The following is a 71758-nucleotide window of genomic DNA, read 5'->3' as shown; positions in this document are numbered from 1 at the left end:
GAAAAGAAAATTCAAGAGCAACATACATGCCCATCAACAGAGTAATAAAATATTATAAATATATTTGAAGAACTTTAGCAAAATAGGAGTGTTGGTAACATTGAATGAAATGACCCGGGGCTGGAGAGATGGCTCAGCGGCTAAGAGCACTGACTGCTCTTCCAGAGGTCCTGAGTTCAAATCCCAGCAACCACATGGTGGCTCACAACCATCTGTAATGAGATCTGATGCCCTCTTCTGGTATGTCTGAAGACAGCTACAGTGTACTTATATAGAATAAATAAATAAATCTTTAAAAAAAAAAAAAAAAGAAATGACCCATTGAATGTTGCTTTAATATATAAATATTATATTAAATATATATAAATAATATATTTATAAGTATTTGAAAAGATAAGGGCTGGAGATTGAAAGAGTATGCTGCTTTTGCAGAAAACCCAAGTTTAGTTTTCTGGCTTCCCGGAGTCCCTAATGTATGTGCACATACAGACACATGCCACACAGAGACACACAAATAAAACAAAAAAAAAATGTATTTTAAATTAGAAAAAAATAGGGGTTGGGGATTTAGCTCAGTGGTAGAGTGCTTGCCTAGGAAGCGCAAGGCCCTGGGTTCGATCCCCAGCTCCGAAAAAAAGAACCAAAAAAAAAAAAATTAGAAAAAAATATTTAAAACTTTGAGTTTGGAAACAGAATATTTATGTAGGAAGCATAGGGGGTGACTGCAAAGCTGTCTCTAAGCCACACCGTCATCTTGTAACTATGACAACTAGCAAATAAATGGGGTTCTATTACTGAAGCTTTTTAAAGATTTTTGAAAACTGGTCGCTCAAACTCATTTTTTGAAAGAGCCACGCTTCCTCCATGGTTAGACGGTTCTGCCAGCCCTGAACAACTAATGAGGGTTTGGGGTAGTTGCCTAGCCTGAACCAGTCTGTCCACGGACTCCCTCTGAGCAGCGAGAGGTTGGGCAGGTTGGAGACCAGAGGGTACCAAACTGGGAGGGCTAGAGCACCACCTTGTGGCCAAAATCAACCTAGTCCCTAAGCATTTTGCTACCTGAGTGCAAATATGGGCTTGTCTTCCAGACAGACAGACAGAATTTCTGGCCCATAATGACCTGGAACTTTAGGTGCCGGAAAAGCCTTAACTGCATTAGGGAATAAATCAATGTTCCAAGAACAGGCAGGGACCGGATATCTGTCTAAAATGCTAGGACGTTCCTGAGTCATCTAAAACTGTGTTTACCCAGTCCTCTGAGAAGGAATGCACCGTGCATCCCATTTCCTATGTGCCTCCCTCTTCCAAACATAGGACAAACAAACAAACAAAAGACCCAATATGAATGCCCTAGGGCAAGGGCCATTGGGAAATTTATACACAAGGCCTCTCCTGAGCCCATCTTTGAGCGAGAGCTTGTCTTCTTAGGCTTGGAAGAACTTAACTTCCTCTATGAAATGTTGTGTGATTACTGTTGTTTTATGCCTTGATTGATACAGATCATGGTTTTTTCAGAATAAAAGATCTAGTAATGCTCTCACAATGCTACCACTGAAGGGTGAATTGAAGTTCAAACAATGACCACCACCATCACTGCTCCCCTCCCTGTGGAGACTGGGAGTGGCTAGCCAGGGAGACGCCTATATTTTCTTAAAGCCCCCACCCTATCCTACTCCCGCATCCAACGACTACACCAAGAGCTGCTGATGCAAACAAGAACCTACCTTCCATTTCTGAGGGGAATGGGGGGATATTCAAGAACGGGAGTCAATAAGATTTATTTTGGGGTGGGATGTCCGGATGCAATCTCACTCTACTCGGGTTGCAACTCACCAAAAAACCTCCCTGTCCCCACATCCTGTGTGCTGGAATTACAGGTGTGTAAGCCACGTGCCGGTACGGTAATTGTCAATTTGACACAGTCTGGAATCACCCATCTTGATAATGGATTGTCTAAAGCAGCTTGGCCTGCAGGCATGCCTGTGAGGTATTATCTTGATTGGATCAACTGAAGTAGAGAGTGCACCCTGAATGAAGGTAGGCAGCCATTTTCTGGGCTGGGCGCTGGACTGAATGATAAGGAAAAAGGTATCTGGGCTCTCACTGGCATGAATTAATTTGTTGTTCTCTTCTCCTGTGGATGGAATGACTTCCCAGCAATGTTGGACTATATCCTGGAGCTGTGGGCCAAATAAGCCCCTTTCCCCTTAAGTGGCTTTTGTTAGGGCATTTTTATCACTGCAGCATGAAACAAAACTAACACACCCAGCATAGACCAACTGTCTCCTCGAGCACACATAACCACTTGAGACTTTTGTGGGCCATAAGGTTTCTATTCAACTCAGTAATACGATTGGAACAGCTTTTTCTGTCCCATCCCCCATCAGCACCTGTGTGGGGGAAAATGGCACCAGTCCTTTCCACTTCCGGTAATGAGCTGTCCTGGCCTCACTTTGAACCGGATGCCTCCTGTGAGACTCAGGGCACTGTTGGTTATCGATGGTCACCAATGCCCTCAGGAGTATCTACAAATCCATTCTTCTTTAAAAAGACTTAGTATTGACATGTATGTATGTGTTTGTGCATGCATTAGAGAGTGCCCAAGGACAGTGTTAGGTCCCCTGCAGCTTGAGTTACAGGTGATTGTGAGCCCCCGAGGGTTGGTGTGGGCAACTGCACTCCAGCTCTCTGAGAGAAGAGCAAGCCTCTTAACCATTGAGTCAACCCTCCACCCCAAAACCCGTTTCTTGCATGAAGCCTCCTCTTGGCACCTGCAGCGTAGTAGTCTGGATGATAGAGTAGCCACAGTCATGAGAGGTGAGGCTAGGAGATGACAGATAACCCGGAGTTCAGGTTTTATCTGCATGGGTGAATGTCAGAATTGAACTTCAAGGGGTTGGGGATTTAGCTCAGTGGTAGAGCGCTTGCCTAGCAAGCGCAAGGCCCTGGGTTCGGTCCCCAGCTCTGAAAAAAAGAAAAGAAAAAAAAAAATAATTGAAGTTCAAGAAATACTTTTAACGGGGGTGGAGGCGGGGTTGGGAAACCGGGCCCAGGGGCACAGACCTGAAATCTCAACTTTTTGGGAGCCTTGGCAGGGAGGATCACAAATTCAAAGTCTTCCTGGGCTGCACACTGGGTCCACGCTAGCTTGGGCATCGTGCTAAGACCTTGTCTTAAAAAAAAAAAAAAAAAAAAAAAATTTAAAAGGAAAGAAAGAAAAAGCCAGAGGACAGAGTCAAGTAGTCAAGTGACAGAAAACCTGTGACACCTGGGTTTATCCTCACTACAAAAAGCAGCAGGGTTGGGGATTTGGCTCAGTGGTAGAGCGCTTGCCTAGGAAGCGCAAGGCCCTGTTCAGTCCCCAGCTCCGGAAAAAAGAACCAAAAAAAAAAAAAAAGCAGCAGGATTCTAACCACCCCTCCCAGATAGGACACCCCAAATTAACTCAGAGAACAGTAAGTAGCATCCCAATCCAGCAAACATTCCCAAGACAGGTCTGACCTATATTTACTTTTCTGAATTGTGTCATTTCTGCAAATAGCTGATGCCGTCCGTAACTTTTTACAAGCTTAGTAAGTTTTTCAGATTTACACACACACACACACACACACACACACACACACACACACACACACACACACACAGGGGGTAGGAGAGCAGGAAGGATAGATCGATCCTATAATTTGAAAGAACAGAACAGTCCTTGGCTGGCCATAGTGGCTCACACCTATAACTGGAGCATTTGGAAGGCTGAGACAGGAGGATTGCTGTAAGTTGGAGACCAGCCTGGGCTACCATGAGTACAAAGCCAGACTCCACAAAACCAAAACCAAAACCAAAACCAAACCAACCAGCCCAGCAGAAGGGTAACTACATGCTGAGTAATGCTCTGCAGAGGAAGCCGCCATGTCTCTTCAGCTCCCGAGTTCTGGGGAAACACATTTCCACTGCATGCCTCAGTTTCTTTACTCAGCCTCTCCTGCCTCCCTCTTCCATACACACAAACTTGCACATTAAACTCTCTTCTACTAACTCGCAAAGGCACACTCCCCTTTCTCCCCACCCCACTGCTATGGTTGAGGTGTGGCCTCTGCAGAGCCCTGTGAGTCACAGCTCACTTATACAGGTGTCCATACTTCCCCACAAGCTCCTCTCCCCCTGCAACTGTTACTGGATTTACCTGCTTGCTTTCTTTTTCCTTGTACCCTTTACTAACTCATCCCATATTCTCTGCTTGAAGTATAAATATACTGCTCATGGTTTTTAAAGATTTGTTTGTTTTATGTATGTAAGTACACTGTAGCTTATCTTCAGACTGTAGCTGTCCTTCACACACCAGAAGAGGGCATCGGATCCCATTACAGATGGTTGTGAGCCACCAAGTAGCTGCTGGGATTTGAACTCAGGACCCCTGGAAGAACAGTCAGTGCTCTTAACCCCTAAGCTATTTCCCCAGCCCCATTGCTATTTTATCTTCCCACTTGCTATACAAATAACCTCAGTGTATGCAGAGTATCGCTGCCCTCCGCCCACAAGCAGTACTAAGTGGAGAATCTAATGGCTGGATCTATTAGGCAGCTCTCCTCAAATAGTCAAGTTCTTCGGCTTTAAACAGATGCCATATAATCTTAATTTTACCAACACAGCCTCAGCAAGTACCTAACGTACATGTATCTGCTAAGTCCCAGGGTGGATGTTGTGGGGTGAGGCTTACTTTAGGGACCAGACGGAGACAAACATGGACAGAAGTAGATCTGGAGAAGGGAAAGGGACTTAATGAAGGAAGAAAGAATGCTCTGTCTCCCACCTGATGACACCCTTTGCTTAGGTGGTCCCCGAAGTTGGTCACCACAAAAGCTCCATGGATTCCTTTTGCGGCCTCTTCCCCAGGTGCAGAGTCATCCAGGCCACATCTGACCACCTCAGCACCAAGGTCCCAAAATACTCAGGCCCTCTACTGAGTCACAACCCTGGTCAGTACTATCAATGCAAAAATGTTTGTTCTCCAGAATGGACCTGTCCACAGAGCCACCCTGAGCCTTGGGAGATCAGGAGAAGAAACACAAGGTCAGAAAGAAGGATCGCATAGCCTAAGCCCCTCATAGAGGGAATTGTAGCCATTAGTCACTTAGGGGCAGCACCCCCAAGCACCTTCTCATGGAGATGAGGCATCCCTAGCACCTGCTGTCGGATCCCAATCCACCCCAAAAACCGTATATAAGATCCTATCCGGGGTTGGGGATTTAGCTCAGTGGTAGAGCGCATGCCTAGCAAGTGCAAGGCCCTGGGTGCGGTCCCCAGCTCCGAAAAAAAGAAAAAAGAAAAAGAAAAAGAAGGAAAAAAAAAGATCCTATCTAAAAGGAGTAAAGGTGTGTGAGAGAATTATTCCTTCATCTGAGAGCATCTGTCACAAGAGCTGTTTCGCCACCAGAAGCTCACCTAGACTCTCCCCATTAGCCAGCCCTCCATGGGCTCAGCTCTGCTAAGCTCAGTGCAGCCAGTGCAGTGTCCCAGAGCAACAGCAGCTGCCCCGCAGGTGGGGTGGGGGAGGGAGGAGCAGCACCAGAATAGTTGCAGCAGCAGTGGCAGTGGTGGGAGCAGCAACGGAGGTGGTGCCTCCACTTCCCGCTCCCTGCTCATGCCCTTTCCTCTTCGATTGAACCCTCCCACCCGGTAGGGCCAGAGATCTCCTCAGACAGACAGCCTCCCAGATAGCCTCGGTACACAGATCAGCAACTGCCCCCAACATAGGGCACTAACGGCACCTCAACTGCAGGATCAGATACTGCGGGAAGGTGAGCCCCCTACCCCAACTCTGGAGACAACAACCTGTCCTTTCCTGCTGTGCTTTCAGTCAGCGCCATCACGCCATCGCCATCACGTGGATTTGGACAAGCTGAAGGGGCAACTGAAGCCTCCTGGCCAGAGCTACTCTCTGGTGCTACAGCCTGCAACGGTATTGTCAAAGACTCTAACTTCTCCTTAAAACGAAACCAAAACAACCTGGTAATGCCGTAGCCACGTAAAAGCCACAGGGTAGCTGCCGGTTTTAAATCTGTGGAAAGCTTAGCCTTTTTTTTTTTTTTTTTTTTTTTTTTTTTTTTTTTTTTTTTTTTTGACCTCTGTGGAATCCCCCAAAGCCGATAGGCCAAGGGAACGTTCCCATTAGACAAATGTTTCTCCTCTTTTCTGTCATGAGCAGCTCATCATCGCATAATCGCATAAAAAAATCCCCCCAGGTCGGGGAGATAAGTGCTCTACTAAAATCCCACGGAATAAAAATAGCCAAAAAAACAGGCCTCCTTGTTTTGAGAAGAAGTCCTTCAGATACCTCCATGGCAATATTTACAGCCCTGGCTTATGAATCTAAGTAGCTTCTCTCATCAAAAATAGAGATACTCCTGCCCTTCTCCCGATCCTGGATCCCCCTGTGGTGCTAGTATTGGGGTCAGGGGTGTTTAATGCTGGTGGGCAGCAATAGGCCCGGATACCTGCATCTCCAGGGTGCTGAGGGCAGCAGAAAAAAATGGGGACCTTGGTGCATTTGCCCTGCCCCCCCACCTGGGCTAAAGCACAATGCTATCCCTGAAGACTGATGTACCCCACAACCTCCAGGCCCCCATGCTTGTCCTCCCCAAACCTGCTTTGAGCCCTCCCACTACACCCCGGTTTTCTATGCTGTTTTGGTGCAAGTTCAACTGTCGTAGTCATGGCTTTGGGATGGGTTCTGTTTATTAAAATCCTATTGCTCCTACTGACAAAAAAAAAAAAAATAGAGATACTCAAGAAGGAAAAAAAAAAAACCCATGATTTTTTTGCCAATCTTACCTGCAATTCAGCAATGCATAGGGCCATCTAAAATAGGCTGAGAGCAACACAGCCCCTGCGCCCCTCAGTCAGGGGAGCCCAGGATAAATCACATCCCTTACCCAACTAGTAAAGGAAATAAAACCCATCTACCCACCCTTGCCCCCTTATCCCTCAGAGGAAACACTAACCAAGCCATCTGCTCCTCCTGCTCCCTCCCTCATCCAAGGGCAGGGCAGAGCTTCCCCTGGCCTCTCCCCCTACTCCCCCTTCCCTAATGGAGAGAGATATCTTTCCTCCCCCCTATTCCCAAGCCACAAAAGCAAAAGACCTTCAAAACCCTGCCGAACTCCATAGTCCCCTAACCCTAACCATATACCATGCAACAACTTTGGAATTTTCGTGACTCCCTTGCAAAAACAAACCCCACCCACCATGCTACTCTGGATTCTACGTGAGGGAAACCTACAATGGGCACAACAAAGTCATGAGAACAAAAGACTGCCCACTTGAAGGATGTCAGACCAGGATTGAGATCCTCCTACACCCAGACTCCCATCTCCACTATCCCCAGTCCTTTCCCCTGCTTTCCTTTCTGAAACACTGGCGAATGTCTCCAGGAGGTCTCCACATATGGAGGTTGCAGTTATTAGAGCTGCAGAACAGAATACACCAGCCATGGCGGTACCAAGCTCGACAACCTTAAAACTCATTTTCAGCTTTCATCAGCAATCCATGGGATGAACGTTGGTAAACCAGAGTCATGGGCAAATTTTACCCCAATGGCTATGCCAAATACCTACAGGTCTCCTGCAAGCTTATTCCCACCTCCAAATCACTTTACCCACACTAATATTCTTCAACAGGAAAATCAGTCTTGAAAGGAACTCCGAGCTACCCTCTCCTGGGTACAGTACACCCAATATCCAGCTGACCTCCTTCCCTTAACCACCCACCCCAACTCCTCCCAATGCTTTTTTTGTGCTTCTCTCTCTCCCAACCACTATTAGCAGCTGTCCCCATTAACATTTCCATTCATGAACTCCAGGGACCCCTACACATGAGGAAAGCACAGGGCATTCCGCTCTTTGACCTCCCCCCTCTTCCCCTTTACCTTGTAGGATCTTCCTCGAAATCCCGTCTTACCATGACATCACCATCACCAAGTCAGTATGTGTTTGCCCTCCTGCCCTCCTCTGGTGCAAAGAACTACAGGTGCCTGTATTAACCCCCTTCCCAAGGCTCCTGCACCCCCATGATACTTGTTCACTGGGCTTATCTATACAAACGTAGAGAACTCGCCTTGCAGATAGGAGGAAGGCAAAAGAAGAGAGAGATCTTCATCCCTCTGCTCATTGGATTAGGCCTTGCTGTCTCACTGGGTGCAACGGGAACCACTAGAGCAGCCCTTGTCCAAACATAGCCTCTGGCCAGCGACTTCCAGGACAAGCTTGACCAGGCAATGGCTTCCACTATAGAGAGCCTTGAGTCTCTTCAACACCAGATAACCTCCTTAGCAGGAGTTGTTCTCCCAAACCAAAGAGCCCTGGACTTACTGACTGCTGAACAGGGAGGAACTTGCATTTTGCTGGGGGGAGGAACGTTGCCTCTGGGACAATGAATCTAGGCCGGTAGAACAAGATGTACAAAGATCTCCAGGGGAACCTCCAAGCACTATGCTCCCAGCACTCCACCCCTTGGTACTCTAACTCCTTGGTGGTTTGAACTCTTCCCCCTGTCTTAGTCAAGGTTTCTATTCTTGCACAAACATCATGATCAAGCAGCAAGTTGGGGAGGAAAGGGTTTATTCAGCTTACACTTCCACGTTGCTGTTCATCACCCAAGGAAGTCAGGACTGGAACTCAAGCAGGTCAGGAAGCAGGAGCTGATGCAGAGGCCATGGAGGGATGTTACTTACTGGCTTGCTTGCTTTTTTTTTTTTTTTTTTTTTTTTTTTGGAGCTGGGGACCAACCCAGGGCCTTGCGCTTCCTAGGCAAGCGCCTACCACTGAGCTAAATCCCCAACCCGCTTGCTTGCTTTCTTAAAGAACCCAAGATTACCAGCCCAGAGATAGCACCACCTACAATGGGCCTTCCTCCCTTGGTTGCTAACTGAGAAATGCCTTCAGCTGGATCTCATGAAGGCATTTCCTCCAGGAAAGCTCCTTTCTCTGAGATAACTTCAGCTTGTATCAAGTTGACACAAGTACAACCCCATACTAGCCATTGGAACCTTGTTTCTTTTGGCACTTTGCCTCATACAGTTTCTAAAAGCAGCAGATGTGTAACATTGCAAAGATCACTACCAATCAGGTCTTGGTTCAATATCAAACCGTTCCCAACACAGGAGACAATTATTCTGAAGACACTTCTCATTTATAAAAAGAAAAAGGGGAGTTGTGGGGCAGTAGACCGTGAGAGGAAGTCTTGTAGGGTCAAGCTAGGGCTTGAAGCCCCAGGGACTCTGAAGGGACAGTGAGAGCTTTACCTGCTCCTGGCACTAGGCCCCTGTCACATAGTCACATCAGTCATGTAGGGGCAGTGCCCCCAAGCCCCTCCACATGGACATGAGGCTGCCCTAACATCTCAGACCAAGCCCATAGGAAGCGCCTACTGTCAGACCCCAACCCACCCCAACCCACTGGATAGGATATATGTGATCCTATCCAGAAGGGATAAAGGTGTGTAAGAATCGTCTCAGAGCATCTGTCATAAAAGCTGTAACACTGGGCTGGAGAGATGGCTCAGTGGTTAACAACACTGACTGCTCTTCCAGAGGTCCTGAGCTTGAAAGACCCCCGGAGCGGGGAGACCCTCACTCAAGTCTCGGGATGACGCGACCCCCCCCCCCAAGAACTCACACAAGACCGTCCTTGCTGTAATCACATGAGGTTTATCGATAGGAACCAGTGCACTGGGGTCGAGACTCGTATCCCACGCAGGGGCAGTGGAGTTCGACCCCGAGAGGCTGGGAGAAAGGGTATTTAAAGGAAGAAGCCACAACCCGAGGGGGCAGGGATGGTGTCATTGGAAAATCACAAGGAGAAGCTTCCTGTCTCTCAAGATTGTTTAACTTTATGGTCCACTAGTTCCTAGAAGCTTCCTGCTTCTCAAGGTTGTTCTCTAAGATTTTAATCTAACTTTATGGTCAGCTACTTTCTGGAAGAAGCTTTCTGTTATCTTTACTAGGTCTGGAATCGCATATCTAAGGACCTTATCTTAAGTCCTTTTATCTAGTTCCTGGCAGAGCAGGCTCAGGAAATGTGACCTTTTACTTACTTAGAGGTAGAGAGCAGGGTCTGGAATTTGAGGTATTTAGGGCTTCTTAGGGGTGAGATAGCATTTTTAAACTTCTGACTTCTTAGCTGCATTTTTTTTATTCTTTCAAGCTCAATTCCCAGCAACCACATGATGGCTCACAACCATCTGTAATGGGATCCGATGCCCTCTTCTGGTGTGTCTGAAGACAGTGCAGTGTACCCACATGCATGAAATAAATAAATAAATCTTTTAAAAAGAAAGAAAAGGAAAGACAAAAGAAACAAAACAAAATAAAACCAAAAAAAAAAAAAACAAAAAAACAAACAAACCTGTAACACTCCCTGGGAAGAGAATGCTCTCCCGAAGCTTTCACCACCAGAAGCTCCCCTCACTAGCTACTACTCCACCCACTAGCCAGCCCTCCACCAGGTCCGACTGGCTCCACAGCCAGTGCAGCATCTAGGAGCACCAGAAGGTGGCAGCAGAGGCACTTCTCCCTCCCTGCTCATATCCCTTCCCCTTTGCTCGAACCCTCCCACTGGGCCAGGACCGAGATCTCTGCAGATAGCTTCCAGTACACAGGCCGGCAGATCAGTAGAAGATCCCAGCCGCACACAGAGGTATTCCTGAAGAATCTACTTCTAGAGAAACAACAGGGGGAATTTTAGGCATCTCCCATGTAACTTTTAAATTATTTATAAGTACCTTTGTACAAGCCATAGGAGGAAGAGAAATAGGAGAGGCTGGAGGGAAAAGAAATCAGGCTATATGATAATATGCTAGACCTCCAAGCCCCAACTAAACAAGGGTAACTACATTATTATGCTGTAGATGTAATGTTGTGGGTAGTCGGACCCTCCATCTGTATTTGATCCCTGCTGAGCGTTGCTGATGCATGTGGAAGTCTTTTGTTTCTAACGAAGGAACATCCTGACCTTTTTGTTTGCCCTGGGTAGGACACCTGGATGGTACACCCGGGCAGTGACACTGTTAAATCGGTTCCTGGTTTTTGTCCCTGTTTCTTTGTTCCTGAGGGCATAAGTCTGTTTTTCCACCCGGTGGGTTTTCTCCACCCAATGAACTTGGGCTATATATTCTGTGAATCTCTGTTAAGCTTTGGCATTCTTTGTAACACGTGAAAGACCCTCAGAGAGAATCTTCCTTCGGGAAGGAGATCCCCAAGCCCAATGACCAGGCCGAGCCACCGGATGCAATCAGCAAGAGGGTTTATTGTCCGGATACACAGGTACCTGCGGGTGTCTCAGTCAGCTCGGAAGGACCGGCGCGCCCAGCAAGACCAGGGACGGGTTTTTATAGGGTTCTGGGGAGCAGAAGCAGGCATACAGAAGCAGGTGCATGGTTACAGGGACTTGATTGGTGGATTCAAATGAGGCACGGATGCATGGTTACGCAGCAAAAGAGTATGTGCAGGCTGGGGCGTCCGGAATGTCAGGGGCTAGGGGCTTATCCCTTCCTGCCAGATGGCCTATGAGTCAGATACCTCTGGCTGGTTCTGCATTCCTTCTTCCTTATCTTTGTGGTCTGTCAGTTTTAACGGCGGGGCAGGCCCCACAGGGCCTGGGCGTGCCTGGACCTGCCCAGGCCTGTTTCAGCTCTGAGTCTGTGAATTTTGAAACTTACTCTTTTAACTTCATATTTTTAAACCTTAAATCTGTATAATTTTCCTTTCACACGAATGACAATGTATGTGTTTTTTCTTAAACCTCTCAGGCCTACGCCCTGTTCTCGGTACTGTGGCGCTGACACCTCTCCATAGCTGCTGCTGTGCTTGGTGGTCATCTCAAAATGCACCTTCACCCATAGCCTCTTGGGAGCTCTCTTCTGGAGACCAGGTCACATAGTGTCAAGCCTCAACTTTTCTTCATGGCCTCTTCAATCCCGGGACTTCAAACTACAACTGAGGCTGCACCTTCAAAAATGGCCTTTCCTGGGGTTGGGGATTTAGCTCAGTGGTAGAGCGCTTGCCTAGCAAGCGTAAGGCCCTGGGTTCGGTCCCCAACTCCGAAAAAAAGAAAAGAAAAAAAATGGCCTTTCCTGGGCTGGAGAGATGGCTCAGCGGTTAAGAGCACCCGACTGCTCTTCTAGAGGTCATGAGTTCAATTCCCAGCAACCACATGGTGGCTCACAACCATCTGTAAAGAGATCTGATGCCCTCTTCTGGTGTGTCTGAAGACAGACACAGTGTACTTATATATAATAAATGAATAAATCTTTAAAAAAAAAAAATGGCCTTTCCTGTCCTCTCACAGGGCTAATACCACCTGGGAGAATCTTACACAATACCAAGTTTGGCTACCAGCATAAAATACAGCCTTGACCCCTGTGGACCACAGCCTCTGTGTGCTGACTCTGAGGAAACATTTTTAAAGATTGCATTTCAGTGATGCTGGTCTCTTCTTAATCACAGAAACAGAATTTTTTCCCCCAAGACTGGGTTTCTCTGTTTAGCTCTGGTTGTAGACCAGGCCAGCCTTGAACTTGAGATTTGCCTTCCTCAGCCTCCAGAGTGCTGGGATCAAAGGTATATGCCACCACCTCCCTCTTATAAACCATAGATTCTTAGCTCAAAATATCAGATGACCCTCAGTAGAGTCTCAAGGGGACTCTCAAACTTCCCTCTAAAACTTTACAAGGCTTCTACCATCTGCACTGTTCTCAGCTTATCTTCTAGATTCCCATAACAAACATTCCCTAATCTCTGAGAAATCAACAGTTCTAGCCCAAACCTTCCGATTCCTTCCATAATCACTCCCAAACCATGATCAAGTCTGTAATGGTAATATTCCAAAAACCTGGTACCGACTTCTGTCATTGTTGCCTTCTCCTTCCCTCTTCCGCCCCCCTTCTCCCTTCTGTTTGTTTTTTGTTTCTCCGTGTAGCCTTGGCTGTCCTGGAACTTTTTTGTAGACTATGCTGGCCTTGGGCTCACAGAGATCAGCTTACCTCCCAAGTGTTGAGGTTAATGCTGTCTGCCATCACCACCTGACTTGATAAGAGTTTCTATTGCTGTGATAAAACACCATGTGTATGAACGTTCAAACAAGGCCAGAAGAGGGTTTAGATCTCCTGGAATTGGAGTTAACCATAGTTAGAAGCTGCCACTAGGCTGGCTCATTTTACCACATTGCACCACTAGGGGGAGTCAGAGCAGGAATCTGGAGGCAGGAAATGAAGCAGAACCGTGAAGAAATGCTGCTTCCTGGCTTGCTCCTCATGGCCTGCTCAGCCTGCTTTCTTTTTAGTTGGTTATTTGAGATAGGGCCTTATTATGTAGCTCTGGCTAACATGGAATTAGCTGTGTAGACCAGGCAGATCGAAAGCTCACAGAGATCTGTTGCAGGCAGTTTTACGTTCTACGTCCTTTAGCTCCAGGAAGTACTACCGGCCCCCCCCCGCCCCCTCAGCTTCCCTTGAGTCCACGGATAAAAAGACACAGACTCACAGTTGTTCGCTTTCAACTTGCCTTCTTGGCACAACTGCTGGGCATTATTGTCTCCTACCTGGAAAAGTGTGCCCTTACCAATTTATTATCTCCATCTCTTCTGCCTGCCCTAAATTTCGGAGGCTAATCCCATCTGGGCCTTGTCAAACATCCCTGACCACCCACCTGTAGCAGTGGCCACAGACCCCAGCTCCTCCAGAGAACTCACATGGCTGCTGGCTTTTTCTCTCTCCCAAGTATGGCAAAAAAAAAAAAAACAAAAAAAAAAAAAAAAAACAAAAAAAAAAACCTCCCCTCCCTCTCCCTTCCTTGCATCTGGCTTTTTCCTCCTGGGATCTGGAAGTCCCACCTGTACCTTCCACCCAGCAATCGGCCCATGGCTGCTTTCTTTACTGACAGATCAAGAACTAATTGAACTAACAGGACCTTAGCAACCTCTCCCTACACCTTACTTTTTCTGTGTGTGTGTGTGTGTGTGTGTGTGTGTGTGTGTGTGTGTGTGTGTGTGTGTGTTTTCTCCCATACATAAATTGAACAAAACCATAATAATCATGTAAATTACACAGTATGATATACAAATGACATCCAGCATCCAGTCTATCGTATTTGTTAATTAGATAAAGCACTCTATCGTTTCTATCTGAAAGAATTATGATTCTTTCCCTGGATTAGGTTTAGATTTCAGCCTGTAATGCCACCTGAAAACCATGTCTTCCACTCTATAATCTCCCTCTCAATATTAAACAACTTGAGTTTGATTAGGAGACTAAAAGTAGTCTTCAACCCGTCAGAAGTCTGAGAACGACTTAAACATTACCTGGGTATACAGGAAGCACCAAACACAGCTTCTCAAACTTAAACAATTGTAGAGACAGCTGACTACCTGGACAGCCCCCTAATTCCTCGAAACCTTGGAGCATCAGTCTTTAGCCTTCTGGATCATCTGACAGACCTTGGCAGAGCAGAATTATTAAGGACTGTTTACCCTATCTTGGCAGAGCCAACAGTTGACTATTCTGCATAATGTCTCCTTTTCCTGGAAAGTATTTTGTCTGCAGATGAAATGGGCAATTTCTGCCCAGGGTCTGCCTTGCCATGACAAACAACCTCGCCTGGAGGTGAAGATGCTCAATTTCTTCTTTGAACCAGGAAGGGTGTGCTGTCAGGAGAAGACATGTCTCGATGTCAAATGATTAAATAACATTAAATGTCACATTCTGTGGATTTCTGATGTTTTTGAAGACTATCTACATATATAAGGTAACCTGAACTGTTAAACCTTGACTGCTCTTAGCTATTTCTAATTGAAATATATTGAAAACACTGTTTTATAATTAAATCAGAATTTAACATAAGCATGAGTTTGCTATCTGGCCCTTAATTCATATTGCTCAATGATTTGAAAACAGTTTGTAATAGCAGTTACAGAAGGACTGACTGGGTCTAAGCTTTGCATTCTTGAATGAGTTACATAAGCACAATGCTATCTAAGAGTAACATTATTAATCCCAATTTTCGTATCAATATAAAAAAGATTCATACCAACAAAAACTTTGAACCTGTATTAAAATAAATAAAATAAAAGGCACATACCTTTAATCCATCTGGCCGGAATACAGACACACCCTTAGTACACACCTTTAATCCCAGGTAAAATTATCTGGTAGAAGGAAGCACCCGTGTTTGAAAGTAATGTTTAATTGAGTGGCAGACAAAGTGACTAATCAGAGAAAGATTTGACATACTAGGATATGCCCAACTCTAGGAGAACAGAGAGGAAAAGGAAACTACAGTACAGAAAAAGTTCAGGCAAACAGGAGGCAGTATGACTGGGACAGTTATAGAGACAGATTGCAGAAAGAGAACAAGCTAAACATAGGCAAAATTACAAAGAGCCAGAGAAATGAGAAGGTGCTAGAAGATTAAAGCAGGTGGCCAAATTTTAGGTGAGGCCAAGCAGAGCAATTCAGTAGAGTCTGAGAGAGAGAAGCCAGATTGAATCAGTCAGCTTGGAGAGCAGTTTGAGCCAGGACAGCTGTAAAACCAACCAGCCACAGGTGAGCTTAATTCATCAGCAAGTGTCAGAGTCTGAAAATATTCTAGGCCTAGATAAGTCTGTACGAAGGCTAGAAGTTTCCAGGACTAGGCCTAGGTTAGCAGATGGAGGCTTTAAGCTACAGAGACAATTATATCAGGGGAATAAAAGATACATTTACTGAACCTTGGTTGAGAAAATGCTTCCATGAGATCAGGATGTAGGCAAGTCTGCAGGGCATTTTCTCAGTTAGTGATTGATGGGGGAGGGTCCAGCACCTTGTAGGAGGTGCCATCCCTGGACTGGTGATTCTGAGAAAGCAGGCTGAGCAAGCCAGTAAGCAGACCCCATGACCTCTGCATCCGTTCCTGACTCTAGGTTCCTGTTCTGTTTGGTTTCCTGCTCTGCCTGCCTTTGATGATCAACAGTGAGCCAAACGAACTTTCCTCTCAAGTTGGTCATGGTGTTTCATCACAGCAATGTTAACTCTGACTAAGACATCTAGCTTACTAAGATCAAAAACTCAGGTGACAGCAGATGCTGGTGAGGATGTGGAGAAAGAGGAACACTCCTCCATTATTGGTGGGATTGCAGACTGGTACAACCATTCTGGAAATCAGTCTGGAGGTTCCTCAGAAAATTGGACATTGAACTACCTGAGGACCCAGCTATACCTCTCTTGGGCATATACCCAAAAGATGCCCCAACATATAACAAAGACACGTGCTCCACTATGTTCATAGCAACCTTATTTATAATAGCCAGAAGCTGGAAAGAACCCGGATGCCATTCAACAGAGGAATGGATACAAAAAAATGTGGTACATCTACACAATGGAGTACTACTCAGCTATCAAAAACAATGACTTTATGAAATTCATAGGCAAATGGATGGAACTCTAAAATATCATCCTGAGTGAGGTAACCCAATCACAGAAAAACACACATGGTATGCACTCATTGGATAAGTGGCTAATTAGCCCAAATGCTTGAATTACCCTAGATGCATGGAACACATGAAACTCAAGAAGGATGACCAAAATGCAGATGCTTCACTCATTCTTTAAAAGGGGAACAAGAATACCCTTGGCAGGGAAGAGAGAGGCAAAGTTTAGAACAGAGGCAGAAGGAACACCCATTCAGAGCCTGCCCCACATGTGGCCCATGAATATACAGCCATCCAATTAGACAAGATGGATGAAGCAAAGAAGTGCAGGCCGACAGGAACCGGATGTAGATCTCTCCTGAGAAACACAGCCAGAATACAGCAAATACAGAGGCGAATGCCAGCAGCAAACCACTGAACTGAGAACAGGACCCCATTGAAGGAATCAGAGAAAGAACTGGAAGAGCTTGAAGGAGCTCGAGACCCCATATGTACAACAATGCCAACCAACCAGCGCTTCCAGGGACTAAGCCACTACCCAAACAATAGACATGGACTGACCCTGGGCTCCAACCTCCTAGGAGCATTGAATATCCTAGTAAGAGCACCAGTGGAAGGGGAAGCCCTTGGTCCTGCTAAGACTGAACCCCCAGTGAATGTGATGTTGGGGGGGTGGCAATGGGGGAGGATGGAAGGGGAAGCCCATATATAAGGGGAGGGGAAGGGGGATGTTGGCCCGTAAACTGGGAAGGGGAATAACAATCGAAATGTAAATAAGAAATACTCAAGTTAAAGCTTGCACAAAGCCCTGGGTTTAGTCCCCAGCACCACATAAAACTGGGCATGGAAAGGTCATGTGTGTAATCCCAGAATTAACCAGATAGAAGCAGGAGAATCAGTTTAAAGTCATCCCTACACAGTAAGTTTAAGGTCAACCTGGATTACAAGAGGTCTGTCCGTCTCAAAAACATACAAGGGGGAAAGGGCAGGACTGATGTATCTGCATGAAGGATCTCTGAGAAATGTCAAGTATTGTAATAGAAATAAAGTTTCAAAGGAAAGAAGTTGGAAGTAGGGCTTGGCGTTACACACCTGTGACTCAGTGCTCAGAAAGCAGCAAGAGGTTAGAAGTTCAATGCCAGCCTCTGCTACATTGCCAATCTGAGAGACCCTATCTCAACATAAAACAAGAAAAAAAGTACAACAAACAAACAAATGAAACATCATTATTGGGACATCGCCCCAGATTGAAGAGGGTAGGAGAAGCAGGAATTTCAAAATGAAAATGTGGAGTTATCTTAGAAAAGAAAAGTTCCGGGGTTGGGGATTTAGCTCAGTGGTAGAGCGCTTGCCTAGGAAGCGCAAGGCCCTGGGTTTGGTCCCCAGCTCCGAAAAAAAAGAACCAAAAAAAAGAAAGAAAGAAAAGAAAAGTTCCCATTCTGCTTTTCTTTCCTTTTTTTTCTCTGTTTTCTTTCCTTTCTGCACATCAGTAACTTGTCTCTCTAGCCATGTAGAGCTTATTTTTCTAGTGTGGAAAGACGGGTCAGAGGTCAAGTAGGGAAGGGAGCCATTTGGTGACAGGGCTAAAGCAAAAGTCACATGCTTAAAGGCAGGCCTGGAAACGCCTCGTGGAAACAGTGATATTTGAGTGGAGCCCTGAATGCTGAGAGGGAGAAAACAGAGTGGGTGACAAGGGGAAGACCTTTCCAGACTGGGGCAGCATGCACAAAGGCTCTAAAGGAGCGTGTGTTTGAAAAAGACACCAAGTTTGAGCCACAGAGCGGCTCCGTAGATAAATTGCTTGCTGCTAAGAAGCCTGAGGACCTGAGTCCTAGTCCCAGGATCAAAGCCTACACAATCCTCTTATTCATGTGCGCACACAGAATGTAATAAACATTTTAAAAGGAAATGAGCGGGGAGGGCAGGAGAGAGCTAGCAGGCAGCAGGCAGGCGGGTGACTGGCTGGCACGGAAGGAGGGAATGAGCAAGCGTGAGCAAGTCAGCGAGGGCGCCTGGGTCCTGAGGGGAGTGGAGATTCCTCAGGCCCCTCCGGCGCCCTCCCCAGAGCCCACAGCACCTCCGGCACCCAGCAGAGTGGACATGGCCCAGCCCGGTCATGGCCTCGTTGCCGAAGGTGGATCAGGAAATGAAGCTCAAGGTTGATTCTTTGAGGGAGCAGATCACAAGTGAGGCAGAAGACCTGGTGGCAAATGACCCCCCTCCCCCCAAAAAAAAGATCATTAGAACTTGATAGTTTTGTGAAGAAATCAATCTTAAATCTCCATGACCTAACTTGGACCCACTCAGACATGAATCTCCCAGTCCCTGACCCCTTTCTCCTCACCAATAGCCACGGACTAGATGGTCCCACTTACAAGAAGCGCAGGTTGGATGAAATGCGAAGAGGCCTTCCAAGGAACCAAGGTGTTCGTGTTGCCCAATGGGATGTTGGAAATGTGGAAAAGCAACCAGCAGCTTGTGGACATTATTGAGAAAGTGAAACCCGAGATTCGGCTGCTGGTCGAGAAATGTAACAACGGTCAAAATGTGGGTTCAGCACAGAAGACGGGAGCAACTTCGGGGTGTCGGATCAGGAGGAAACAGTTGCAGAGCTAAGAATTGTGGAGAGGGAAGCTGTACCTTATCTGGACCAGATTTCTAGATATTACAAAAGCCAAGTCGGTTTCTAAAATAGCTAACTATCCCCACATAGAGGACTATCGCTGCACTGTCACAGAGATTGACGAGAAAGAGGACACCAGCCTACGCCTCGTCATCTCAGAGCGGAGGAATCGGTATGTCACTCTCCATGACATGATCCTCAAAAACACTGAGAAGCTCAAACGGCCGCGAAGCAATGCAGAGACACTGTACTGAGGCCAGGGCCGGGGCCAGGGCCGGGGCCAGGGCCGGGGACTCTGTGAGTCTGGCTCACGACCCACATTGCCTTGGTTTGTTATATGACTATCGTGATCGGGAAACCGGCTGGAAATAGTAATCATGCCTCTCTGGTTTTAGTTAGAGTCTAGTGAAACTCTCTGTGACGTGTTTACCTCTTTTTTTCAGGCCTCGAGAACTCTATCTCCTTCCCCCAACACCCCCCACCTAGGCTGTCCTAATTTCTGGAGAACTCCAGGTTTGTGCAGCATACTGGCACAAGAAGGGGTTGGGGATTTAGCTCAGTGGTAGAGCGCTTGCCTAGCAACCGCAAGGCCCTGGGTTCGGTCCTCAGCTCCGAAAAAAAAGGAAAAAAAAAAGAAAAGAAATGCACATCATACTGGCACAAGAAGAAGAATTGTGGGATTTTGGTTTTTCTTCCCTTCCCTCTCTTTCCCGTTCTAGGTTTTGTGTTTTCTTCCTTTTGATGATTAGTTGGTTCAAAGCTGAGGGAAAGTGTTAGGTGTCTTTTAGGAACAGGGGGAGTGGATGTGGAAGGGACATCTCTTCTTGCCACAAGGCTAGTGTCTCTTGTTTCTGTGGGACTTTGGGTCCTCCCTGCCTGCCCTGGTGATGCCTTAGGGATTTCCTACATCCATCCCACCTGGAGCCTGACCATGACGAGGGATACCTTAGGCCTTCAGCTTCATCCCTACAGCTTTGTGGATGTTTTTTATAGCTGAGGTTTTCACATACACATGTGTACACATGCACACACACATAGGGACATGTATACATGCTTCTTGCTCCATTATAGAACATACCTTCCTTTTAGCACCACCAGCCCCTCAAGCCCCTGTCACATACAACGCCTCAGCAGGTGATAGTTGTCTTAGTCATCCACCTGGGGAAAAGTCCCAGGCCCACCCTCTCCTGATAATGTAGCCCCTGGTGCCAGGGCAAGTTGAAGGAGAATGAGAGTGGAGAAGCAGAGGCTTGTGAAGAAGGCCTTCCCTCTGCAACTCATGTACTTTTTGGTGTTATGCAAAAGCCGGTCCTCTGGCCCCCACTTGCCCTCCTCCTAGGCTAGCCTGGCTAGGGAGGGGTCAGCTGTGAGGCCCCAAGGCTGCTGCTCCTCGCTATGCTTTCCCTGTGGGAAATGTTTCTCGTACTTATAGTATTGTGCTTCTAGGGAAAGCAGTAATTCATGTGTATATGTGTGCGTGCACATACACACGTGCAGATGTGTGTGTGTGTGTGTATGTGTGTTCGCGTGTGTGTATAAATATCCTGCAAAGGTCAAACCCATAAAAGAGTTGCCCCCTCTTGAATCTTCCAGAGATATCACTTGTTATGGCGTCTGTATTAGCCCCACCAGCCCCAGCTTTTGTTGGTCTCTGCGGTTAGCCTGCCAGTGACTCTCAGTGTCTCTTTGGCTTTGACTCCTCTCTGTCTTCCAATTCCCACCATCTTTCCTCCTGGGTGTATCACTTTCACTCCCAGCATTCTATAGAGCAGGAGACAGGATGCTCTCTTCCCATGAGAAGTGCTCAGTAACAAACCGACTACATTTTCCTCAGGCAGTACACCTACCCATCCCCAGACCCCTTCCAGCTGAACCCCTTCCCGCCCACCATGAGTTTCCCAGTTTTCCTTTTTGTTTCATTGTTCCTCTGCCTGAATTGGATTGTAATGTAAAATTCTTTCATCGTGTCAAGAAATTATTAACAATACAGGTACCTTGGCCTCTTTTTTAAAAAAAAGAAAGAAAGAAAAAGAGCAACAAGGGAAGCTGGAGTACCAGGCGTTCTCCTGGGGAGAGGGTCTTGGGAGGACATTAACCACGACTTCATGCTGATATTTTCAAAGGGATCCTTAAGAGGCTGGGAAGAGAGGCCTGACTTGATTAACAACGATGGTTCAAGGTTCTGGGCCAGAGTGGAAAGGAGATGTAAGTTAAAGGCACAGGCAGTCGTCCAGGTGAGAGAGGCTCCTCGCCTGTAGCTGTGTCTCACTTTCCTGCTTGCTTCTGCAGCTTATCCAGCAAAGGTGCCCCACAAAGAGCTCAGTTTGCACCAAAAAGTTAGACAGCGGTGGAGAAAGGCAAACCACCAGCTCTCTTTGTTCTTCCGAGATAGCTCTTACGACGTAAGTCAAGACAACCTGCTCACAGCAAAAACACGAAGCACAAAATGCCTTTCTATTTACTCCTAGCGGGGGCGTCTGTGTTCTGTTCACCCTGTGGGCTTCTGGACTTAAAAAATCCAGATGTCAGAAAAGTGAGCAAAGTTAACATATATTTTAAAATGCTGGGGATACACAGAGGAACCCTGTCTCAAAAAAAAAAAAAAAAAAAAAAACGACTTTTTTTTTAAACTTGTTGTTCCAAATGCTGTGACCATTTTCTGACCTGTCCAGCGGGCCCAGTTATTCAGGGTTCTGAAGGGGCGTTACCCTTGGGCCAAATGGGGGGCGAGAGAAGAAGGAGACCAAGCAAGATTCCATTGTCAAGGTCTCGTTTATTGGGATGAACGTTACAGCTTTTAAGGCTTTCAGGTAGTGGAAGTGACCTTTGTGAAACACAAAGGAGGGGGAGAAGAGGATATAGGCAGTGATAGCTGGAGGCAAAGAGGTCAGGTGGTAGACGATGAGGTCAGGCAGTGGAGACACTGGGTGTTGACTCAGGAGATAACTGATTTTTGCTTAGGCTGAAGCATCCTGTGAACGTTATCTTCCTGTGCCGTAAATTCATGGGAGAGGCTTTTGTCCCACAATCTCGAGGCTTTATGGCAGCCGTCTTAGAGGAGTATGTGTGGCCAAGAGTCACGTAGCCACTTTGAGCTATACTGTCACAAAACGGCCAGGCCCAAATCCAATACGGCTCCCTACAATTTTCCTGCTGGCCATGTTCTCAGACAAGAAAAGAGTTGACGGAGAGCTGGACCAGATGAGGATGTGCAGTTTCTCTCCTAGCCTGAGATCTTTAAGCTGGTGGGAGCATTGTAGTCCGAGCTTCACATAATAAAATAAACATTACAAGAGACCAATCACTGGGCGAGTAGACAGGACTTCCAGGTCGGAAGGAGGAAGAGAAGAGAGGAGGCAACAGCGTCGGCTTTGGACGAGGGAGAGCAGGGAGGCAGACAAAATATAAGAAGCCAGAGGCAGTTGTTTCCAGTGGTGAATCCTAGCGGATCTTCCACCAGAGGATTTCCAACACAGAATAGTTTGTAAAATTAAGATGTTAGATCCTGGGCCCAACAATTGTGTTACCTGTTGATTGTAAACTAAGATTGTGTGGTGCTTTCCTTCATGTGGCGACTCAACTGAGTTCCAGAGAAAGGTACAGTGGAAGGGTGTAGTGTACAAGGGTACATCCCAGCTAGCCAAGGGAATTTGGAAGCTCGAGGGCATGCGTGACAACAGCCAGCTATGGGAATTTAGTGAGGTGGGAGGAGAGAGCCCTGGTTAAAAGGAAAGAATGTGGTCTCAGCTGAGGCCATCTGCCTGTGCTAGCCTGCCTTAGCGTGGATATATATATATATATATATATATATATATATATATATATATATTTCACCCAATAGAGCATCACACCCCTTTTCCGGGCCTTCTCCCTTGTGAAACTTTCTTGTTTCTGCTAACTCCTTTACTCACTCTGACTCTGTAGTATTTCTGTAATGATTCGTGGGATCAGTGGTCGCAGTGGGCAGGGTACATGTGCATCCTATGCCCCAGAAAGAGATCTGCATACACATAATCGAATGGCCTTGAAAAAGCCAGAGTTGGGGTCAATCTAAGGCCCGTGTGAAAATACCACCACAAACCTCCAAGCACAACCTTCCAGGGAGGGTAGGGCTAGCTTAGTTCCTGGAGTAACTGCAAGCCAAACGGTCAAACAAAGCCAGGTGACTCCTAACCGTCCACCCTGGAAAGTCCAGAGTGGTCCACTCACCACGAGACAGTTTGAAGATCGATTCGCCCCATCAATAGTACCCTGCCTAGTTACTGTTGTTTGAATTCTGCCCCAATTGCTTGCAAGGTCTATAACTCCCTGTTAGAGTCTGCTCAGGGTTGTCTCCCCTTGAAGTGGGATGACCCTGACGTGTCAGAATTAAACTCCTCTTGCTTTTGCATCGATCACTGCTTCTGTGACTTTTCATTCAAGATGTCCTGGGAGAGGTTCAATTCAGACCTCACCGCCTGTTTGCTCTGAGTTAACACTCCATCTCAGTTGGTGCTTGAGGAGCGCAAAGACCCAGGCACAGTTGTGTAAGCAAAGATTTTTTTCACAGTCTATTTTAATAAGGGTTCAACCTCCCCTCTAACCCACCACCCACCACTTCAAAAACAAAGGATGGGTGTTTTGGCACGACCCTTTAACCCAGCACCCTGAAGGCAAAGGCAAGAGGATCTATGAATCTGAGGCCAGGCTGGACTACATAGAGGGGCTCTGTGTCAAACAAACAAACAAACAAACAAACAAACAAACAAACGACACTGCAGTACTAAGGAAAGGTGGATCCTGGGGAGAAGCACAGAGCCCGGACTGGAGTGTTTGGGAAAGGTTGGGGGCAGCCCTTGCCGGAGCCAACCTGAAGAGGGCGCAGATGAGGCAGTGCAGCTGTCCTTTGAGCAGCCCAACAGGAACGGCAATTTTCTGTTTCCATGAGATGTTTTATTTTCAACAATTTATTTTTTTATTCACTTTACATCCTGATCACAGCCCCCACTCCCAATACCAATCTTTCAAATCCCTCCCCCTCCCCCCACTACTCCCTCCTCTTCTCCTTGGGAGCCCTGTTTGAGCACCACCCGACCTGGGACATCTAGTCCCAGCAGGACAAGGCATGTCCTCTTCCACTGAGGTCTAACCAGGCAGTCCATGTAGGAGAAGAGGCTCAGAGGCAGAGAACAGAGTCAGCATCTCCACTTCCCTACCTGTGAGGGGACCCACATGAATACCACCCTGCACATCCTCCTTAAGGAATGTAAGGGATGACTATACCCTTTCCATTCCCCCCCCCCCCCGGTTTCCTGGTTACTTGTATCTAATTAATCATTCTGACGCTGCAATTTTCTTCATGGAACTTGCTATGTGGCTGGCTTTGAACTCATAGAAGCCTGCCTTTGCCTCCTGAATGCTGGGATTAAAGGCTTGAACCATGGTGTCCAACAGTTAATTTGTTTTGAGACAAGGTCTCGTAGCCCGGGCTGGCCTGGAATTTGATAAGTAGTTGAAAATGACCTTGAATTTCGGATCCTCCTTTACCTCCCAAGCACTGGAATTTTAGGCCTTGTTCTTATCTTAAGTGAACTGTCGTTATAATACGAAACGGAACTTAAATGTTTTCAAGGAAAATATATTTATAAATTAAAGGTGTCTCTTTTTACCCCTTATACTCCACTCTTTTTCTTCATAAGCCTGTATTGCCAACATGTGACAAGCATGTATATTTTATTTATGTATTTACTGTCTGCCTCCTCTTTCCCTAGAGTGTTTGCTCCTCCTGAGGGCACCGCGTTTCCTTCCCTCATAGTGACCTAGCATCCAGATGTATCAGCATATAGGAAATCTTTGTTGAAACAATGAATGTACAACGGACGGGTAGAGCCGAAGATCTGGAAAACATGAAGCACCGGGTAGCTAGGCGTCTTTGCCAAATAGAAATAAAGTGTTAGCATTCCTTCTAGGCTCCGCCCACAGTTTCCTTACAACAGTCAGGTATGCTCGACTCACTCTAAAAGGGGCTCTTTGTCCCTCCTCTCTCTTCCCCTCTTCCTCTCTTCCCCTTTCCCCCTCTTCCTCTCTTCCATCTCTGTCTCTTCTCTCCCCATTTCCTTCCCCCACACCTCTCTCCATGTGTTCATGACTAGTCTCTACTTCTCTTCCTCCCCTCCCTTCCTTTCCCCTCCCCTTCCCCCCTCTGCCTTTCTGTCTCTACGCCCTCAACTCCCCTCCCCATGTTCTAAATAAACTCTATTATATACTATACCCGTCATGTGGCTGGTTCTCAGGGGCAATGGATGCCCCAGCATGGGCCCGCAGAGGCACCCTCATCCGCCACACCATACCGTGCCTTCAAAAAACTACCTCCCGGGGTTGGGGATTTAGCTCAGTGGTAGAGCGCCCTGGGTTCGGTCCCCAGCTCCAAAAAATAGAAAAGAAAAAAAAAGAAAAAAAACAAACAAACCCACCTCCCACTCAAGTGGCTTTCTCTCCCTGTTGAACGAAAACCCTAAGCTTAGGTAAACCATTTTCCCATCGGCCCAGGGCCCACTCAACCACTAGCTTCCGTTTGACGACCCGATAAGCCTAGATAGTCTTGGCTGCTTGCCTTGTTATTATTTGTTCTTGGGATGCCGGTAGGAATATTTTAATAATGTCCCTCACCCAAAGGGAAGATCCTCGCAGCTGTGTCCCTATGGACACCTCCAGTCTAATTCACAGGCTAAACTTGGCCCCTATACCCACCAACCAATAAGTCTATATGGCTGCTTAAAGGCACTTTTACCACTCCCAGCAATCCAGCGATCGGTAGGCCCTCCCCGTTCATTGTCTCGCCACTTGCTCTTGCTCTTGGTTCCCCACCCCCTTGATTCTGCCACTGCTGAGTTCTAGAGGCCATAAGCCTCGCCCCCTGTGCTCTCTCGCTCTGCCCAGGACTCTGCTCTGCCAAGCTGCCCCCATAGTCGTGCGGCCATCTGCCCCTCACTCTCTTGCTCTGGGTACCTGATTATCCTCAGCTCTCCACATTCTCTCTTGCTCCTGGCACAGGTGAGAGAGGCCACCTCGAGCGCACTTGCTCTCCCACCTGAGGAACTAGCTCTTGCCCCACCCCAGCTTGCTTCCAGCTCACACCGTGCGCTCCCCACCCCCTATCCCCCACCCCACTGCTCCTCTGTATTTGTCTGAATGTTTGTCTCTGCCATGCTTCTGCTGTTATATGACTTTCCTCCAGGCAGGGATGTAACTTATATGCCATCTTAGCTAAGGGTGGTCACGTGGCTGGCTGCCATTTCAGCGCCTTCTTAATTAAGGACAGGCTCAGGACCATCCGCCATCTTTGTTATGGGCAGTCCCTAGGTCGATGTCTTTAGGAGTACAGCCTGTCAAAGTCACTTAGCAATTAAGATAAGGTTTTTATTTTATCCTACCTTGGTAAGTAATGATTTCTTAAATGCCTTAAATATATGTTTAGCTTTGTTTTTGTTACTGTCATTAAGTTACAATGTTCTCTCTTTATTGGCTAGACATATTCACGAACAAGTAATTAAACAAACACAGGTTGGGTTGGGGATTTAGCTCAGTGGTTAGAGCGCTTGCCTAGGAAGTGCAAGGCCCTGGGTTCGGTCCCCAGCTCCGGAAAAAGAAAAAAAAAAACACAGGTTGTCTAACTCAGATATAATAGATACTGTTCTCAAGCTTGTCAGAAATCTGCTAAATGTAACATTAAATGTTTAAACTTATCATTACAGAGACTCTAAAAGCCTAACAGCTTACCCCGACCCCCACCCCTGTCCTCCCTCAAGGTCTCCAAGAAGATATAGGCACAGCAACAGGACTGACTGGATTGGGGTATGATATAACCACTGAGAAACACTACCTCATTGCCTTGCCCACTGCCAGGGTTTCATCTACACTATGGGCAACAGGATACCCAGAGAGTTAAATGTCTCATATTGCCTAAGTCACTGTGGGTCTTTTTTTTTTTTTTTCTTTTTCTTTTTTTCGGATCTGGGACCGAACCCAGGGCCTTGCGCTTGCTAGGCAAGCGCTCTACCGCTGAGCTAAATCCAAACCCCAACTGTGGGTCATTTCTTTTTTTTTTTTTTTTTTTTTTTTTTTTTTTTGGAGCTGGGGACCGAACCCAGGGCCTTGCGCTTCCTAGGCAAGCGCTCTACCACTGAGCTAAATCCCAACCCCTGTGGGTCATTTCTTATTTCATACATAACTACTCCACAAGAAGCAGTTATGGGTCTGACGGCCAGAATGACTCTGCCCAAGTTGCCATGGAGACCACAGGGGCCTGGGCACTGTTTAGGTAGGGGACTATAGCCCAACCTCTGCCATTTTAAGTAATACATGACTCGTAGATTATAATTTACTCTTCCCAGGTTTCTGACTACATTGACAGCTAAGCTAACTATAGCTTGACAGACCTAGCTCCTTACCTCAAGGTAGTCCTCCTGATTTGCTATCATTAGTCAAGTTGTTAACTAGCTAAGAATGCCAGATTTCTTATCAAAAAGACAGGCTTGCCTTCCTCATAGACTTCACGATATAGGAGGCAAGTTCATATGTAGCTTTTACAGATGTAACCTTTTGTTACCTCCTCATCTAAACTCAGTTTCCAGTGACTAAATGCTTCATATTTCCTCTCCTTGCTATGCCACTGTCCTAACATTAATTGGTATAATGTTATATCAGTATTATCATAACTCTAATAAAACATGCCACCATACAATCCAACTGTACAATCACAAGTTCAAATTTTAATTTTCTTTGGTTGTCTTCTAACTCTAGACTTAAAGTGCTTCTCGCGATAAATCTACACTATAAGCTATCATGTTCAAATATAAGTTTACTTTGGTTGTCTTTTGACAATGGACTTCCCGTGCTAAACTATATGATTAACTATCACATTCACAAAGTAGTCACATTTCTGAGTTTCCTTTAATTGTCTTTCAGATGTAGTATATTCAGTCTCCTAGACAGAAGGAAAAAGCCCTTCTTGCTCCTTCTGCTCCACAAAAGGTTTTTTTCCTTCCTTAAGCTCATCTGAAAGAGTGTTATTAATAAATTTATATCTTTTGTAAACTTATAAGCTACAGGCAACCACTCAGATCTCCCTCTCATGGACCAAATAGACTCCACCCAGATAAGTAGACCTGTCAATCAATAACCTTAGTTCCCACTTGCTACCTATTCCAGAGGGCGGGATTCCCCCCCCCTGTGCCCTGGGATTGGGACTCCCCTCACCCCAGCCACCAAGACCTAAGGGTTTCAGAGGTACACCTAAGGAAAAAAATTTCTCCCAAATGTACTTAGTTTTCTTCTCTATTTGTTTCTGGTTTTTTTTTGTTTTTGTCTTTGTTTTTTTTGTTTTTTTTTTGTTTTTTTTTTTTATTCTTCAGCTGACAGTAAGAGGGTTTTTTGTACACGAGTTACACTTGGCCACAAGAGAGAACAGAACTAGTCCAGAATGCCAAAGGTCCAGGGCAGAGGGCCAGCGAGACTGTTTTGGTTGTGAGGAAGGTAGTCATTTTCCCAGCTGATCTCGGCGAGGTGACATTCCGGGTCTACTGAGACTTATTACCGACAGCAGCATACAGTCCAACTACTTGTTCCGGCGTTCCGGCCTCCAGCATCCCTTACTTCTGCTCCCGCAGGCTTCGTGGGTGCACAAGATGGTTTACTCGGACCTCTGCTCATCTTTTTCTTCTCTTGCGCCTCAGCCATGCATTCTCTTCTTCCGCCCCTTCGGCTCTCATGGCGGGAGTCTCAAAGAAGATGGCGCTAAGACCGAGCTTTCTTCTCTATTTGTAGAAAAGTAGTGTGTGTGTGTGTGTGTGTGTGTGTGTGTGTGTGTGTGTGTGCGCGCGCGCGCGCATCTTGTTAAGTCCAGGCATTTACTCAAAATCTACGTCCAGGACAGCTCTAGAGAAGCAACCCATAGGTGCTCCAATCGTTTCACAGACACTCCTACGGGACCTGCTCCTTCCTGTCTGTCCACAGATGGTTCCACAGACCCTGGACAGCAAGAAAACAGCCAACTCTCCTAAGAGTGGACCAACATGCCCCATACCAATTTCTTTTCTTTTCTTTTCTTTTTTTTTTTTTTTTTTTTTTTTTTTTTTTCAGAGCTGGGGACTGAACCCAGGGCCTTGTGCTAGCTAGGCAAGCGCTCTACCGCTGAGCTAAATCCCCAACCCCCACCAATTTTCTTAGGTTCCCAGAGACACACTGCCCCCAAGTCAGCAGGAAGTAGCTGAAGATCACAATGACCCTATTCTTCCTTCACCATCACCTCTTTCTAGTTTCACCCTTTTTAATTAAACCAAATAGAGGAATGTTAGCATTCCTTCTAGGCTGTGCCCCATAGTTACCTGGCAACAGCCAGGTATGCCTGACTCACTCTAAAAGGGGCTGTTTGCCTCCTCCTCTCTCTCTTACCTTCTTCCCTCTCTGTCCCTTTTCTTCCCATTCCTCTCCCCACCCTCCCTCTACCTGTTCATGGCCCGGCCTCTACTCCTCTTCTCTCTGCCCCACCACCTTTCTCTGTTTCTACTCCTTCAACTCCCCTGCTATAGCTGTCGTCCTGTGACTGGTACCTCAGAGGGAAGGGATACCTCAGCATGGGCCCCCAGAGGCACCCCTTCCATCTCACCGTACTGCACCTCTACCAAACATATTTCTGATTCTTTCTTTCTTTTTTATAAAACGCAACACAAAGCAGATGGCAGACCAAGCCCTTGCTCTTCCTCTGGGCTCACCAACTGATAATCCTCGTTCCTGCCTGCTTATTCTTGCAAAAGAAGGCAGCTTCCCTCACCACCTGATTGTATGGCATGCAATCTAGAGGCAAGACTAGAGTTGGGAAAAGAGAAGGTAGTTATTGTAATGACCCTTTGATTGTCAACTTGGGACTTAGAATCTCCCTGCAGTCAAGTGTCTGCACAGCTGGGAGAAGTTTCTGCATTGAGTTAAAGTGGAAAGACCAGCTCTAAATCCAAGTGCTCGGGCCCAGAAAATGACCTGAGTGTTTATCTCTCAGCTTCCTGGTAACAAGGAAACGTGACCAGGCCTCTTCAGCTCCTGCCACCATGACTCTCACACCTTGGTGTTGTTCACCTTTGAACTTGAGCCACCACACAGTTACCTTGCCTTCCTTATGTTGCCTTTGTAAGGTATTTTGTCCCAGCAAGGATAAACTCCACAAAATAGTTGTTGCATACATATGCTTGTTTATTTATTTTTTAATATTTGTCTGTGTATGAGTGTTTTGCCTGCTTGTTTACATGTTTACAATGTGCATACAGTGCCTGTGGATTAAAGAAAGCACAAAGGCCTGGCACTGCCGGCGTGAGCCTTTACTTCCAGCACTTGGAGATTTCCAGACAACCCCGTCTTGAAAAAACACCAAACAAAAAACTAGGCGTTAGCATTCCTTCTAGGCTGTGCCCCACAGTCACCCAGCAACAACCAGGTGTGCCCGACTCACTATAAAAGGGGCTGCTTGCCCCCGCCTCCCTCTTACTCTCTTATCCTCTTAATCTCTTACTCTCACCCTACCTGTCCCTTCTCTCCCCATTCTCCTCCCTGCTCTCTCTCCACATGTTCCCCCCACTCTCTCTCCTCTCTCTCTCTCTCTCTCTCTCTCTCTCTCTCTCTCTCTCTCTCTCTCTCTTTACTCCCTCCTCAACTCCCCTTCCCATGCCCTGAATAAACTCTATTCTATACTATGCTGTCCTGTGACTGGTCCCTTAGGGGGAAAGGATGCCTTAGCGTGGGCCCCCAGAGGCACCTCCCCCACTTCCCCATACCGTGCCTCTACCAAACATATTTTTGATTCATTCATTCTTTTTTTTTTTTTTTTTTTTTTTTTGGTTCTTTTTTTTTGGAGCTGGGGACCCGAACCCAGGGCCTTGCGCTTCCCTAGGCAAGCGCTCTACCACTGAGCTAAATCCCCAACCCCTCCTTCGTTCTTTTTTATAAAGCACAACACTAGGTAGATGGCTAATGAGGAAGAGCACTCCAAATTCATGCGCACACACTCTCGACACACATAAAAACAGTAGGAATTCATGCCCCTAGTAATGAAAAGGAGATCAAAGCTCTAAAAAAGAAAGACGGGGAAAGAAACGAAGCTGGGTCCTGTCAGGCTACCATGACACTCAACCTGCCTGTCTCCCAAATGCTGACCTATAAGTTTGTGCCACCATACCCACTGGATATTTCTCTGCTGGTGAAATGAGCCAATTCAACCATATATATATATGATTTTATTTCTTTACATGAGTACACTGTAGTTGTGTTCAGACACACCAGAAGAGGATATCAGATCCCATTACAGATGGTGTGAGGCACCGTGTGGTTGCTGGGATTTGAACTTGAAAGAGCGTACCCCTAAACGGGGAGCCGCGTCTCTCGCTCCGATCGCGGGGTGGGGTGCCCCCAGGAATCACGAGTAGCCGGTCTTGATGTAACAGCAAGAGGTAGCTTTTATTAACGAGATCCCTATTAGCGGGATCCCGGGTCAATACGTATCTCACACAGGAGACAGAGGAATCGACCCCGAGCTTCCAAACTCGGGGGTTTATATAGGGGAGGTTAGGAGCATTCTCGAGGTTACACATGATTGGTAATTTCATTTTCTTTTTTCTTTTTTTTTTTTTTTTCCGGAGCTGGGGACCGAACCCAGGGCCTTGTGCTTGTGATTGGTCATTTCAAATGGTGCACAGTTACTTTCGGCGCGAAATTACATCAGCAAGGAGTACATGCTATCTAGCAGCTCAGCAGCGCGGGTAGGGTGGCTCATCTCACTCGGGGATGACTCACTTCTGGGGAGTGAAGGAAGGGGAGGGGGTGGCTACGGATGGTCAGTGTCCTTGGGGCTGGTAGCTGGTCTGGCAAGTCCTATCTCTGGCTCTCCCTCAGGCATGTTCGGCCCTGCACATCCGGACTCTGACAATGAGTAACCTTTTTAAAACTCTAGTTCTACAAACTCAGGACCTCTGGAAGCACACTCAGTCCTTTTAACTGCTGAGCTATCTCTCCAGCCCCAGACTAGATTATATTAAAGGCAGGTTTATTGGGAAGCTGCTCCCAATAGATCTCCCAAGGATTGAGGCCAGGGGAGTCGCCATGAGGATGGGGAAAGAGAGAAACTGTGATTTCTCAGAGAAAAGTTCATGGTATGCCAGTTAGGGACTGGGGGATGCTGGGAGAACCTGGAGGCTAGGTCTACTTTGATATGTAAAATATGCACTTCAGTCCCTTGCCCTGGGGTCTGAAACTAAAAACTCACTTTCTATAATTTTCTGTTAAACTAAATACCACTTCTGTAAGAGCCTGATATGTCCTCCTGCCTGTTCCACTCAGATGGGGTTTTGATATTACCTGCCTTTCTCAAAGAAAATGTAGCAGTAGCAGGAGTGGGTGACAATATATAGACACCTAGGAAAACACTTTCCGGGGCTAGCCTGACGCATAAAGTAATCAACCCTTAATGTACTAGGCTGAGATTATGAAGTGTTCTGTCTTCTCCCTCTCTAGTTTTTTTTTTTTTAAACATTTATTTACTTGGTGTGTGTGTGTGTGTGTGTGTGTGTGTGTGTGTGTGTGTGTGTGTGTGTGTTTGAGACAAGGTATCACTCAGAGCCTTAATGGCTTGCATTACCATGTGAGGCCATAGTGAACTATAGTAGATCAAAGTCAGGATCGATGGTTTATAACTGTAATCCCAGGATCTGGGAGGCTGACCCAGAAGAGCTAATGCTTTCCTAACATCAGCCTAGGCTACATGGTGGGTTCAAGGTCAACCCAGGCAACAATGAGGCTTTGTGTCAATTTTTGTTTGTTTTGGGCCGGGGGTTTCTCTGTGTAAACCAAGCTGTCCTCAAACTGAGAGATCTACTTGTCTCTGCCTCCTTCATGCTGGGATTAAAGGCATGCACCACGATGCCCGGTTTAAATTTGACAGGTTTTAAATGAAGGTTTTATTTAGGAAGGAAAGATCTAGAATTAAGTCTAGATAAATGGGAGGTGAGGATCCAGTGTGTGGCTGTGTTCTCTCCTACATCAAGAGAAAGAACAAAAGGAGAGGAAACTAGTAAGGCAGAACAAAGGCATGGAGAAAAGTGCAACCATCTCTTCCCTTCTCGCACCCAGGACGGTCCCCTAGAAGGTTCCAGAAGCGACTGTGGCAAGGCTATCGACATCACGGTGTCCCAAAGAGATCACTACACACGCCCAAAGGCAGGAACACACTTTCCCGCCACGCTGTGGCCCGGTACTAGGGGCGGGTCAGCTCAGGGAGGTAAGGTAGACGTCACGTCCGGCTTGGGAAGCGCCTCTGCAGGAGAAAGCGGTTCGGAGGCTTGGTGAAGTAGGCGGAGCCAGGAAAGCGCGCCTTCGGGGGAGTGGGTGGGACCAAGTTAAAGAGCGTGGCGTCACATCCGGTAGCGTTAGACCGGTGCGGAGGTGGTGCGGAGCGAGTCGGCTTTGGACTACTCTCTTAGCGTGGCGTCGCGCGAGGCTGCGGCGGAGCCTCTGTCAGGAAGGCGGGAGCTTGACAGCTTCAGTAAAGGCCAGCAGCGGTGACAGCAACCCGGAGTCATGAGCGACAGCGGCGAGCAGAACTACGGCGAGCGGGTAAGCGCGGGGGTGCGCGGGCGCCGCGGTCCCACCCTGCTTCTCCTTCTAGGCCTCTGGGCCCACTCCGCCCGGCTGTCGGGAGCCTGACGTCAGGAGGGAGCCGGGGCGCCGAAGGGCCTGGAGGACGACGCCTCTGGTCCGAGGGAGGCCTCCGGTGGGATACGTGCCTCGTACCCGCCACGACCGTTTTTTCCCCCCCATTACGGAGTGGGGGGAGATTAAAAATGGCCGCGGCGTCCCTCGGCGTGGGGGATGGGAACGGTATCTTATTTCGCCGTTGCTCTCCTGCGAAGCCGCGCCGCAGCCATCTTGGGCTCGCGGGCCGGGCGAGCTGCCAGAGGCACAAAATGGCGGAGCCGTCGCCGCTTCCTGCAGCCAGGCTTTGCCGCCTCTCCCGGGCTCCAGGGTGAAGCGGAGAAAGGCCACGTGTGACCCGGAGCCCAAGGAGGCTGGTGAATTCGGTTAGTGGAGGGCCGCCTTGTCCCGGGAAGGGACAGGTCTAGGGTGCTCTTGGAACATCTGGAGACAGAAGCAGCTGAGGGAAATTGGGGGCCCGTTAGCTGGAGAGCTTTGTGCTGCAGCGTTTCTCTCATTGTTGAGATCTTACTGAACTAGAACTCAAGGTCATTAGGCGTTTTTGTATGGATTCTCCCTCCCCTGTAAAGGAGAAACCCGTGGCGACGATTTATGGCGCTATTAAACTCTGAAATCGACGTGATTTTAATTCTCAGGTTTCCACCTCCCAGAGGGTGAAAATCGATGGAGGTTGATTAGATTGTATATAACGGGCCTGGGTTAGACCCAGTACCAAAGCTTAACAAAGCGCATGTGGCGTGACTGTAGAGTATTAGATTAAAAAACTGTCACGTGAAGATGCGGAAGTACAGGGCTCAGTGAACGAGTAATTGCAGTGTGAAAACTGCTTAGAAGCATCGTCATAAGAATGTTTGTTTTGCTCCTTCTGTTTTCACAAAAAGCTCACAGGAACTCAACCACTAGATCATAGTTTACCTTTTGGTCACTTTTTTTTTATTAGTAAACTCTAAAAGGCCTTTGTTTGTTAGAAAGTATTCTGGGACTCTTCCATAGTGAACTTGGAACCAAAAAAAAAAAGTAATTTGAACAGATCTGATTTTTAAATACCGAGATGAGTTCCTTATCCTAAGATAATTTAATAATCTAAAGTTCAGTGTCACCAGTTTGAGCCTTATCATTTTAGCCTTTCCTAAGAAAAGAAACCGATGGGGGTGGGACAGAATTTTGTTTTTCTGATAATGGAGATGGAACCTAGTCTCAGTGATGGGCAAGCCTGTACTACTAAACTACATCCCAAACTTTTACATTTGTTTTGCTTGAACTTCTGTAGCCCACACGTTGATGTTGATCCTGCCTCCCAAAGTTGAAATTAGTCTGTTTAGAATTAAAAGCAAATAGTTTTTTGTTGTTTTGAAACTAAATAGGTATGCATCATCACACCCGTGGAAAATTTTCATTGTATTAGGTGTGGTACACATTACTCAAGGAAAAAAAGCAATTGAATGAAAGTGGGTACCATTTTCAAAGAACTGAGGAATTGTTACTCCTGTTAATCTGAGGGTTTTTATTTCTACTAGTAAGATGCACTTTCTGGTGATTTTTTTAATATTTATTTGAGGTAGGGTTACTCATGTCCCTGACTGTCTTGGAACTTGACTTTTGTAGACTGGGTTAGTATTAACCTCAGGCATCTGCCTGCTGCTGCCTCCCTAATGCTGTGGTTTAAAGTGTGAATCGCCACATCCTGCTAACCTGACTACTTAGTTGGAGAGAAAAGTATTAAAAATCGACTTTCTGATTTATTTCTAACTCGAAAGTTGTGCAATACTTAAACCTCAGTTTTTATTTATTTGTTTTTCTTGGTCTGTTTGTTTTTTAGAGACTGTGTAGCTCTGCCTGTCAAACTCATGAGCTTCTCCTGCCTGTGACTTCTGAGTGCTGGGATTAAAGACATGTGTCATTAACCCCTTGGGCAAAGATAAACTTTTTTTTTTTAAATGTATGTGTACGAGCTCCCCACCCCCTCCACTTGGCCCATGTGTACAAATTTTGAGCTACCTGATACATGTGCTGGGGCACAAAATGGGGTTCTCTTAAAAAGCAGTAGGTGCTCTTAACTGCTGAGCCAATGCTCCAGCTCTATAATTACTTTTTTTTTTTTTTTTTTTTTTGGCTTTTCAATTGGGATCTTAGGATGAGTGGATAACTGAAACATTTTTTAGCTGAACTTTTCAAGAAGGCTTGCCAAAACAAAGTTTAGAGGCAAGGCTTAAAAATACTTTAGGGTGGTAAGCAGGGCAGAGTGTTGCAGGTTTGCTACTATCCTGGATAGGATCCAGAGTTCAAGATACCCGGGTAAATTATTTAGCAAGACTAAACATTTTCCTCTAAAGGAATAAAGGGGTAGTTTAAGGACTGGTTGTGTAACTCAGAATGCTTGCCTGCCATGAAGGCTCACACTCAAACATAATACAAAGTAGTTCAAGCCCCCCTTGGATTTTACCAGTCACAGCAGTAAATGCAAAGTAACATGGCCAGATCTGATTGGCTCACCTCTTATAAGTGTAAAAAAAATCATGTTCAAAGTAATAGTCTTGGATATGCCTGGTATAACCACCCATCTTTGGAACCTGAAAATGAGTTTCATTGACTTCTAGATCCTTAAACTTGGAGTTAATGTACATGACTATTTCTCTTCCTGTGGACACTCCCACACTTCTGGATTCCCTCAAACCCTTTATGCTTTCAAAGTTGTTTCCTATGCAGATTATAATTGAGTGTGTGGAATAGTGTTTGGCTTGGTCACAACATTTATTGGATGGATGTTAGCATTTAGCTCTGTTGCTGTATGTTCTCATTTCTTTGCTATCTGTAGGATTTATTGGTTTTTAACATTTTAAAGTTGGTGCGATAAAATCTCTTCTAGTACTTTTCAAAAGTTATTCATTTTGTAAAGCACCTTTTCTTTGAAGGAAAACCACTACCACTCTTTAAAAGTGTAAAGTATATTGGTGTTAATATTTGAAAACCTAGTAATAGTTCCAGTATAAGTTGTGAGGCTTTTATGCATTTTGATCATCCACTTAGCTTAAAATTCTAACTTCTTTGAGGTTATACAGGTGAGTCTTTGCCCTTAGAACCCAGAAACTAAGGATTGTACAAGCTAGATAATTAAAATTTTTTTTGGTTAGGCTATTTTATGACTATAGTGCCAAGAGGTTAAAGAAGTTCGGAATTAGCGAATATTCTGGTAGGATAGTCGCTGTTTACTTAGAAACATAGTATTTTGGAACATAAGCCATCTGAATCAAGGATTAGCTTCTGGATACCACCCTATCAAATTGCTTTCAGATTCTGCAATTTTTCTCTATCCTGTGATGCCTTTGGTATTCCTTGGTTTTATCCCCTAATTCTAAATTCTCACTTTTAAAACTAAACCATTTATTTCTAAAGTAATAGTAGTCTTCACATAGTTTTTGTTAACAAAGAAAGGGTTGAATTAATGGCAAGCCTAAGGAAATTGCATACTTTTTTCATCGATGACTAGACAGGTATAAGTCTCTTGAAACTGTAAAATTGTTTTCTTTGGCTTAAGAATGCTTGTTAATGTGACTATTGTCAAAATAGAAAGTGATACTTTCAAGGTGAAGTTAAAATGATTTTACAAGGTAAGTACTGCTGGTTTTGTTGAAAACTCGAAGAGAAATTTGTCGTTTGTACAGATGTTCTCCTTTTCAGTAAAACCACAAACCTATAAGCTAAAGATAAATACTTTTAACCTTGAGTTTATAATTTGGCCAAGTCATTGATGAGGGCTATGGTGTATGTGTCCAGCATTGTATTGATTAGTATTTATATGAAGTATTTGTTTTCTAATAAGTGATTTTTAATGGTGATTATTTTAGAAATTAGTACTTTTACGTAGGTTATTTATTATTGTAGGATGTGGGCCATAGAATTAGGTGTTTTCGTTGTTTAAGTTTCAGTAAAAATTGACTAACAAATTATAATCCCCAAATCATTGCTTTGAATTGGGTTTTGGGGGCTATTTTTAGGTTACTTATTGGCATAGATTTTCATGTGTTTTTGGGTGGGGCCCTCTTCTGCATTAAAATTTTTGTGCTTAGATAGTGGATAAGAACTTTCTAACCAAAAAGATTTATATATGTGCTTTTGAGGGAATGATTGTTATCAACATAAGTTTAAGGTTTTGGTATTTTTACACGTTTATAAAAATCATACTTTATAGCTAGTATAGGTGTGTCAGGTCTCCCTCTTTTTTTTTTTTTTTTTTTTCTTTTAAAGAAACTACTTAAACATTTGGGGATTTTTCTCCTCCATCTTTCTAATACTTGCAGAATAAAAGTAGAAAATACTGCCTCTATTACCCCATTTGGGGGGTGGAGGCAGAAGGATCAGGTCATGCAAAGCTATATAATGACTTTGAAGCCATTCTGGGCTACATGAGACACTGACTCAAAAAAAAAAAGCCCTTTATTCATTTCTGTGCTGATCTTTTCTTTCTGTAGCAAGGTGGAGTTTTTCTTTGTTCATCTCATTTTATTATTAAACTACTCCCCCAAGTAAAGTGTTCTAAGTAGGATGGATTCTTTTTCAACCAAATGTATGTATGTTAGCCCAGTAGTTGAACTTGTGGTTTTATGAAGTGGCTGCTTCAGCTTAGCTAAGTTCAAATAATTCTAAATGCAAATATTGTTTAGCAGTGATTTTGTTCTTTTGAGTATAAGAGAAGGAAGACTTGGAAGGTGGTAATGAGGCAATGCCAAATGGCCTCAATGTTGAGAAGTCACGGCACATAGAGCTTTAATGTTTTCTGAATCTAAGCCCTGTACATGTACATAAATAGCCTTTAGGGAGACCAGGCACTAAGGACGTGCTTGGGCATTCTGATTCCATGATTACATTCGTGCTTCCAGTAAATATTTCCCATTGCATTTTAGTGATGGATGTTACAAGGAAATGAATTATTGTGACTCCCTTAAATAAAAGCCATTAAAATGTTTCCAGATTAAATGATAATCAATAAGCTTTTTCTTAGAAAAGATACTATCTACTATAGTCATGGTTGCCTATACAAAAATAAAGACTTGTCGTCCCCCCCCTTTTTTTTTTTTTGAGAAATTTCATTTTTACCAAAAGAGAATACAGGAGGAAATAGTAAGCATGCAGAAATATTTAACAGGGTAATAAGGGGAATTAGGCTGGTTTACATGGACAGTATTTTGCTTAGTGTCCCAGATTGTATTAAAATTCAATAATATGCTAAAGCGGGCCTTTTTAATAATTTGAGGTTAACTGTAATTTTCTCAACCATCCTTTCAAGTATCATCTCTCCTTTGGACATCCAGAAGACTAATGTTTTGTTAATAGAGGGGAAAACTTACAGAATTCTTTGGGCATAACCACTGTTGGAATTGAGCTTGCTGTTTTTCTTTATAGTCGTTGGCATGTAATAGTTGATTAACTTTATTTAGTATCAGGATTTTAGTTTTAAATTTAGTAATTAAACTACTCTTAGGGTACAGTTTCGCTAATGCAGGTTTCCCAAGGGTGGGTTGAACAGATCCAAATAGTCAGGTTTGCTGACATTGTCTAACAATGCTGTTTTTAAATACACAGTAATGTGGCATTAAATACATTTCCTTATCTAGACAAGTCACAATATTGTAAATCTCCTCAACCCCAGCCTTTGTCATTATTATGCAGATGAGTTGTCCATGCTTCTTTTCTTGCACTTTTGTACGGAAATGTGTCATTTTTTGACTAGAGATGTGCTTTGGGCACTTAGTATTTTCTCTTTAATACAATAAGAAGTGTGAGATGTGATTACAGTTTGTAAAAATGTTAAATGAACAGTAAATGTTCAGTGACGCACTTCACATTCATGTTAAGCATGATAAATTTATTTGGAATAAACAAATTATTACAATTTAACAACAGGAAACTATGTAGTTTCAGTTTTTTGAGCTGCATATCTAGTTTTTTGTTTTTTTTTTTTTAATCCAAAACTACAAAAAGGGATTTTTTTTTCTAGTTTCAGTTTTGGCACTGGATTTTATCCTGGAGTTTTAAAATATTCTTCATCCTGTTCTTTTTCTATTAAGGTTAATGTTGAAGAAGGAAAATGCGGAAGTCGTCATTTGACAAGTTTTATAAATGAGTATTTGAAGCTCAGGAATAAGTGAAGCTGAAATTTGAAAAAATAAAAGAAAGAATGCATGCTAATTATCAGACCAGAAGTCCCACTTGTAGAATATTGAGCAATTTGTGTGAAGTGGGGAAGATGAAAGAAGTCAGAATTTGAAACGGAAGAATGAAGAAAAGAAATAAAAATGAAGTTAAGATAAGAAGTAATCTGGAATCAGAAAGCACTACGCTAAGTAATTACTAGTCTGTTTATGTGTCCCTGTATATTTTGCTAAACATGCATGCATTATTTGTTTAATAGAAGAAAGTATATACAGGGTAAAGAAGTGACTTCCAAGGGAATCGTTTAAATTAGGTAATAATTCTAATTTTAACTGCTTAGTCAAATGATGGAAATGCAATTCTTTAACAATAACTATTTTTAGTCAAATAGGCTGCAGCAGTGTGCTATCCATCCTGGGTAATTGGCCTTCTGTTTTGCCTTAGGCTTTTCATCTATTAAACTCTACTGGTTCTGGGGCATGAGTGAGTTGGAACTGGTGGTCTCTTACTTTAATGCCCTTTGGACTCTCAAAATGCACTGATAGTGTATAGTAGAATATTTTCTACTGGAAAAATTGAGGTTTGTTACCAGGGTGATAATGGGACTAAATCCCCCAAATGTAAGCAAAGCATCCACTATAATTGCTTCTATCGTGAGGAAACCATTAGACTTTCACATATTTGTGGAAAGCTACAACTACTTAAGTCCAATGTTGAGATCTACGTATGCCAAATAAGGATGATTCTTTACATTGTTTCAGTTTAACGCCTGTTCCAACTGAATTAGGGTTTTTGCTGAAGTATATAGTAGCTTCCCTTAAAAGAAATGGATCATACAAGTGAAATGAGAGCTGATTCAAAAACTATGATAGAGCTGGTACTTTGTGCCTTTTTCTCTTATCCTTGGTTTATTATAATGATCCTATAGTAAACATTTTCTTCTAGTGTGCTACTCCAACTGAAAAAGTAAAAAGTTCCTGTCATTCTATATTTTGATTGATTATATAGTTAGATGATTAGCATAACGCTAACACCAAGCACACATAACCTGCAAACTACCAATAGTTGTCTTCACCATGCAGAATATTAACAGTTATCATCTTAAAGCTATATCAACTTTAATTTTTTTTCCGAGTGTTGTCAGGTATTTAGAGCTATTGGAAAAAATGACTTAAATGGTGTGGAGGATGCATGTTGTGTACCTTGTCAGTTATTTTTATATTATCTCTGTATCTTGCAAAGAGAACACAACACTCACTTATAGGAGACAGTTTGTTGCTTTGTAAAACTTATTTAGTGGTTTAACTTTTTATTTACACAAATTTATGTGGATTTGGAATTTTACTCCATAGCCCAAGTTGAATACACTTAAAGTGAAAATAATGTTAGCGTATTCATTTTCCCATCTGTTTTTTAATTTCTTTTTTGGATCTTGTGTCTCCTACAGACCATTGGGAATGATGCATTTAAGTCCTGTTCACAGGGAAAACTGAATTAAAATCAGGGCTGAAATAGGGTTTGCAATCAGGGAAGATTACTTTGCAAAGAAATCATAGAAAATATTTAACTTCTAATACTAAGTTTGTGAAGTTAACTAGCATAGGACTAGCATGACTAACAAACTAGAAGCTGTATCTAGGGCTTTGGATTCTGAACTGCTAATCTCTGAGAGCTACACGCTGCTTGAGATTTTGTCTTAAACTTGACCTGTTCCTGATAGGTTGTGCACTAGTTAAAATGATGGCTAAGATTCATATGAGAACTTTTTTTTTCCTGGAAATTTCTGGCATTGTTTTAGTTATGCTTTATGTTCATGGTCTCTTTCCTTTCAACATTGGCTCTCTAGAGAGTAATTCTTCACAGTTTTTGTTTTTTTTGGGTTTTGTTTGTTTTTTATATATATATATATATATATATATATATATATATATATATAGCTTTCTCATGACGTTGAATTTAAGTATTATGTATAAAGGGTTTTCCTGGCTGGTTTTATAGAGTTGTTTGTGCTTTAAGGTTTACGATTACCATAGAGCTTTGGATTTAGCTAATCAGAGTCTTGTTTCTTCACAAAAATCTTTATATTTTTTACACCAATTAAAGGTGCTCGGCATAACTGGAAGGATTTAACATCTTTAGACTCTGATGGGAAAGTTTAAAAGTTTGGTTTTTTGTTTTTTGGGGTTTTCTTGTCCTTAGTCCAACAAGGTGGCAATATGCACAGACAAGTGAAATCTTGTATTCTGGTGCTTACTTCCCCTCATTTTTGATCTAAGAAATAGTTGCTCAAAAAGTACATCTGTGATATAGATAGCTATTAGATAGGGAGACTGAATGGAGCCTTGGGAGGATCATTGTAAACCATCTGTTTAGACCCCTTTAGCTTATTAGAGTTTTAAGAGAAACCTTAGTATGGCTAGTTTTCATACTGGAAATTTTTTTCTCCTTTAAGCAAACAAACAGCAGCAAGTCTGAGAGAGGGACTTTTTATTTTTTACCCCTTTATTCCTAGGCAAATTTCTGTTAGTCAAGTTTGCCTTTTGTTTTATGCTATGTGGCAGTATATTATGTTCTTACAGGATTGAAATAGAAAGCATTTTGATTAGCTTTTTTTCCTATAGTAAAGATGGAGAAAGCTACTCTCAGTATTTTTTAATCTGAGAGAGTGAGGTAAATTGTCTTGCTGAATGTGTTTTTTTTTTTTTTTTTTCCCTATTCTTTTTTTTGGAGCTGAGGACCAAACCCAGGGCCTTACTGCTAGGCAAGCGCTCTACCACTGAGCCAAATCCCCAACCCCTTGCTGAATGTGTTTGCTTGAGCATTTGATAGAGAGATTCAGGGGCTGGGTAATTGGAGTAGTCTCCCACCAGCGCAATGGATGTTAAACTGTATCTTGGTATTAAAGGCAGCTGTTCTCTTATATACAGTTAGAGATTAAGGAAGGTCTGAGAGGTGATACTACCTATGACCCTATGACATTCACATCACACTATGTTTTAGCGTCACTCGGGTATTTTCTAGATGATTTGGGGCCTAGTTGTCTGGCCTAGTTATCTATAACTGTCTTACTGGAGGTCCCTTCTCTTCTATGTTGTATACAAAATACGTGTACTTTTATCTCCTGAGCACGGGGGCGGGGGGGGATGTTTTAAATTGCTTCCCTTATTCTGTATTCTATCTTTATCCTTTTGAGAATGGCCACATTCTGTCAAGGGAGAGCTTTTATGGTTACTTTTATTTGTAAGTGTCTGTTTAGATTCATGTCCTTTTAGTTTTGCCTTAAAAAGTTTAGTTATGGTAAACTTAGCTGTCTAGGAGAGTTGGTACTGTCTACCTATTTAGTTTTTATTTTTAATGTCTTTGTAGAATTTTTCTTGCATTCTATTTTGTGTTTTTCTACTAATTGACACAAGCCTTTGGCTTATAAAATGGTTACCTGTTTAGCCATTTCTTTGTGCTTTTTTGAGACTTCATTTGTGTTGGTTAACTAGCGGTTCTTTGGAGTTTTGACAGAAAAGCAAGTACATGATATTTGCCTAGGCATCATAAGGATTTTTCTTCTGGGCTCCTAGACAATGAGCTTTGATTTTATTCTTGGTTTGAATGTGCCTTTGACAAATCATTTCTACTTTTTCTCATTTACCTGTTGTATTCTGCCTTGGCTCTTGTCAGTTTAGTCAATAAAACTCTATCTTTGCTACCTTCTCTACTCTTGAAACTGTTTACTGCCTTCCTCTGTTTGGTTGTTCTTGAGTTCTGTTGGAGGGCCCCACAAACATTAAAAACAAGAACCTAGTTAGTTCTTCTACCTTCAGAGCTTGAAACTCAAGATTATCCTTACTGCTTTTGTCTTCATTCAACAAACTTTAATTTGAAATTTTATTAGTTTTGTAGGGTATTTGTTTTCGTTGCTACTGAATTGCTAGAATAAACTTCATAGTTAAGTTCGTTCCCAGTCTCTGTAGTATCGTTCTCCAGATAGAATCCTTGGGCAGTTCTTAACAGTCTGACTTGGACACCTTTTAAGGGAGTGAAGTTAGATACTTCTTATCCCTACTCCAGAAAGGTGGAAGAACCAATTGATTCATGTCAGTTGAAGCAATGAAACCATTATACCAGGTATACTCAATTCCTGCCCTCACGTATGTTTTCTTATCTTTGGAAGAGGATTGCTCTCCTTGGCCATTTATCTCACAGAAGCTTATTTGTTTTTAAAATTTCCAAAACAGTATACAAATTAAAACTTTTGACGTCTGCGTATAGGAATCCCGTTCTGCTTCCCGAAGTGGAAGTGCTCATGGATCGGGGAAATCTGCACGGCACACACCTGCAAGGTCTCGCTCCAAGGAAGATTCAAGACGTTCTAGATCAAAGTCAAGATCCAGATCTGAATCTAGGTAAAAAAGGCCATTTTGAAATCTCTTCTGTTAACTCTGCTGATATGGGGTAATTGATAAACTAGTGAAGATCTGTTATATGTTGGTATTAGCAATGGAGGCCAGAAGACTGAAATAACCTGGGCTTCTGGAGGCAGGGTTCAGGTGTTTCCCCTATTTTTTTGCTGACCTAACCTTTTGAATTTGAGCTGCTTGCAGCACCAGCACCCCTCAAAGTGTTCTGGTTTAATAATACAGAGGTAAATACTCTAGTCATAACCCATGAATGTTTTAAGAAACTAATTGTGATGACCTAAATTCTTAGTGGGCATAGTAGGAAATACGGAATAAAGGGAATAGATAGCCCTGAGAGAGGTAAGGGTGTGCACGAACCAAAGAATTGTGCCATGTCTAGTTTTCAAAAGAATTTTAAGTATTTTTAATTAACATGAAGATTTTTCCTTTTATATTGAAGAAATGTTTTGAGGGAGTTTGTTGTGACTTTGAGTGCTTTGTAAAGTTAAAAGGCTCTTAGGGGTGGGTTTGTTGTGGGTTGTGGCCAACGTTTCACTCTAGGCTGGAGAGAAAGAGAAAAGGGCCTTCTGTCATAGTTATTTAGTCATAACTCCAAAGACTTCTGCCTTGCAGGTCTAGATCCAGAAGAAGTTCTAGAAGGCATTATACAAGGTCACGATCACGATCTCGCTCTCATAGACGATCCCGGAGCAGGTCCTACAGCCGAGACTATCGCAGACGCCACAGCCACAGCCATTCTCCCATGTCTACTCGAAGGCGTCATGTTGGGAACCGGGTAAGATTTCTGAAGTACTACGCTGAGGTGCAGCTCCCAGTCTCTTAAGATTCTTTTGGAGCATTGAATTGAACCAGCTGATCAGTGGAGCTTTAACAGCTGAGTGTCTGCATTGGGGTGTACTTTCCCTAGTAAGTCAGATTGTAAAACTGCTGGAACCTTTTGACACTCATTTGGCTGGAATATAATCTGGGGGTTTAATTTGTTATATTTTATGGTGGGTTTCATCTATGATCACTTAATATACAATGTAATTCCCCTTTCTGACTTCAGCTGCTAGACATTCAGAAGGAAGGGAAAAGCGTATGAATTAATTTATGAAGCTTCATCCTTATTTCTTGCTCCATTTTAAGAGGAGGGTTCACAGTGTTAATGTTATTCTCATGTCCTGAAATTCAAGAGTTAACCAGGTTGGCCTCTAAAGATCTACTTGACTTCTTGCTCAGTGCTGGAATAAAAGTGTTTATAACTGTACCCAGCTCAAGTTTTGTTTTTCACTCATCTTTATTTTATATGTGTATAACTGGGGGTGGGTGTATTGTACATATTGAAGTCAGAACAAGGTTGAATGGGTTGGTTTGTCAGGCTTAGAAGGTTCAAAGCAAGGGCTTTTATTCATTGAGCTGTGATTTCGTTGATGGGAATTGAGTTGTGTAGTGGCTTACTGTTGATTCAAGATTGTAGTGAGTTTTGGCCAACCTGAGTTGTGAGTCCCTGACTGAACAAAATGGTCTTTAAAAGCCCCCCCATCCCTTGGTTTGGGATTGTGCTGTTCTGATTTACGTCTGCTTATTGTAATTTTTTCTTAGAATAAATACTCAGCTGAACTTCAAACCCCAAAAGCAGATTGTTAGGTTTAATATCCCTCCCTTGTTTTTTGTTTTTTGGTTTTTTTTTTTTGTTTGTTTTTTATTTATTAACTTGAGTATTTCTTATATACATTTTTCGAGTGTTATTCCCTTTCCCGGTTTCCGGGCAAACATCCCCTTCCCCTCCCCCTTCCTTATGGGTGTTCCCTCCCACCCTCCCCCTTGCCGCCTCCCCCGACAGTCTAGTTCACTGGGGTTCAGTCTTAGCAGGACCCAGGGCTTCCCTTCCACTGGTGCTCTTACTAGGATATTCATTGCTACCTATGAGGTCAGAGTCCAGGGTCAGTCCATGTATAGTCTTTAACATATGGGGTCTCGAGCCCCTTCAAGCTCTTCCAGTTCTTTCTCTGATTCCTTCAACGGGGGTCCTATTCTCCCTCCCTTGTTTTAAGGTTGAATTTAGTTCTCTTGTGGGATTTCCTCCCCTTCTTTGTGGTTATTGCACACACAATGTTTTGTAAGATACAATGGTGCTTGATCTAATCATTTATCATTTTCCTATACTAGTTAGACTTATGTTAAATTTTCACAGGTTAAAAAATCTCGCATTTCTGTTTTCTAGGCAAATCCTGATCCCAACTGTTGTCTTGGAGTGTTTGGATTGAGCTTGTACACCACAGAAAGAGATCTAAGAGAAGTGTTCTCTAAGTATGGCCCCATTGCTGATGTGTCTATTGTGTATGACCAGCAGTCTAGACGGTCAAGAGGATTTGCCTTTGTATATTTTGAAAATGTAGATGATGCCAAGGAAGTAAGTAAATTCTTACTTTGCACTTTATTTTAAAACACCAATTGTGTTAACTGTTCTGATAACCAAGTGATTGACAAAGCAATTTCTATTTTATAGTATATAAATTAAGATTTAAGGCACACAACTGTAGATTTGAGTCAGAACCTAAGCTTCATTAAGGGTCTGGCTCTAACCTGCTAATGTATTTGACTTGCTGTTTCTGTAATCCTGTGTTGGTACATAAGCCATGAAGTATCATGGCTTGGGTTTTTTTTCCCCCTTCTGCTTTAAAGGTACTTGTTAGCAAATAAGTGAATTCATCATTTGAATTTCTTGCCTGACTCAATAGAAAGTGAGATTGTGATTACCTGTTTAGAAATGTGCTACTTTACATTTTAGACCCTAAATTTATATGTCCATGAGTATCTCTTTGCATTGTGTGTGCAGTGTTTCTGGAAGCCATCAGAGGGTATCGGGGCTCCTGGAAGTGGAGCTACAGACCGTAGCATGCCTCTGTGGGGATTGAATTCCACGTCCTCTGGAAAAGCAGCCAACAATGAACTGCAGAGCCATCTCTCTAGTCCATGCTCATTTTAGTGTAAAGAGAAATCGCTAATAACGAGTCTGTCAGTTATTGTTGAGACCAGGAAATAAGCTTTTGATAAAATTCGAAAAGCCAATCAAGCTTTTTTTATTGAGGCTTTTGGCTTCCATAGCAGGCATTTTGAATGATAAAATGTCAGTGACAATTTTTCTTCTAATTCCCAACAGCTGAGTGTGAAGTGGGGGAACATTTGGGCTCTGGTCAACAACTGGTGGTTTATGGACATTGAAAATTGGGCTTCATAGATGTTAGTGTGCTTTATGTGTGTATAATTTCAGCATTTAGGATATCACAGACAGGTTAGTCATGCTAAGGCCATCTAAATCTGTAGTTAGGTAAACACTTTGTAAACTCATTATAAATTGTGGGTGGGGTTGGTCCCCTGGCCAAAAATAGCTATAAGAATTAGATACATTGTCCAGGATGTATGTAACTTTTTTATCTTTTGAAGGCTAAAGAACGTGCCAATGGAATGGAGCTTGATGGACGTCGAATTAGGGTCGATTTCTCTATAACAAAAAGGCCCCATACCCCAACACCAGGAATTTATATGGGGAGACCCACTTAGTAAGTTAAACTTTTTTTGTGTGAGAATGGGTGGGTACTTAAATGATCTAGATGTGTGGATTGGGTATCTTCCTCTGTCCTGCCCTATTCCCCCCACCCCCACCAATCTCTCGACGCCTTTTTAAAAGAAATTCTTTGATGTTGTTTATATACACAATCACATGTAAGGTTCAGGGGGCAACTTTGTGGAGACCCTTCCTCCCTTAGTGGTTTATGTGGTTTCTGGAGATTGTTTCCTTTTCAACCCTGCTGTTCATGTTGTCTTCCCCCAGGTATACACCCTCCTATTCTCCTGTCCTCTTTTTTTCTTCCCCTTTAAAAATACACTGAGTCTAATACTTCCTTATGCTTCATGAATGTGTGTGCATCTATTGGAACCTGCTCAGCCTACCATGCTTCTTAACACCTAGAAAACTGACTCTTCTCCACCAGCAGCCAGCAGCTACAGCTAGCTGGTTCCTTATAGTGTGGTAATCCTCTATCTGTAGCTTTAGAATCTTCCTCCTGTTTCCCTGGTGTTTGAGTCTGGGTGGGGAATAGATTGATATTGATGTCCCATTTATGGTTGAACACTCCATACACACTTAATCTACTGTCCAGTTTCAAAAGAAGCTTTGCTTAAGATTGGGCTGCTCTGGGGCTGGGGACTTAGCTCAGTGGTAGAGCGCTTACCTAGGAAGCGCAAGGCCCTGGGTTCGGTCCCCAGCTCCGAAAAAAAAGATTGGGCTGCTCTAAATCATGGGTCCCAGTTTCAAATTTGAAACGATGTTTCAATGAATCTATAGTTTACTGACTGGCTGCAATGAGGCTGTGACTTTGTGGGTACTTAATTACATTGACCTATTTTAGACCTCATACTTGAGCAGCAAACAGTTTACCCATTGATCCATCTTTTTTTTTTTTTTTTTTTTTTTTTTTTTGGTTCTTTTTTTCGAGCTGGGGACCGAACCCAGGGCCTTGCGCTTCCTAGGCAAGCGCTCTGCCACTGAGCTAAATCCCCATCCCCAACCCCCCATTGATCCATCTTTAGAACCTCTAAATGTATTTTAAAATGTGTGAGGTGGGAGAGGGGTTAAATTGCAGATGCTAGTCTCAGCTTCAAATTATTTTTTAAATTTTTTTTAAGGTCAGATATCAGTGGTGTTGCAAACCTTTAAATCCAGCACATGGTAGGCAGGGGCAAGCAGATCTGTGAATTCAAGGCCAATGTGGTCTACAGAGTGAGTTTCAGGGCAGCCAGGGCTACACTGAAAACTGTCTCAGAACATCAACAGTAAAACAAAACAAAGGAAGGATCCTGGCTGGTCTCAAACTCACAGGAATCTAACTTCCCCTATGCCTCTTTGGTGCTAGAATTAAAGAAATGTGTGCCACTGTACCCAACTGTTGGCTGAATTTTAATACAAAGTCAGATTTGTGTGCTCCTAAAATCAAAACATTGCATATGGATATACACTTACAAATAATAAAGTGTAACAAGGAAAAAAGAAAACATGGTATTGATACTGATAAATTAATATATAGAAATATTTTCTGGTTAGCATACATACTTAAAGAGGTCTATTAGTAGATATCTTCAGGTTTTTTGTACAGGAAGTCCAAAGACACGTTTGTTTAATCATATCCAAGGTACTAGGTTGAGTTGAGTTCTCTTTCTATCTATGAGGACCAGTTTTAGCAAGAGAGGGCTGCTAAAAGATATGTTGTCATTCACAGTGGCAGTTCACGACGCCGGGACTATTATGACCGAGGATATGATCGGGGTTATGATGACCGGGACTATTACAGCAGATCATACAGGTAAGCTGTGTAGAAGTCAATCCACACAAAAAGCAGTACAAAAAGACCCAAGCTTTTAGAATGTAAGAAATAGCTGGGATTTAGGGCAAATTTTAGTAGTTGAATGCCTGATTAATTTTTTTAAAGATGAAGAAAAACTTAGCCAATACAAAGGTGAAACTTAATTTTGTGTCTGTATGGCATCAGTCACCAAACAGTTCTAAAGCTTTAGTGTAAACTTGTATAATTCAGTGTGGGTCACACCTCTTGGCTTCCTTTCGGTGTGGTATGCATGGGTTCTTTTGGTTTTGTATTTTCATGTTCAAGAAGTGGACAGTTGTTCATACAGTGTTTTCTATGCATAAGTCTCTAATATTTAAAGTCCAGACCTCTATCAAAATGGCATCTCCCCATTCCCATTATCATTGCTGTGTTTAGTGGGACGGGGGACTGTTCTTTAACATGTTAACTGTGAGAACTGGGTTTTGTCTGTTATTTGTGGTGATTGTTCTAACTAAACAATTGGCTCCTTTTTCTGTCTTTACAGAGGAGGAGGTGGAGGAGGAGGTGGATGGAGAGCAGCTCAAGATAGAGATCAGATTTACAGGTGTGCCAAAGGGTTTTTTTTAAATCCGGGTAAAGTAGAATACTTGTAAAGATGTTTGCCTGATACTTAGACAACTGCCTCTAAGTGGTACAACAGATTTTGTTTTGAGATAGGTGAGGAAGGATCCTAGAACTCAAAGAGTTCTGTCTGCTTCTGTTGTAAAATTTCTTAAGTGCTGGCATTAAAGGCTTGTGCCCTATCATAACTGGCTTTTTAAAGATTAATTCATTTGCATATCTTGCCTGTATTTATTTCTCCCACATTCATGCTTAGATGATGTATCCTTGGAGGACAGAAGAGGGCTTCACATTTTGAGAGCCACCTTGTAGATGCTGGGAATCTGCTAGATTAACCATTGCCCTTCACTGTTAGCTGTCTCTCTGACCAGGATTTGATTCCTTCAAGTTTGGAAAAATAGTTTTCAGTAGACAATGAAAAGGGATTTATAGAAATTGTAAGTTAATTGAGCTTATAGGATAATTAGTTGATAACACCATTTTTTTAGATCGTGCATTTTATAAGCTTTGAATCACATGGAGACTGCTTGCTCAGTCCACATGCTCTTAAGTTTTCTTTTGTTTTTAATTTACACATGAAAATGAAAACAGGAAAACTAAAGCTTATCCATTAGTGGATTTTCTTTTTAGTGTTCATGAAAATGGCTTGAATGAATGGTGTTTTTTGCTGTAGAACAGCATTTTAAAGAGTAAACATACTTTAATTATAATGATTATTTGATATTTGGACCTAATATACTACATTTTAAAGGTTGATTAAGAGCCTTCTAGCTTGGGAACTGGCAAAAGTTTGGCTTTATGTTCTTTCTTAGCCCAATGTCCTATAGATGTAGATGCAATCTTAATTTTTTTACAGAAGGCGGTCACCTTCTCCTTACTACAGTCGTGGAGGATACAGGTCTCGTTCTCGATCAAGATCCTACTCACCTCGTAAGTTACCTTGATGGGTCTTTATCTGGTGTAATGTGATTTGCTGTGGTTGTTAGAATTTGCAAGTCCATGTTGTTCCATTCTATCTAACTGGTTATGTCGGCCCATAGTTTAATCTGTGATACATGAATGGTTTAAATATATGCTTACTAAATTGAATTTATTTCTTATGCATTTATTTATTTTATTTTTTTCTTTTTTTTCGGAGCTGGGAACCGAACCCAGGGCCTTGAGATTGCTAGGCAAGCGCTCTACCACTGAGCTAAATCCCCAACCCCTCTTATGCATTTATAAACTAGTATTAATGCTTGAGTGAAAAAAATCTTGTGGGAGAGATTTTTTTTTCAGATTATATAAAAAAGCCTCCCATTTAATACATGGTTTGTTTTCATTCCAGGTCGCTATTAAAGCATGAAGTTGAAGACTTTCTGAGACCTGCCATAGAGCTGGGATGTTGTTTGTGGACAATATTTTCTATTGTCTCCTGTTTAAAAAGTGAACAGTGCCTAGTGAAGTTAGGTGACTTTTACACCTTTTATGATGACTACTTTTGGTGGAGTTGAAATGCTGTTTTCATTCTGCATTTGTGTAGTTCGGTGCTTTGTTCAAAGTTAAGTGTTTTCAGAAAAGTATGTTTTGCATGTATTTTTTTACAGTCCAAATTTTGACTGCTGAGAAGTTTCTATTGTACAAAACTTCATTTAAAAGGTTTTTCTACTGAATCCAGGGTATTCTGAAGATCGAAGCCTGTGTGTAAAATGCTACCAGATGGCAAAAAGCAACAATAAACAAGTTTGATTTTTACTTTTCTTTCTAAATATCAATGCTTAACAAGAACCATTCTTAAGTTATCAGTAAAAAATAAATAAATAAAAATTTTCTTTCAGGAGTCCATGAAACTTGCCATATTCGATAATACCTGCAATTAAGTGTTAAAAATACGCTGTAACTCTGTGCTGCTAGTATTAGAACAAGAATCTTTCCATACAGCTAATGCTTAATGCTTACATTAATGTGGATTTGTCGGCCTTTATGTAATCTGTATTATATATAGCAGGGAGTAAGAGCTACAGATAGATACATGCCTTTAAAAGGCTGTTTCTTAAGGCTGTTACAAGGAGATAATGGTATTTCAACTAATCAGCAAGTGACAATACATTCCACCACAAATGTACTCTTGTTCTTCTAGCCTTTAGACTATGAAAATACTGGGTGCTTCAAAGTATGGAATGAGAGAAGGGATCACCACACCTGTGTCATGGATGAAGACTGCCTGTTCATTTTTTAAATATGATTTTCAGGTCCTTTGCTTACCAAAGGAAGCCCAATTCACTCAAATGTTTTGAGAACTGTTTAAATAAACAAGCAAGAAAAATTGCTGATGCAACTTGTTTTACAAAGAAGTGCTGGTTTTCTTTTTAACTGTTGTAATTAAAGTCCTGTAGTTTATTTAGTGCCTGGTGCAATACTGTTCTCGCTTCAAGATAACATTAAATGTGTTTCTCAAATACGTTGGTAGATATGGAATGAAAGTTTCTCTTTGGGGCTGAGGTATTAAATAGCTAACCTCCTTCCCACATGTTCTGGGTATTTTGCAAAGCAAGTGGTTTGCTTCTGTTACATGCAGGGCTTACTGTGTGCTTTCTTAGCACTGGATGTTATTTAAGTACACACAGGTGTTTGATAAGTGCTACTTACTACTTTAGGATTCATGTGCAGAAGTTCTGCTAAGGCTACCTTGATACAGTGCCGGGATTCAGACCTGGGTGGGGACTTTGCTGTTGCCTTCAAGTGGGTTTTCCAGACTTCTATGTAGCCCATGATGACAGTGTCTTTCTAGACAGCCAAACAGAGTAAATGTACTTCAGAAAAGCGCAGGCTGATGTTTTTCATAACTAGGCTCCATTTAGACCATTTTTATGAGGTAGTTTTCACTTCCACTGTATTGTTTATTATTCCTCCAGGATGCATTTTGATGAAAAGCCAGTTGGTCTCTAAAAGCAAGACAGGGGTTTGTTGACTGTCACATTAGTTTAAATGTAACAGTAACAAGTTGAACTAAATTTTCAGTTGGGCATTGAGATGAGATACTGTTATTCAAATTCTAGATCAATTTTAATCTTAAGTTTTCTTAGCTATAAGATAAAGGGCAGTAAGTGCCATTAATTTGTGCTTGAATACAGGCTGGGGGTGGGGGGTCAGAATCCCTGGATCTCTTGGATCTGGAGCTTTGTAGATTTTAGTTAACTGCCATGTTAATTTTGAAAGTCAAATCCAGGTCTTTCAAGGGCAACAAGTTCTCTTCAAAGTATAGAATGAGAGAAGAGATCACATGTGTGTCATGGATGAGGACTGCCTGTTCATAATTTAAATAGGATTTTCAGGTCCTTTGCTTAACAAAGGAGGCCCAATTCACTCAGTGTTTTGAGGACTGTTTAAGTGTTCTCGGGTCCAATAATGTAATTTTTATTATTATAGAAATAAGGCAGGTACTGCAGCTTTAGTATAAATACATAAACGTAGGTATCTAATAAGGCTTGTGTGTACTGTTATTTGTGACCAATAGAATGCTTAGGTGTTTGGTAGTTTGAGAGACAAATGCCCTAAATTGTATCTGCTAATATTCTTGTCCAATTTCCAAAATCTCTCACACCCCACACTCCCCTTTAAAAATTTTTGGAGTTTGAGGGCTTTTTGTTTTTGAGATCTGATCTGTCTAGTACTACCTAACTGGAACTTGCTGTCTAGACCAGACTGGTGTCAAATCCAGAGTTCATCCTGTCTGCCTACTAACTGCTGGGATTAAAGGCATGTACCACCAAGCCCAGCACACCTACCCAACTACCCCCCAGTTTCTCTATAGCCCCGGCTATCCTGGAACTCACTTTGTAGACTGGGCTGGCTTCTCAGTTTTACCTGTGAGTGCTGGGATTAAGGGAGTGGAAAATGACTTAGCCCTTAAGAAAGAAGGTTCCTAGCTTCCTGTAATTCCTAACTGCGTAGAAACAGATACCTTTGGCCCCTTGTGTAGCTAGCATACCTCCAGATAAATCTTGTAAAAATTTAGGATCTTACCAGATTGAAGAATGGGATTTTAAGTGTTTGAAATATCTGCAATTCTTAGGTATTAATGGGAGATTTTGTGTCTTAAAACTGCAGACTGGGACTAAAATGTAGTTGCAAAGGAATGCTGAATCAAAATAGTTATCAGTAGGATCTTGTGAAAGGCTGTTTAACCGAGCCCAGGAATATTGCTGTTTGGATTAAGCAGAGAAGTTACATCCTGGAGAAAGATTATAGTTTACTAAAATGATAACGCTTACAATTTTGTTTGAGCTGATTGACTTATGGTTTATTTTGAGCCTGAATTTAATGGCTAAAATGCTTTGGGGAATGGGTTCTTGAGGGTACACAGCACACAGATACACTATGCATCATATAACATGTTTTTTTTTAAGAGTAGCTTTGCTGTCTTAGTAAAATCACAAAATATCTGAGGTCAGGCAAGAATGGCGGCTATAAAACATGTAGGAGATGTGGGCAAGAGTTGGGGGTAAGTTGATTTATGTGTAAAAGTCATAAAATAATAGTCTGAAGCTTGATGTTAGGTACAAGGTTTCTAAGGAAAAAACTAGGGTCTTGGCAGCATAATAGAAGATGTGAGTTTTGTGAACAAGAGCATGAACTTTCACTCCAGATGCTAGTATTTAAAGCAGCTGTGTGTGCACATCTGCATGCAGAGGCCAGAGAAGGAGGTAGATTCCTTTATTACTTTGAACTAGAAGCTTGCACTAGATGGACTAGCCAGGGAACTCCCAGTACTGGGTTTAGGCATACAGCACCATGCCTAAAAAGGAAGTGACATGCCATGAAAGGAAGTGACTTCCTGTAAGCTAATAGCATTCACAGGCATGAGCCATCATGCCTGTCACTCAAGTACAATTTTATTCTGTAGTCTTTCTTTTTTTTGGAGCTGAGGACCAGGACCTTGTGCTTGCTAGGCAAGCGCTCTACCACTGAGCTAAATCCCCAACCCCTTATTCTGTAGTCGTAAAGGGGGTGGGGTGTTGCTCAGGTAGAATAGAATGCCTCCTAGCTTGGTGGGGTCCTGGTTTGTGCCCAAGCACTTAAAAAGGATAGAATGGAGACACCTGGTGCTTCTGAGTTCCAAGTGGTTTGGCTCTCTCTTGCACCATGTTGAAGATTGATCAAAGCTGACTGGTAGGGAAGCGAAGGAATGATAGGAAGAGGAGGTTGTTGGGAAAAGAGCAAGGAAAGAATATAAGAAGGAAGGTGCTTGTGAGGATCCCGGCTTGATAGGTAAGTAAGTCATTGGCCTGCAAGTGAATCCCATGGCTTCTGGGACTTACACGAACCCCAGATTACAAACCATTAAGTGAGAACAGCTGGAGAATTAAATTTTCATGTTTTATGGAATTTTGTTTTAGAGACTCTTACTACTGTACACCAGGCTAACCTTGGTCTGCTGTTTCTATTTTAAATTTACTACAAACTTACGCTTTCATACGCAGTTAGGACATTGGACATTCCATTATACTGCCATAGGATGGCGGGACACATTGATAGCACTAAGTGGAAAACATCTAATGAGGTGGAAATGCACCGCAGTGTGGAGTGAACAAACAATAGAGATGCAGATTGATTACAAACCAAGTCATTTTAAATTGTGAGATCTGAACCATTGTCAGGAAGGAGGTTGAGTCTCCACTTCTTAAAACAGCACTTGGGTTAAACTTCATCAAAAGGAGCCTCAGAGGAATGGAATTAGACATGTTTCTGGCTTCTACCATGGAGTGTAGAGCTAATGGTTCGGTGTGGGGCTGGGGGCTGGCAGGGTTACCTCCATTCAGCAGAAGGTAAAAGGCTGTCCAGGAAGCAGCTGACACCAGGCGCCAGCTGGCTTGCTGACTTGGGCCCATATGAGCATCCAGACCTTGTCACTTGTGCACGTATGAGTCTGCTGCAGCTGTTGGAGCAGGACCAGGCTTTTTACAAATGGGGTGTTCAGTAATTCTGTCTACATCTTTCTCCTATGCCCCTCAACCCAGTCCCAGACAGGAGTAGATGGCAGTGTTTACTTCAGCGTTTTCTCCTGGGGTGAGTACAGTTGAGGTAGATAACCAGTAAGTTTTCATTCTATGCAGCCTGGAGGCTAGAGGTTGTATAAATGTGACTCTGGTTCCCTTATTGCTGCGTCTGCTAAGAACGGCTAGATGGGGTTTTTTTTGTTTGTTTGTTTTTTCTTTTTTTTTGGAGCTGGGAACCGAACCCAGGGCCTTGCGCTCGCTAAACAAGCGCTCTACGGCTGGGCTAAATCCCCAACCCCCGGCTAGATGGTTTTTGAACACCTGTGTAGGCCTTAGGAACAGGAAAGCCAATACCATGTGTGTTAAAATATACATATCACGATGGCTAACCTAAGCCTAAGGATAAGCAAGATGCATGAGCTTCTGGTTGTGTCTGTATTGTAGGCTGGGCGATGATCAAAAAAGGAGTTTCTTAATGTCCCATATGCTTCTGGGTGCCTGGGATAGTTAATAACACTACTTTGTCACAATACCTTAGTTTACTCTGTAAGCTTAAAGTTTGAACAGACTGAGGTGAAGGTAGGCTTGGAGGCGGAGTGGCCAGCGTGAGTGAAGCCCTGATTTCAATCCCCCAGCACTGAAAAATGACTAGTCACGTGACCATCTCTACAAGTTATGGTTTAGTATATTACTATCACATCATCCCTAAACCATACTACAACATCATTTATTAGTTATACTGGTAATGCAGAACCATGGCTCTCAAAAGCTGGCAAGGTGGCCCATAAGCCTTGGGGTTATTCCAGTTTCTGGACTGTTGACAGAGCCATGCTCTGAGCACAGCGGACTGCAAGGCATAAGATGGACTCTATTCAGGGTCCCTGGGCTCTTGAACCTGTGGAGCAGGTAACCAAGAAGGGAGGTATTAAGGAAATCAGCTTGGGAACCTCAAGTCTTTGGCCAAACTGTACATTTGAGACTCCCAGCAGGCTGGTCCAAGGAAGAAGAGCTGAACTACCGGTCTCATTTAGGTCTGGTAGATGTTCTTTACTCCACCGGACTGATGCCTCCACGACCTCACTTTATGGGAAAGACTAATTAGTCCTAACATGAGGCAGCTCTGCGCTACCCAGTGTGTGTGTGCAGCAAACCAAACCAGAGGCCTCTAAGAGCACCGACCACTACTGGGCTATCCTCCATTTATGCATTCATTCACTCACTTTACATCCTGATTGCTGCCTCCATTCCAGGTCACCACACACATAGTCCCATACCCTTATAAACCCTCTTCTTTGGTACAGATCCCTGCTGAACCCAAGGTCTAGAACCTGTGGAGGATGTAATGAAAGATTTTTCTTTCTACATCCACTCTAAAGTAGCTTAAAAGTCTCCTATATAAACTTATTTTTTAAAAAATGATTGAATGTATGTCAGTACACTGTAGCTGTCTTCAGGCACATCAGAAGAGGGCATCAGATCCCATTACAGATGGTTGTGAGCCATCATGTGGTTGCTGGGAAATTGAACTCAGGACCTCTGGGAGAATGGTCAGCAGCAGTCTTAACCACTGAGCCATCTCTCCAACCCCAAAGGCTGTTTTTGGGGTTTTTTGTTTGTTTGTTTGTTTGTTTGTTTTTAATGGGCTGAAGGATGGCTCAGTAGAAGAGTGCTTGCTGCTTTTACAGATGCCCCAGTTTGGTTCCCAGTATCCACATTGGGCACCACAGAAGTGCCTATAACTTAGTTATTTTGCCCTACCTCAGTGCCTTCACTCACCTGCATACACACAAACATGCACTTAAATTTACATAGAGAAACCTCATCTCAGAAAACCAAAAGGCAAACAAAAAATCCTGGGGGTGTGTTGATGGAGGGGGTAACCTGGAAGTGTGATATCATATGAGATGTAAACTAGTGGAATGATTAGTTAAAAAAAACTTCACATGTCACAGTGTAATATAATTTCAAAATTATAGATATGAAAAGGAAGTATCTATAGCCAAGAAGAAAATCACTCAGTAGAAACACATTAAGATGATGGAGGAGCTGGGGATGTGGCTCAGCTGACAATACTCATTGTGTACAAAGTCCTCCATTCTGTCCCCAGTACCACACAAGTCAGCAGGGGTGCACAAATCTGCACCCTGATCCTCCGGATGGGGAGGAGGAAGGATCCGAAGTTCAAGGTTAGGGTCTTTCCCAGTCACAGTAAGATCAAAGGCCAGCCTTTGAAACCCTGTCTTAACACCAGAAAAACCTCCTACTCACAGCTATTGTAAGGGAGAGACAATATTGTGAGAGAAAACATGGAAGAGAATTAAAAGATCAAAAATAGGGCTGGAGAGATGACTCAGTGGTTAAAAGCACTGACCTCGGGGTTGGGGATTTAGCTCAGTGGTAGAGCGCTTGCCTAGCAAGCACAAGGCCCTGGGTTCAGTCCCCAGCTCTGAAAAAAAAAAAGAATTAAAAAAAAAAAAAAAAAAAAAAGCACTGACCTCTTTTCCAGCGGTCCTGAGTTAAATTCCCAGCAACCACATGGTGGCTCACAACCATCTGTAATGGGATCCAATGCCCTCTTCTGGTGTGGTGTCTGAAGACAGGTACAGTGTACTCATATACAATAAATAAAATATTTTAAAAGATCAAAAATATAAAAAATTAAATGGAAATTCTAGCAACCAAAACCAAAATGTATGAATTAAAGATTTCACTAGATAGGTTTGATAAAACACTAAGGACAAGAAAATCATTAAACAGAACATATGGCCTTGGATCCAAAATGACAAAAAGCCTGAATTGTTAACATAGCCACTGTCCTGTAGCTATTAGGAGACACCATGACCAAGACAACAACTCTTTTTTTTTTTTTTTTTTTTTTTTTTTTTTTTTTTTTTAAAGACGGGTTTCCCTCTCTAGCTTCGGCTGTCCTGGAACTTGCTTTGTAGACTATGCTGCCCTCAGACTCAGAAACCATCCTGCCTCTGTCTCCCAAGGGTGGAGATTAAAGGCATGCATACCACCATGTCCATCCACAGTAACTTATAAAAGACAACTTGCCTTCCGTTTCAGGTTAGTTCATTATCATGGTGGGAAGCAGGAGAGACAGAGACAGAGAGACAAAAGGGTAATCCCAAAGTGCTGGCTGGTTCTGTGTGTCAACCTGACAAGCTGAAGTTACCACAGAGAAAGGAGCCTCAGTCAAGGAAATGCCTCCACGGGACCCAGCTATAAGGCATTTTCTCAACTAGTGATCAAGGAGGGAGGAACCAACCCATTGTGGGTTGTGCCATCCCTGGGCTTGGTAGTCTTGGGTTCTATAAGAAAGCAAGCTGAGTACCCCAGGGGAAGCAAAGCAAACCAGTAAATATCTCTTCATGGCCTCTGCATCAGCTCCTGCTTCCTGCCCTGTGTGAGTTCCAGTCATGACTTCTTTTGGTGATGAACAGCAAGGTGATTGTGTAAGCTGAATAAACCCCTTCCTCTCCAACTTGCTTTTTGGGCATAATGTTTGTACAGGAATAGAAATCCTGACTAAGACACCCAGTTACAACAAGGCCACACTCCTAATTGTTCCTAAACAGTCCACCAACCTTCAAATATAGGAGTCTATGGGACCATCCTATACAAATGCTACACATGGGGGTTGGGGATTTAGCTCAGTGGTAGAGCGCTTGCCTAGCAAGCGCAAGGCCCTGGGTTCGGTCCCCAGCTCCAGGAAAAAAAAACAAAAAAAACAAATGCTGCACGTGGCCTGTCAGTGACCTGCTGACAGTATCGGGTCAGCTACTGCATCTGAAGTTCAGCTCTGAGGATAGCAGGTGAGATGTATTTGGTAGGAAAGCACTTAAATGATGGTCACAGCATGAATAAACGTCACCACCACCCCACCCCACACACCCCAAATATCCAAAACATAAACCCACAGATCTGAGCATCTCCGGAGGCCCTAAAAAGAAAAAGTGAACTCAAACATGCCAGGGACATGGTAGTGAGCTACTGAAATGGAGTCACAAGAAAGCAATTGAAAAGCAGCCAGAGGAAGAAATATGCATTCCGTGGGGGAATAGTGGGAAAAATATCCTCTAACATCTCATGAGAAACAGTGTGAGTCAGAGCACCCAGGATCGCACGTGGACAGTGACAGGAGAAAAAGAAATCCTGGAGCTGGAAGTGCTTGCCCTTCTGTTTCCAGAGGATTTGGTAGTTCAAATCCACCTGTAAATCCAGATTCAGGGGATCTGATGTCCTATTCTGGCTTCTCTGGGTATCCAAATGTATGTATACACACACGCACACGCACACACACACACACACGTGCGCACGGTGTGGGGGAGAGAGAGACATAGAAAAAGCAAATTTTAAAAAAGGAAAACATTAAACTGTATATTAATCGTCAAGAATGTAGAGGAAAGGGATTGGGGATTTGGCTCAGTGGTAGAGAGCTTGCCTAGCAAGCGCAAGGTCCTTGGTTGGTCCCCAGCTCCAAAAAAAAAAAAAAAAAAAAAAAAAAAAAAAAGAAGGGAATGTAGGGAAATGAAGCCATTTTCAAACAAATGAAGCTCAGAGCATTTCATTACCAATACCAATACATAGGGTCTACTAAGAATTTTTAAAACAATTTTAGGCTGAAAAAAAATTATACCTGATTAAAGAAAAATAAATGAAGAAAGGATTAAAATACCAGAAGAGATAAATATGATGATGTAAAATAGTACTTTCCTCATTTTTAAACTTCTCTCAGAAGATATTCAGTTACATTAAAAAACAAAAACAAAACTACCCACAGGGTAGGAGAGATGGCTCAGTGGTTAGAAGTATGCACTGCTCTCCAGAGGACCTGAGTTTGGTGTCCAGAACTCATCTCAACTGACCTACAAGCAACTGAAACTCCACCTTTAGGTGTTTAACGTTCTCTTCTGGGCACTGTAAGTACCTGTGCACATGTGCATATCACACACACACACACACACACACACACACACACATACACACACACACACACACACACACACACACACTGAAAACAGAACAAACTTTAGAAAATGACAACACACTGCAGGGGTCATGTTGAATGTGGAGATGAACTGTGTAAACCACAGCATAGGACACAAACATGAAAACAGACTGGTGTGTAAGTTTCATAAACATGAGGACTGGAGAGATGGTTCAGTGGTTAAGAGCACTGACTGGGGTTGGGGATTTAGCTCAGTGGTAGAGCGCTTGCCTAGGAAGCACAAGGCCCTGGGTTCGGTCCCCAGCTCTGAAAAAAAGAACAAAAAAAAAAAGAGCACTGACTGTTCTTCCAGAGGTCCTGAGTTCAGTTCCCAGCAACCACATGTTGGCTCACAACCATCTGTAATGGGATCTAATGCCCTCTTCTGATGTGTCTGAAGACAGCATAGTCATATACCTAAAAAAGAAAAAAAATCAATCTAAAATACACTTTTACAAAAATTTTTAAAGAAATAATTAAACATGAGGTCTTATTATTTAGACATAGAGTAGCCTAAATTAAAGAAGAACTTTGACTGGACAGTGGCGACAAATGCCTTTAATCCCAGTACTCGAGAAGCAGAGGCATGTGATCTCTGAGTTCAAAGCCAGCCTGGTCTACAAAGTGAGTTCTAGGACACAGAGAAACACTGTCTAACCCTTCCCACGCCCTACACACAACATGATGATGAACTTTGTAAATCCTGGAAAAAAAACATTAATCTTATAAAATAAAGACTCTAGGGGCTGGGGAGTTAGCTCAGTGGTAGAGCGCTTACCTAGGAAGCGCAAGGCCCTGGGTTCGGTCCCCAGCTCCGAAAAAAAGAACCAAAAAAAAAAAAAAAAAAAGACTCTATATAGATTCCTTATCATCTGATAAGGAATTTGAATATTTAGTATGCCCAAATAATTAAAAGATAGGGGAGGGGAAAGATAAGAACAAAACATATGAAAGAAATAAAAGCCAAATAGTGGAGCCTACATGGATAGTTTGGCAATTAAGAGGAAGTGCAATTAATGCACTCAGAAGACCCGCATTTAGTTTCCAGCACCTGTGTTGGGGGCCTGGTGTATCTCGTTCCAGCTCCAAGAGATCTTCATCTGGACTTCAGTGGCTCCTACATTCATATACATGCAAGCACGCACATGTGCACACAGGGAAACAAATCCAACAGTCTACAAGATAGGAGGCTAAGTGTACCCACACAAAATTATTTTGTTTGCTTATTTTTTTTTTCTTTTTTCTTTTTTTCGGAGCTGGGGACCGAACCCAGGGCCTTGCGCTTCCTAGGCAAGCGCTCTACTACTGAGCTAAATCCCCAACCCTTACAAAAACTTTTGTAAGCAACAATTCTTTTCAAGGCTAGGATATTTCATTATCTAAACATCAAACAGTGTATTAAAAACCATTAATAAATCTGATATGAACAACAGACTTCAAGACAAAGAAATTATTGTAGGCAGACATTTTATTAGGGTAAGTGGTCGGTTTGTAACCAGAATGCAGTTACTGTGTGTATGAATTAAAACGACAGATTTACACACAAAAACCAAAACTGGCAAATGAAAGAAGAAACAAAACTTAACAATTATAGTTGGGATAACAAAACCAGGGGCTGTTGAGAGGGCTCCGTGGGCACAAGGGCTCGCCATGGAAACCCAGTGACCTGGTTTGATCTCTGGCACCCGCATTGAAAGAAGAGAAGAGCAGGGGTATAACCGCATGCATCTGTAATCCCCCCCTTCCTCCAGGGGGATGGGAGGCAGAGATGAAACTGCCGAGAAGCACGCAGGCCATAACTGTGGAATCCAGGGTACAGCATCCACAGTGCAACCCAAACAGTGAGACACTCTGCCTTACATTAGGTAGTGAGTGAGAACTGACTGCAGACATCGTCCTCTGACCTCCACATACCCTGACACGTGCATGCCAGCTCCCACATATCATACACGCACGCAAATAAATTTTTTTTTTTTTTTTTGGAGCTGAGGACCGAACCCAGGGCCTTGCGCTTGCTAGGCAAGTGCTCTACCACTGAGCTAAATCCCCAACCCCAAGCAAATAATTTTTAACAAATCAGTAATGCTACAAAAGGCTTGACTGAAACTTAGAGCTAATTCAATCTTCTCACATATACATACTATCACATGGGGGAAATGAAGAATACACCTCCTTCTCATAGTTAGGTAGAATTTCAATCATGGTCTTGAAGTAAATTTTAACTACAACTGAGTACAATAACTGAAAGACATTGAAGAAATCCCCAAATACTTGAAAATTAAACAACACGCTTAATCAGCCCATAGAGAAGGGAAACTGATTGCATACTCTCTCTCTTTGGAGACTCCTAATCTCCAAATCTTCAGATGTGACTGCATTGCCCCGGAGTAACTGCAGGAAACAGGAAAGTAACAAGGGGCAATTGCCAAGGTTGAAAGGACGGAGAGCAACAGAGAGGAATGCAGCAGAGCACAATGACTGGACAGGGGGATCAAGGAGCCTCTAATTAGGAGGGAAGAGGGTCGTAAATATAGAACGAGGGTAAAATAAGAGTAAAGACATCTGAAAGGTCATAAGGCGTCATAGTAATCACCTACTGAAACATCCCGAAATATACTTAAGTCGGTGTATAAATACACATGTTTAGTTTAAGTGAAAATTTCCCATCTGAGCAGAAGTGCCTCCCTCAAGAGCCAAAAACTACCCACCCCCAAACCAAAACAGGCTTGCTCAAGAGACGGCCAAAACGTTATGCCTATAGCTATTGTACTTGGTTGCCTCTGAGAGGCTCCTGTTGCTGAAGATACCGTGTATTTCAGAGACAGGGCTCAGAGCACGCTGAGCTGGAACTGACATCAACACTTCCTCTCTGAGTGTGGGGAAACCCTGCTAATTAACGTTGAAGTCTGCCATTGATTGGATAGCCTTCTATGGCTCGGTATGTAATGAGGGAGTTCCTTCACTAGCAGGCCTTCTCTTTCGTCTTGTCTGGGGGAATTTAAAACCCCCACATATATGTCTCTACCTGAGGAATGTCATGTAGTCACAATTAGACTACAGGATCAATTTCCTTTCTCCTGTAGATAAAACCTGTTCAGCTAGCACCTGAGATTCCTGAAATGTTTCCCCATGCTAATTTTGGTGCCCTAAACCCCCAGCCAATGACATTTGCCCATCCTGGATGGTCTTACCCTAAAACTTTATAGACCCTGAATCACCCTAAATAAAATTGATCTGCCTTCTGGCAGCTGGTCCTCACAGGGCTTCCAAACACCCCATTCGTTGTCTCTGTTCCCTTTGCCCACATATTGAGTGACAATCTACGAGAGCAGGGAGACCCACATCTGAGGACTATCAACCATGGTACTAGAACTCACCATTCAAGCTCCTAATGGAGGGAAACAATCGGCAGTTCTATGGTGTGCGACCTGTGAACCACCACAACAGGTTACAATAGCCGAAAGGGTGCAGCAGTGGCACACACATCATGGCAGTAACCAGCAGCTCTCTAATTGTACTTAAGACCTGGTCTTGCCTATTACTGGAAACCTAGCCAAATACATGGGGCTAATGAAGTCATGGATCCTGGAGGAGATCTACAACCAACACTTGATTAAACCAGCATAAGCCCTAAGTGCATTCTAAATAATTGTCCTTATGCCCACAGGTGAGTGTAGTTCTCGTCCATTAATAAGGAAACATCTCGGAGCGCTTGCCTAGCAAGCACAAGGCCCTGGGTTCGGTCCCCAGCTCCAAAAAAAAAAAAAAGAAAGAAAGAAAGAAAAAAAGGAAACTTCTCTTTTCAATGCATGGAGACCATTACAGAAAACTACAACCAATCAAAATGCACAGTTGTGGAGCCAACTCTAGTGGGACATGTAGAACACAAGACGTGCAGCACCCAGGGCTCAGGAATCACTGTGAAAGTGGGCGGGAAAGATTCTAAGAGCCGGAGCAACACAGAATTCGTCGTGAGTCTGTGTCTTCTAGGAATGTGAAAGGTCGCACTCATAAAGTCTTATTAACATGAGTTCCTAAACAAGAGCTGAACAAGAACAGCAACAGACTCTCTGAAGGGAACGAGGGAAAGGCTACAAGCCTTCGACTCCACACAACTACAGGGGACTAAGGGATGCTGGGTGGGAAGACGAATCTTCCCGAAGGAACGGCAAACCAATTGGTTGTCCCATACCAAATGGTCATCCCTGAAACCATACAAGTTTATACACACACACACACACACACACACACACACACACACACACACACACACACATAAAACATACGAATTACGAATTATATATATGTATATATGTGTGTGTGTGTGTATATATATAACCACCACACATTTATACATGTAGCAACAATTAACTTTACAAAGGCCATAAATTTGAAAGAAAGCAAAGAGGGGCGGTGATTTGAAAAAGTGTGGTTCCCATAGGCTCATATGTTTGAGTACACTTGACTCCCAGTTGGTGAATCATTTGGGAAGCATTAAGAGATATGGCCTCCTCAGAGGATTAAGATCTGAGCTTTTAGCTGTTGCTGCTGCCAGAGTTAGAGTCCATGATGCTCTAAATTCCGATGCCTCTCTACAGCTTTAGAAAAGTAACTAAGACAAGAGGCATATGGGAGACTTGGCTTGAGGAAAGGGAAAATGGAAATGATGTAATTATATCATAACCTCAAAAAATTCATTAAGTAACTTAAAACATCTACGTATACGGGTGTTTAGCCTGCAGAGGTGTCTGTACCGCCAGCTTACCTGGGTTGTCTGGAAGAGCAGCCAATACTCTTAACTGCTGGGCCGTCTCACCACAATAAAGATAAATGGTAAATAAACAGAGAGGGTCTGGAGGAGTGACTCCGCAGTTCACAGCGCCTGCTGATCTTGCAGAGGACCCAAGTTGGGTTCTCAGCACACAACTGTCTGTAACTCTAACTCCAAGGGGATCTGGCACCTTTGTCCTCTCAGGGCACCTGCATGCATGGGCATATAACCACACACAGGTACCATGCATGTCTATGACTAAAATAAATCTTTAAATAAAAGAAAATTGAAAGTGAATACTTTGGTTCTCATATTTGTATGGAAATGTAAATGATGTAGAACAGAAAATAGCCAAGATAATTTTCATAGAGAACAAAGAGAATTAGTATTTCTTTGCATGAGAGAGAGAGAGAGAGAGAGAGAGAGAGAGAGAGAGAGAGAGAGAATGAACACATGATGCACATACATGAGGAAGTCAGGGGACAATCAGGGTGTGTGGGGTGATATCACAGGTGAGGCAGGCACAAGATAGAAGGAGGCCTGTCATTGGACGAGAAGGAAGGATGGACGGGAAAGGTTGAAGGAAGAGGAGGAGACTGGGAGAAGCCACTGAGAGAGAACATGGAAGCTGACGTTAAGATTCCACGCTGTACCTTTACAGGTTGTTATGAATGTTCTTAAGGGATGGATGTGTACCGGGCTTTGTATGTCTAGGTGGGCAATTATATCTTACCAATTGGATCAGAGGTTATTGTGTTGTGTGTTCTTTCTTGTGGAGAATTGAGTTTGGGAGAGTGTGTGGGATGCCGTGGAGTTGGGATGTGTGTTTCTGGCATGGAAACCTGCCTTGGGAACTAGATGGGTAGAGAGATTGCCGCCAGGCTCAGAGAGAGGCCTTCTGCAGTGTGATATGGGATGGAGCAAAGCGGGTGACAGGCTTTGCTAACTGAGACTTAAGATTTCTAGCAGATATCTTGGGGCATTACAGTTCCGGACCTAGAGCGGAATAAAAGACAGCTTTTACTTTTTATAATTTTACAACAACAAGGGTGTCTCTCATTCTACCTTGTGTAGGGCAGTCTCTGGTTCACCTCTGTGTGTACCGAGCTAGTTGGCCCTCGAGGAGCAGAGGACTGCCTTGTCCTATCTGTCCCATCTATTTGTCCGTTCTGGGATTGCCTGTTCCTGGCACCACATTTCGTGTCCTTTTTTTTTTTAACTAGGGCTCTGAGTATCTGAACTCCAGTTTTCATACTTGCACAGCAAGCAGGGCCATGCACTGAAGGAGACTTAGAGGGACATAGGTAGACAAGGAACGTGAAAGCAGGTCTCCTGAAATGGTAGCTTCTTGTTGCCAGAAATCACTGTGGGGAGAAATAGGGGAAGGCATAGGGTGGGCATCTATACAGGTACCAAGAGGGGAAAGGGAGGATCTAGGGGCCTATAAATGCAAGACCTAAGCCAGAGTCCACTTAGAGTCTGCAGTTTTTTTTTCTGTAAATAACACAATCTCAGGGTTCACAGTGTGATCAAATATCCTGCAATAACTGCTCTTTGATTATTTTATTTTATTTTGTTTTTTTTTTCTTTTCTTTTTTTTTTTTGGAGCTGGGGACCGAACCCAGGGCCTTGCGCTTGCTAGGCAAGTGCTCTACCACTGAGCTAAATCCCCAACCCCTAGATTATTTTATTTTAAACTTAAAAAAAAAAACTATTTTTGCTGGGCATCGTGGTATATGCCTTTAATCCCAGCACCTGGGAGGCAGAGGTACACGGATCTCTATGAAGTTTGAGGCCAGCCTGGTCTACAGAGTGAGTCCAGGATAGCCAGGGCTCTTTTTCATAGAGAAACCCTGTTTCAAGAAAAAACACAACCAGAAAGAATTAATTAAAATTTGAGACAAGGGCTGGAGAGATGGCTCAGTGGTTAAGAGCACTGGCTGCCCTTCCAGAGGTCCTGAGTTCAAATCCCAGCAACCACATGGTGGCTCACAACCATCTGTAATGGGATCCGATGCCCTCTTCTGGTGTCTGAAGACAGCGACAGTGTGTGTGTGTATATATATATATATATATATATATATATATATATATATATATAATAAACAAATAAATCTTTAAAAAAATTTTTTTTTTTTCCGGAGCTGGGGACCGAACCCAGGGCCTTGCGCTTCCTAGGCAAGCACTCTACCACTGAGCCAAATCCCCAACCCCTAAAAAAAATTTTGAGACAAGATCTCACTATGTAGCCCAGGCTGGCCTGGGACTAGCTATGTAGACCAGGCTGGGCTTTAAGTCAGAGAGATCTACCTGCCTCTCCCAAGTGCTTAGACTAAATATGTGCCCCATTATGTCTGGCTGTATTTATTTTTTTTTAAAGATTTATTTATTTATTTTATATAAGTACACCGTAGCTGTCTTCAGACACACCAGAAGAGGGCATCAGATCTCAACCACCATGTGGTTGCTGGGATTTGAACTCAGGACCTCTGAAAGAGCAGTCAGTGCTCTCAACCACTAAGCCATCTCTCCAGCCCCACTATGTTTATTATTTTTAATCATGTGTGGGTGGATATGTCTGCATGTGGATAGGTTCGCATGAACTCAGAACCCACAGAGGCCAAAGACACTGGATCCCCGGGAGCCGGAGTTACAAGCAACTGTGAGTCATCAGATACGGGGGCTGGGAACAGAACTCAGGTTCCTTCAAGCGCTCTTAACTGATGAGTCATCTTTCCCGCCCTATATAACTTGTTTTTACAGTAGGATTCTTGAGGCCGTTTTAGTTCTTTGTAGTCTGTTCCTTCAGTAAGACGGATGAAGGGGCAGACTGCACAGAGCTATTTCACAGTGATGGCCGCTCCTTACCTGGTTGTACGCCTTTTGATGACGACCAACCATAAGAAATGCATTTCAGATCCAGGAGTGGTGGATGGCTCGTGCCTGTAATCCCAGTGCTTATGAGGCTGAGGCAGGAGGATCGGTGTGATTTGAGGCTACACAGTGAGTTTGAGGTCAGTCTGGGTACAGGAGTTTTAGTTAGGGTTTCATTGCTGTGAAGAGACACCATGACCAAGGCAACTCTTATAAAGGACATTTAATTGGGGCTGGCTTACAGTTTCAGAGGTTTACATTGTCATGGCAGGAAGCATGGCAGCATTCAGACACACACAGTGCTGGAGAGGGAGCTGAGACTTGATCCAAAGGCAGCGGGAGACTGTCTTCCACAGGCAACCAGGAGTCTCTGATTCCACACTGGGCAGAGTTTAGGCAAAGGAGACCTCAAAGACCAACCCCACAGTGACACACTTCCTCCAGCAAGGCCACACCCACTCTAACAGGCCACACCCACTCCAACGAGGCCACACCCACTAACAGTGACATTCTCTGTGGTCCAAGCATTCAAACAGGAGTCTATGAGGCCATTCCCATTCAAACCACCAGACGCAGCTACTTTATTTTTGCCAAACAGAAAGAAAAGAAAAAAGTTTTCACATTGTCGCCTAGTAGACACAAATTTTTTTCAAAAAGAAAGCATGCTCTTTATAAATATGGCAAACAAAAGGCATAACAAGGTTTGAATAAAATATTAATATTTAAATAGAATAAAGGGAAATTTCAAAGGAGTTAATCTACACAAAAGTAAGGAACAAATTTGGGCCCAGAAGAATGTGAATCATGCTTCCAGGTTCACGTGGATTGATAGCCTTTCCTAGAAGTCACCTTGAGGCATCTAGATTTTTGGCATCTAAACAAAATTTATTTTCTTTTTGAAACAGGATCCTGTATAGCCAAAGCTGCCCTCTAATTCACCATGTACCCCGAAATGATCTTAACCTTCTGATACCCCTGCTATAGTCTTCTGCCAGATTGTGTATGTTTGTCACCGTGACCACTTTATATGGTGTTGGGGATTGAGCCAAGAGACTTTGAGCATGCTAGGCAAGCAACAGAATTTCATCCACAGTACCTCGATGAAGTATCTTGCTTTGTTTTAGTTTTTAAATATTTATTTTTCTTTCTTTTACTTATTTATTCTTGAGAATGTATTACAACTCAACTACAGTTTCCCTTCCCTCCTCTCTTCCCAGTTCCTTCTCCTTCCCACTCCCCCAGATCCACTACTCCTCTGTTTCCGGTCAGAAAAGGGTAGGCCTCCCAGGGGTCCTATCAAGTTGCAATAAGACTAGACATATTCGGGGCTGGAGAGATGGCTCAGTGGTTGAGAGCACTGCCTGCTCTTTCAGAGGTCCTGAGTTCAAATCCCAGCAACCACACTGTGACTCAGAACCATCTGTAATGAGATCTCGTGCCCTCTTCTGGCCTGCAGGTGTCCATGCAGATAGAGCACTCATACAAAAATTAAATAATTAGGGTTGGGGATTTAGCTCAGTGGTAGAGCGCTTGCCTAGCAAGCACAAGGCCCTGGGTTCGGTCCCCAGCTCCGAAAAAAAAAAAAAAATAATTAAAAAAAAAAAAAGAAAAGACTAGACACAGTCCATTATACGAAGACTGGACAGTTCAACCCAGTAGGACAGAAAAGGACCCAAAAGCAGGGAAGAGAGTCAGAGTCAGCCCCCATTCCCGCCATTAGGGGTCCCACAAGAACACCAAGCTACACAACCATAACATATGCAGAGGACTTAGGTCAGACCCATGCAGGCTTCATGATTGTCAGTTCAGTCTCTGTGAGCCCCTATGAGCCCTATATATTTATTTGTTTATTATTTTCTGTGCATGGGTGTTTTGCAGGCATGCATGTCTGATACCGGGGAGGCCAAAAGAGGTCGTGAACTGCTGTGTGGGTACTGGGAATCCAACCTGGATTCTCTGGAAGAGCAGTCAGCACTGACCACTGAGCCATCTCTCCCTCAGCAGGATGCAAACAGCTACTTTGCCTGCTACGTGTCACACGCATGTGGACATACGCGCAGATTTGGAGGTATCCTCTCTCTACGGTGGCCAAGGCTGCCCTTAATCTCATGGTCCTCCTGCCTCTGTCTTCACACGCTAGGATTCCGTGCTTATTTCAGTGGGGCCTGACTGACACAAAATGAGATATCAAAAGAGCTTTTCCTAGCTATTCCCACTGCAATAAAAGTCCCAATCGGACCTTGGTGAGCACCGTACCCAAACTGCGGAGCCAAACTCTGCTTACGTTTAATCCAGAGCTCCTTAGAGAGGAATGATAGATTCCATGTCTGGACAGGAAATAATCAAAAGAGGTCAAAAAACACGTCATCAGGAAAGAAAGCCATTGAGTGCCACTGAAGTGTGTTAAGATGACCCAAAGAGCTGGACACGTGGCTCGGGGAGTAGTGGTACTCTCATGACTTGAGTTTGAGCCCCAGAGTATACCAGGGAAGGAGGGAAAAAAACACCTAAAGTTGCTCTCTGACACTTTGCACAACCTGCCCCCCAACAAACAAACAAACAAACATGAAAAAGGACCCCAGAGTCCAAACAAAGAGGCACCCAGAACTCCCAAATAAAACCATTGTACCACTGCTCCCTAAGTACTTTGTACAATTTCTCAAATACATTTACAGATTCATAATGATACTAAAAAAGAAAAAAAAAAAAACACTGGGGCTGGAGAGATGGCTCAGCGGTTAAGCGCACCCGACTACTCTTCCAGAGGTCCTGAGTTCAATTCCCAGCAACCACATGGTGGCTCACAACCATCTGTAAAGAGATCTGAT

General features: G+C 43.4%; 1 protein-coding gene and 1 pseudogene across 3 annotated transcripts; both read left to right on the top strand.

Annotated features, from left to right (window-relative positions):
- Positions 1–18567: 18567 nt before the first annotated feature.
- On the top strand, positions 18568–19328 carry LOC116897806 (annotated as a pseudogene).
- Positions 19329–33501: 14173 nt separating this feature from the next.
- On the top strand, positions 33502–52754 carry Tra2b (transformer 2 beta homolog). Of its 3 annotated transcripts, XM_032900011.1 has the most exons (10): positions 33503–33705; positions 39870–40145; positions 44218–44351; positions 44979–45141; positions 46573–46761; positions 47796–47911; positions 49628–49711; positions 50238–50297; positions 51171–51244; positions 51642–52754. In XM_032900011.1, the coding sequence occupies exons 4-10, from the start codon at positions 45109–45111 to the stop codon at positions 51650–51652; spliced, it is 567 nt and encodes a 188-aa protein (XP_032755902.1). In that variant the 5' UTR covers positions 33503–33705; positions 39870–40145; positions 44218–44351; positions 44979–45108; the 3' UTR covers positions 51653–52754. The 3 variants fall into 3 exon arrangements, with proteins under 3 accessions (XP_032755901.1, XP_032755902.1, XP_032755900.1); XM_032900010.1 differs by lacking the exon at positions 39870–40145 and having other exon boundaries at positions 33502–33705; positions 51174–51244; XM_032900009.1 differs by lacking the exon at positions 39870–40145.
- The last annotated feature ends 19004 nt before the right edge of the window (positions 52755–71758 follow it).

Source organism: Rattus rattus, chromosome 4 (genome assembly GCF_011064425.1).
Source record: "Rattus rattus isolate New Zealand chromosome 4, Rrattus_CSIRO_v1, whole genome shotgun sequence".
Lineage (NCBI taxonomy): Eukaryota > Metazoa > Chordata > Mammalia > Rodentia > Muridae > Rattus > Rattus rattus.
This window is presented reverse-complemented; position numbering and strand designations above follow the sequence as displayed.

Excerpts from the sequence above, each read along its gene's own strand:
- Tra2b (XM_032900009.1), top strand. The coding sequence starts at position 33,670 with ATGAGCGACAGCGGCGAGCAGAACTACGGCGAGCGG. Across the intron at positions 45,142-46,572 it reads GGCGTCATGTTGGGAACCGG|GCAAATCCTGATCCCAACTG; the intron begins GTAAGATTTCTG and ends TCTGTTTTCTAG. Across the intron at positions 47,912-49,627 it reads TATATGGGGAGACCCACTTA|TGGCAGTTCACGACGCCGGG; the intron begins GTAAGTTAAACT and ends TGTCATTCACAG.